Source organism: Sabethes cyaneus, chromosome 2 (assembly GCF_943734655.1).
Source record: "Sabethes cyaneus chromosome 2, idSabCyanKW18_F2, whole genome shotgun sequence".
Classification (NCBI taxonomy): Eukaryota; Metazoa; Arthropoda; class Insecta; order Diptera; family Culicidae; genus Sabethes; species Sabethes cyaneus.
Window position 1 is genome coordinate 47,852,989 of NC_071354.1, and position 72,089 is coordinate 47,925,077.

The 72,089-nt window shown below is 39.1% G+C and overlaps 1 protein-coding gene across 1 annotated transcript; it reads left to right on the forward strand.

Annotated features, from left to right (window-relative positions):
• The first annotated feature begins 24,180 nt into the window (after nucleotides 1-24,180).
• LOC128735370 (uncharacterized) lies at nucleotides 24,181-24,684 on the forward strand. Its single transcript, XM_053829858.1, has 2 exons — nucleotides 24,181-24,240; nucleotides 24,307-24,684. Exons 1-2 carry the CDS (start codon nucleotides 24,181-24,183, stop codon nucleotides 24,682-24,684), a joined length of 438 nt encoding a protein of 145 aa, XP_053685833.1.
• Nucleotides 24,685-72,089: the final 47,405 nt, after the last annotated feature.

A 72,089-nucleotide genomic window follows, 5' to 3' on the forward strand; every position in this document is an offset into this window, starting at 1 on the left:
CCAAAATCTCCCACATGCCAAATTTGGTTCCATTTGCTTGATTAGTTCTCAAGTTATAAGGAAATTTGAATTTCATTTGTATGGGAGCTCCCCTCTTAAAAGGGGAAGGGGTCGTAATTCACCATAGAAAAAATTTCTGCCATCTAAAACTCCCACATGCCAAATTTGGTTCCATTTGATTGATTAGTTCTCGAGATAAGAGGAAATTTGCATTTCATTTGTATAGGAGCCCCTCCTCCTAAAGTGGGTAGGGGTCCCAATTCATCACAGAAAAAAATTTTGTCTCCAAAAACACCCACGTGCCAAATTTGGTTCCATTTGCTTAATTAGTTCTCGAGTTATGAGGAAATTTGTATTTCGTTTGTATAGGAGCCCCCCCTCTTAAAGTTGGGAGGGATCCTAATTCACCATAGAAAATATTCTTGCCCTCGAAAACTTTCACATGCCAAATTTGGTTTCATTTGCTTGATTAGCTCTCGAGTGATGAGGAAATTTGTCTTTCATTTGTATAGGAGCCCCCCTCCTAAAGTGAGGAGGGGTCCCAGTTCATCATAGAAAAAATTTTTGTCTCCAAAAACACCCACGTGTCAAATTTGGTTCCATTTGCTTCATTAGTTCTCGAGTTATGAGGAAATTTGTATTTCGTTTGTATAGGAGCCCCCCCTCTTAAAGTGGGGAGGGGTTCTAATTCACCATAGAAAATATTCATGCCCTAGAAAACTTTCACGTGCCAAATTTGGTTCCATTTGCTTGATTAATTCTCGAGTTATGAGGAAATTTGCATTTCATTTGTATAGGAGCCCCCCTTCCTAAAGTGGGGAGGGGTCCCAATTCATCATAGAAAAAAATTTTGTCTCCAAAACCACCCACGTGCCAAATTTAGTTCCATTTGCTTGATTAGTTCTCGAGTTATGAGGAAATTTGTATTTCGTTTGTATAGGAGCCCCCCCTCTTAAAGTGGGGAGGGGTCCTTATTTACCATAGAAAAAATTCTTGCCCTGGAAAACTTTCACATGCCAAATTTTGTTCCATTTGCTTGATTAGTTCTTCAGTTATGAGGAAATTTGTATTTCATGTGTATAGGATCCCCCCCTCCTAAAACGGGGAGGGGTCCCAATTCATCATAGAAAAAATTTTTGTCTCCAAAAACACCCACATGCCAAATTTGGTTCCATTTGCTTAATTACTTCTCGAGTTATGAGGAAAATTGTGTTTCTTTGGTACTGGAGCCCCCCCTATTAAAGTGGGGAGGGGTCCTAATTTACTATAGAAAATATTCTTGCCCTCGAAAACCTTCACATGCCCAATTTGGTTCCATTTGCTTGATTAGTTCTCGAGTTATGAGAAAATTTGTATGGAAGCCCCCCCTTTTAAAGAGGAGAGGAGTTATAATTCCCCTTATAAAGAGGGGAGGGGTCTCAATTTACCATAGAATAAATTCTTGTCACCGAAAACACCCACATGCCAAATTTTGTTCTATTTGCTTGATTAGTTGTCGAGTTATGCAGAAATTTGTGTTTCATTTGTATGGGAGCCCCCCCTCTTAGTGGGGGGAGGGGTTTCTAACCATCACTAAAACCTTTCCTGGCCCCAAAAAACCTCTACATGCATATTTTCATGCCGATTGGCTCAGTAGTTTTCGATTCTATAAGGAACATACGGACAGACAGACAGACAGACAGACAGACAGACAGACAGACAGAAATCCTTCTCTATAGGTATAGATTTTTCCGTTGCTTTACGCACCTATTGCGTAAAATCAAATCAGTGCTTCAGCTTGCTTTAGATCAGGAACAACAAACTTGCATGGGTGCCAATTATCCCCACCCTTATGAGAGTACGGCAATCATATGCTTTATATGTTTTGCATATGCCATAAGCTTAATGCACGCACACTTTGAAGCCAAGCCACAAAAGGAAAACAGATTGAAGCAATTTAAAAAAAAACTATTGAAACATGTTTTGCGTACTCTATTAAGGGTGGGTGGAGACAAGGATCGCCTATACAAGTTTATAGTACTTGCTCTAAGGTAAATAACTAATTTCATGTCTCCACTTGCCCCATTCTACCCTATTAGCTCGTGAAGTTAAGAAAAAAAAATAAAGCCTAATTAAGCGATAACTTTGTAAGGCGTGGTACACAAATTACGTAACGCAAAAATCCAGTTTTTGGACCCCCTCCCTCCCCTATATAACATTAAGTAACGCTTGGCACAACCCCCCATTAAATTACGTAACGTTAACCAAACCTCCACACCCCCCTCCCTGGTACTCAACATTGAATGAAAATGGCATAAACCGCATATTTAATTTAATTTTTAAGGAATTCAACCAAATCAGCTAGAGCTTCATATTAAAAACCACAATCGGCCATCGGCCCATATTAAGCTGAAATGGTCTTGAACCGTAATATGTAACTGGAAATTTAATAGGATTGTCTCATTCAGCTACAAACCATAATTTTGTACCAGAATTTTCATCAGTATAAACCGATTCACCGTTTTCCACCTCCAACGCATCCTATCCTCGTTTGGCAACTGCCTTTTTGGTATAATTTTGTTACGTAACTATTCTCATGACTCCCCCTCCCCCCTATGTAATAAAAAGTAACGCAAGCTCAGGGGGGTCGAGCCCTCCCCTCTAAGCGTTACGTAATTTATGTACGAAGCCTAATGAAAGGTTATAGAGATTTGCTACCTTCTGCTGAAACGTGTGTTTTAAGTGCTTCAATAATTGTCTAAAACAATGTGTTCTTGTAAAATGCAACTAACAAAAGTTAAATATTAAAATCTAATTTTTAAAGAACTTTCTAAGAAAATGTTCTATAGTACTGCAGTGGATAGAGATAACAATTTTATTTCTTTAGCAAATTTGCTTGGTTTTAAATTTTCTACAACTTTGCTAGAGAAACCATGTCTCAAACTACTAACACAAAAAAGTTATTTTTTTATTTTTATTTTAGTAAACCATGACTAACTTTAGACACTTTCAGAATTTGGGGGGTATTTATACGAACAAAAGTGCTGACGACCCGAAATGCTAAAATGAAAGTAAAAGACGATAGGAAAAATGTTCCACTTTTCGCCTTTTTGGACCACTGTGCGCAGTCTTTCACACATTTTCACGCTTTCTTTGCAATTAAAAGAAATAGGTACACCATGTCTAGCCATTTAATTAGTATATTTTTTTGATTGAAGTCCATAGATAACTACGCAATAGGTCGACTTCAGTCTATCTTACATTAGTACTTATAGTTTGAAAAGCGGAAAATTGAGCTGAAATTGTAATTTAAAAGGTGGTTAATCATGGGGCAACTCGAAAGAATAATCTACATGGTAGAAAACACCAATGCAAGCCATTAATAAGCTAATAAATTTTGTAAATATGTAACATGTTTGCTGATGGAAGAAAACGAACCTCATTAACTTGATAAGTGAGATTCGTGTTTGGACAATTAAACGCGATACTCAAAACCTGCTAAAAGACGCAATTTAATTGAATGAAAAAGCAGAACCAGGAATCTAGAGACTTCAATACGGGCATTGAATTTTCCTGGCACTCGCTGATGCTTTCCTAGGCTAGTTTCTACGGTTTCATGAAAATGGTTAATGGCAGTCGTAATTTGAGGATCAGCGTTTCTCACATCGGTAATTTGCAAAACTTATAAATTTATGTCATCATGTCGGCACGATGAGTCGACGACGATCGACCAGCTGCTAGTTGCCAGTAGGTAAGCGATCAAATAGTTTCGTAGCAAAAAGAGCACTGCAAATGATCGCCAGTTGATACGGTGATTATTTAAGGAGTTTTTACATATTTCATTCGACATTCGGCCGTCGTCGTCATCGTCGTTCTCGTCGTTGTAATTAAGCGACTGACAGGACAGAAATTACAGTCGGTTGTTTTGAAGTTACAAAATATTTAGAACACTTTACAATCAAAAATTGTTTACTTGTCTGTAAATCTTTGTAACATTGAATTTTGTATAATTTCTCTTTACCATTTTTATAATTGAACTGTCCAACTATTTCTATCACGATGAAAGCTAGTTTTCATTTCCAACAGAAACCAAATCCGATGATCTCAACTTTCTACGCCCGAGACTGATAAATTAATTCACCTCCTCTGAAAAAAAAAGTATTTTCAATGCATATCTCAAATGCAAATTTGATTTGAATCAACGCCAACCAATGCTGCTACATATCATTTTCTTATTGCTTCTCACTTTCGAAAACAACGGCAGACGACACTCGAGCTGTCACCGTGGCAAGGCTAAGAACACATTTGCAGCCGCCAAAAACTTGTACCGAACTTCAGCTACCCTTATCCTGGCTAACCCCCCACAAAAAAAAGACGACCGTACAAAAATTGATTGTTAATTTGCCATTCTAGTCCGCCGAAAGTGTGCTAAATCGCATCCAATTTTCCAAACTGTCACCCCGTAATCGCACTCTAATCACTCTAGAATTACTTCGCTATACTGGCTCCGCTCAGATTCGTTCGGTTTTCATCTTCTAACCTGGTGCTGCCCTGCCGCCGTGCACATACTCGGTTGACTTTGGAACAACTACACTTCTGCGGGGCCTAATGTGCGTTCTCTTCTCTTCCACTCTCGCGCATTTTGTTTAATATTTGTTGTTTTTTTATTTCTTCTTTTGTTTTTGCTGCGGCCAACCAACCAACCAGAGGGCGACTTCTTGTTCGCGCGTTTTGACCCGCGAGAGTCCGGGAGAAAACGCGCGCGCGATCTAATCACACCGTCTGCTGCAGAATCCACTTGCTGCCACAGTCAGTTAAGAACTTTTCAGAGGAAAATTTATCACTTTTCCAAATTCCGAAGCGGACACCGAACCGACACGCGTACTTGTCGAAATCGAACTGATTGCAGAATTTCCTTCATGCACACGATTTTCCCTGTTTTCGCTCACGGCTTTTCCCTTTCAGTGTTCAGTGCCACAGTGTGGGTGTGCGAGTGTGAGCTCCCTACGCAGCCGAGCCAGCGATGGGAAGGAAAAACGGCCCTTCCGCTGCCGTCATCATCACCAGATGGTAGGGTTTTTTCATGGTTTGGTACGATACTGGAGCTGAGCAAGTCGCCGTCGTCGCCTGCTGCTGCTGCTGCTCTATCGGACGTACTGAAATGAGTGACGGGACGGCACTGCACAGCAGCAGCGCAAAGAAGGACGGGACTACAAGAGGCGAAGTGGCACTCAGCAAATATGTGCATGTTTCTCCAACAATCGGAGCCCCCAGCCGCTGGCTGTTGGTGGTATCCCCCAGCAGAAGGAGAGACATCAAATCTGATCTGAATGATAATCACGTCACGGTAAAGCGTCGTTTGTTGGTGTTATTGTTGTTGATGTTGTTGTTGTTGTTGTTGGTGCGCTATGCTCGACTACTTCGATATATCCTTTTCGATTCTCGCTCTTGGGTTCCCGACTGGGGCAAATGGTGAGTGCACACGATTGCGTTGTGTCTTGCGAAGGCGAGCGAGATCGGTTTCTAGAGGGAATAAAGAAATGTGTAAGGTGTTTTTGCTGATAGTTGACCCTTTCTCTTGTGTGCGGTGAAGATATTTTCGCTCAAAAATGTCATCGGACGGTCAGTCCCTGCGGGGATAAGGGAAATTACGCCGGTTGTATAATGGAATAATAAATTATTTCGTCCAAATCATGCTACCTTTAATTGAGCTTTTATGGAATTTTGCGTCACATGGTTTCATGTGTGCTTAACGCGTCACGAAAGTGCACTTGTTGAAATGAATTCAGCCTAGCAAACACGTGAACAGTAGTAAATGGATATTTTAAACTGGAATTAATTAAAAATCTTTTTCTTTACATGCCTCAAAAACATACAAGATAAAGATCTAATCTTTTCGCAACGTTTTGTTACTTTGTCAGTGTAGACCACAAGCTTTTATATTACCTCACAAAAACTGGTCCAACGATATTAAAAGCAGACGCGCGATGTGGCATGTTACGCCGTCTTGTTGAAACCACAGTTCGTTCAATTGTGGTTTTTCGCGTGTCACTCTAATGGCGTACCAGGGTGGAAAAATACTATCAAAATTAAAAAGCTGTCCAGTCTTGTTCAAATTTTGTTTTAAGTTTATTCGAAAAATGTAGTCATATATTTTGTTGTTGGACTGGCCAAGGTTTTGAACACTTTGAACTGGTTTATATTTTACGGAATTAAAAAGATTTTTGAATCAATCGATCCGAAATTCCTCCACGAGTTGAATTATAATGAAGTTTGTATTCGCGAGAGTCATACCACATCAGAAGTTTACCTTGCATAAGGTGCTAGACAAGTTCCTAGAATACAACTTACAGATTCATACTCTGTCTGTTGACTTTAAGGCAACGTACGATTCAGTCAAATGAAATGGGCTGTTACAGATAATGCTAAAACGATATGTTTTCCGACGAAACTAGTTAGGCTGATTCGTACGACGTTGGATGATGGGCCAACATCGTGTTTCAGAATAGCGGGTAAGAACTCAGCCACTCTCGTGACGTTGCACAGGGTTGGGTAAAAAATGCGTAATTTTTCAAGGGCGGTGTCTTCGGAGAAGTTTAATAATAAAATATAGTGCATCTTTCTGCACTACTAGGGTGACCATGAATTCACCTATCAGGGTGATATAAACTTTTGTTTTTGAAAATAATTTCAAAAAAAAATTTTTTTCTTCGAGAAGTTGCAGAACATACTAAAATAAGCAACTTTGCTGAATATATTAACTATCTATCTCTTACCTGTTGCGAAATATGATTATAATGGAGCGCTTAAAAATCAATTATGCTCAATAACTTTGCACACGATTTTTTTACTGCTTTCGAGTGTTCTACAAAGTTATTCAGTATGCTAAAATACACATTTTCACTGAAGACTGTTAGTCGCTAGACGCATCTATATATATAAGAGCCTTGTCTGTAGCCAAACCGAGGGGTGCGATATATATTTTCGCCCACATTAAGCAAAGACTCAAACCAGATTGCATTCAAGACGAGCAAAAATGCATCTTGTAGAGTTACATAACGTTAGAGTTACATTGCGTACCTTCAATTTGCTCTCAATTAGACGCGAGGCTACGCGCGCGTGTTACAGCTAGTATTTAATAAGTTATAAAAGACAGCCATTAGGTGAAAGTACTATATTTTATCTATAAAAAAATATTTCCATCAGCAGATCTCCAAAGGAATCTCAGAGAAATCAATTGAAAAATGTGTTATTTTTTTATAATTCATTAAATATGCATCTTAGTGAAAAACAGTCTTCAGAGAAAATGTGCATTTTAGCATACTGAATAACTTTGTAGAACATTTGAAAGCAATAAAAACAATCGTGTGGAAAGTTATTGAGCATAATTGATTTTTAAGTGCTCCTTTTTGGCACGTCATTATATTTCGCAACCGGTAACGGATTATTTTTACAAAACAAAAATTCGTATCACAAGCTGCATCAAGTATACAAACCTGCTAGGAAAAATTGGGAGCCCTCCTACACGAAGGCGAATATAAAAGGCATTCAGCGCATTCAATTTTACCTCTGGTAGTAATCTATTATCTGTCAGCCCATGAACATGACTACTGAACTTCTGACAGTGCTAGTATTTCTCAGTTTTCGACCCTTCAGCACCTTAATGATATTGATATTGTGTGTCAATCACTGCTCAATATGTAAGAATGACAGCTACGTTCATACGGCTTTGTGTCTGTTTCACCTACAGATGCAAGCAGTCGAGCGAAAACAAATATAAATGAGAGCGAAAAAGCTTTCTGTCAAACGTGATCCTTTATACTGAGGTAAAAAAGTTTTCAGCGTTTGAATTTTCAGTCGAAAAATTGCAGCACTGGCTAGTAGAAGAAGGAGAAAAACGCCTTCATCCAAATTAATCAGCTAATCGACCTGTCAGTTTTTGGACAGAGTTTCATAATTTTGTTATATAAAAAAAATACAGTGGTTTACCGATTTTATCTACCCATCCGAAAATTTTTGGTAGATATATTTGGAAAGTAGACAAATTTGGGGAAAAATAAATTGCTCCAAAATAATTTAAATGAACGATAAATATTGTTAATGTTGACCATTTTCTTCAATTGTGTATCATTTCAGCGTAATTTTGCGTTTAGGGCTTATTTTATTCATATCAACCATTAGCCATATTGCACGTCAACTCAGTCAACTAAGACATATCGAAATTCAAAATTGCTCCGATTTTATTCAAATTTTGTGTACTTATTCCTTTGCAGTAAATTTTAGAACCGTATTTTTATTTGGCACTTAGGGTTCTCTTTTCTGAGTCAGTGTGGTCTCAAAAGTTACCATTTTTGCCACCTTTCTTTCTTTAAAAATTCATAACTTTTGATTTATTGAACCGATTTGAATGATGTTAATACCAAATGGAAAGTATTTTAATGAGCTTTTCAGAAAAAATATTGAACTGAAGCCCAGTTTTTTTATTATCGCAAAAACATTGAAAACATTCACTTTTTGTGTTTATATGGTGTGTAGACCAAAGAAACTCTAAGTTTTCATAAAGTGTCGAGAATGCAATGGAGACGAATGGTTTTTGTTTTTACTAGTAGTAAAAGGGTTTTTTTGACAAAGGAATGCGTCTCTAAAATAAAATGCCATGCAAGCCCATTCCATTTTCGTATCTTTATTTCTTAAAAAAAAAGACTATCTCAAAAACAAAAAATGTCACATCTGTTTTTTTGATATCGTACGTAAACAACTAGCTTGCCATTGTATGTATTATTAAAAAAATAGATAACGAATATTTTATATGTTTTAAGAGATTTTAAGGGTTTCCTACAAAAAATATTTTTGCAATCATAAAAAACTTTGAACGTTAGTTTATTGTTTTTTTTTCTGAAAAGCTCATTAAAATACATTTTTTTGTAATAAAATCATTAAAAAAGATGAGAATGGTTCAAAAGATGAGAATTTATAAGGAGAGAAAGGTGATAACCTTTAGTTCCAAGCTGAGACGAGGTGTGCCCGTTAGCGTTACGGTAGGGGAGAGACGTCTACAGTGAGACACTTTTTTTCCAAAAATTTTAAAATTTTTTCGGTGATAGTTACCAATGAGGTCTTCAATCCATTTGAAAGGTATATCCTTCTAGTTGTCTGAAAAAAAGTTTCAGCCCTTTTGGTTGAAAGCTAAAATAGTTACAAACGCAAATGTGAAGATGTCTTTTTGTCTCACTGTTCCCCAGTAGGTGGGAAGAGTGAGACAACCAGTTTTGAATACTGAGACACATATTAGAATTAAACTTAAACCTTATTTTTTGGTTACAAAGAATAGTTTAGAGGTCGTACTGTTTATTTTGTGCATAAAGGATACATTATTGTTGTGCATTATTGAAAATTCCGATTTTTCTCACATCTACATTTATATTCATATAAAGGTCCAATCCTAGTTATCTGACTTTCAACTTACACTTCAGAACTCATTTACAATCAATTCATATGGATTGATTTACAATTCAACGCAAAAATTTTTTGTTGAAAATTACCCACATCTGTTTGTCTCACTGTTCCCAATAGGAATGTTTTAAAAGAAATAGTGAAATAGTGGTCTTAGCAAACAATTCGATGGTCTAATATTTTTTATTTTTATCTTTCATTCCTATGAGATGCCATGTAGTAAATTTAATTTGGATTAGTTATGCGATTTGCCATTAAAAATCCCCTGAAATGATCGCAATAAAATTTACTTTGACCCCCCCAAAAACGACTTTTGTTGAAAAATATACTAAAAAATTAACAAATTTTTTTCAAGCTGTATTATGTGATATAGATTTACAAACTTTACTTTGCAGGAAAATATCATGGATCTTGTATGTTTTATGGCGAAGCTATTCCCGATGTCTCACTGTTCCTATTGTCTCACTGTTGACTACTCTCCCCTATAGAAAAATCTCACAAAGGATCATTGTGAAATGTTAAAATTATGCGTTACAAAATAAATGGAAGTTACTTTGCGTATTTGACTTCAGCATTATTATACCCATTCTGTGTATAATTACACACCACAAATGCCATATAGTAAACTATAAAATAAAAAGAAATATTCTCTGTTATGAGTAAATCTTCCAAATTTTCATGCCGCATGGTTAAAATAATAATTTAAAAAAAGGTAGATAAAACCGGGTCAAAATGGTAGACAAAATCGGGGGTACCTAAAATCGGGTGTAGATTAAACCAGGTGTAGATATAATCGGAATACCACTGTATAACAAAAAATCAAATATCATTACTACAAATCAACAAGCTCACTAATCCTCTGATTGTCTCTCAAAATTTATTGTTAAGATAATTAGTGTGGCGCATTCGTTAGAAGTATGGACAGCTCAAGAAACATTTGCAACTAAAGAGGTTTATTAATTGCTGAATGAGAACTGCCTATTTCTGGTTGAGTAGGGTATGTTTTTATTCCAGTCTTACCAGATTAGTAGAATTATTTATGTAGTATATCCATCCATAATGAACTTACCTAAAAAGAAAATAACAGAAAAAAAGGATTAGCATTTTGTTAGTTAACATAAATATTGACAAAACAAAGTTGAATACTTTTTAGAAAAACAATTTAATTTCAATATATCTTTAAATATTTGTTACAATACAAATTTTCCCAAAGATACTCAACAAGGATCTTAGATTTGAGTTTTATTCTTATTCTCATTCTTATTAATACCATCACATCCACAATAAAGGATTCCTAGAAATAATTTCAATTTTGACGTAGAATTACGTCTCACGGCAAGTTTTGAGAAAGGGTGTCATTCCACAAAATCGAAAAATGCTTAGCGGTTTCCCGATCGATTTTAATTATTTTTGCACCAATCGATCGGAAAATCTTCTACGCATCTACACGAATAAAGAAAACTACTGTTTTTAAAGTGCGCAATATTGAAAAATTGGAAATAATAAAGCCTTGTCCATCTAGACATCCTAGCTTCATGATTTGTTATTGGAAATGACGTCATCAAAGTGGAAATGCGTTTTCGCGCTTCGGCTTATAATTCAGTCAATTCCTAATAGATTTCCAAGCTATTTACACCAATAGATCGGATAATCGAATTGGAAAATATAGAAAACTATTGATTTTCAATGCGCGCCATTGAATTCCTTTTTGTGATGTACCACCAACGGCAACACGAGCGGTGCCGCAGCAATTTTAATTTCAATAATCGTCACGTTGAAAACTTGTCTGCCGTGAACAAGTGATAGCAATTAAACCCACCTCAACACCAAATTAAATACCATTAACCGCAACAAATGCGCAGGAAAACGCATTAAAACTAAACCCAATGTTTTGTTGTAATAAGGTCATTACAAATATTTGAAAAAGTTTTTGTCCCTCCGGTGTTAGGCCACTTAGGGGGGGGCGGGGGGCGGGGGTCGAAAAAAACAAAGAGAATTTTTTAATCGACCAAAAAAAATATGGATTTTAGGCATTTTTACTTAAAGTTTAAACGTGAAAACCAAATCTATTCTTGCTTTTAATAAACACGTTGTTATTTTTCATGCAAAAATCCACGAACAAAAAGACAAAAACGAAAGAAAATTTTTTTGGCCGATTTTCGGAAATTCCGCTGTTTGAATTTCCATTTCTATTTCATGCTAGAAACGTTAACTCAACTCGTACACTCGTTTTTCAAGTCTTTCAGGCTATAGAGCCCAAAGACAATTTTATAAAAAAAATTAACTGATATCCTACAAATTATTTTTTTGCCCCCCGATTTTTAAAGCCAATTTCGAAGGGCGGGGTGACAAAAACTTTTGAAATGATTTGCAATGGCCTAATTAGGCTATTACAAATATTTTATAAAGTTTTTGTCCTTCCGGTGTTCGGCCACTGAAGGGGGGGGGGGTGAAAAAAAAAACAAAGTGAATTTTTTAATCGAGCAAAAAAAACATGGGTTTTAAGCATTTTTATTTAAAGTTTAAACGTGTAATACGAAACTATTCTTGCTTATAATACATACGCTTTTGTTTTCTATGCAAAAATCAACGAAAAAAAGACAAAAATTAGGAAAAAAAATTTTGGACGATTTTCGGAAATTCCATTGTTCGAATTTCCATTCTGTTTCGTGCTAGAAACGTTAACTCAACTTGTACACTCATTTTTCGAGTTTGTCAGACTGTAGAGCCCACAAACAATTGATTTTATAAAACAAATTTGACTCATATCCTACCAATTATTTTTTTGCCCCCCAATTTTTCAAGCCAATTTCCAAGGGCGGGGGGACAAAAACTTTCAAAATGATTTGCAATGGCCTTATTGCTGGCCCAATAAACTTTATTGTGATCAGCGGAGAACAACAATTTTTATATCTTCATATAAACAGTATTAGTATTAGTATAAGTAGTTTTAGTGAAATCTTTTGCATTTTCATATAAGGAGTTGTTCATTCTTAAAAGAACGGTTTTCGGTTATTGATGAAACTTAGGAAACTTGGAACTTAAGGTTTTTCACTAGGTTTTCTTTAGCAACACAAATCTGTCCATCACCAATGCTACAGTAACACGTAGCGTAATCTTTCTTTGGCAGCAAAAGGTGAACGGCTTACTGGTAACTTTGCTCTTTTGTTCAGACTGAAATTGAAATGCTTCATTTTCTTCAATGTAGATGATGGAATGACGGACCACGGAAAAATAGGCGGAACCGATTCTTGTCGCTTGCTCTGGTACATAACACGAGGTAAGTCAGCGAACAGCATTATTCAAACGCTAGCTGAACTACTGCCAACATCTTTTTTTTTCCTGTATGGACTCGTCACTGCGACCAGTATGGTTTGATCTATTGTGATATCGCCCGGGTGTTTGCTGTATAACCCGCACTGCATTTATTTTGGCTATAGTCGCTATTGAGTGAGCGATATGCTTATTGAATTTTATGCGTGCTTGTGTGTAATTTGAGCTCCCTTCCCGCAATGCTTTTTCTCTACTTTACCCACCTCGTTCCACATGAAAGCGCTGTCCCCAATTATAGCCATCCCTGGAACAGCTAACCAGTGCATTGAACTATAAGGGTCTCATTTTTGTACTGTCAATAGGCCATATCGGGATAACATAGTATTCAGCATGAAGGAAGGGTGGTGAGGGGCCTGGGAATAAACCCATGCTAAAGTCACTTTGCCATCGAATTGCCTGATTCTACTAAGATTCGAACCCATGACCATTCGCTTGTCAAAGCAGACTCGGTAACCTTGCGGCTACAGAGCCCCCCTGCCAACATCTTACTGGCATGTCTAGACGCTACAAAGGAGATAGCATCAAGGGCAAGCGAAAGTCACGCTTGAGCAGTGCACGTCTGCAGTTCCCGATCAGTCGTACTCATCGGCTGCTGAGGAAAGGAAACTATTGAAGCTGGAGCTGGCTGCCGTGATGGTTCGTTGCAACAAGCCGTGGCTGGTTTGCGATTATCGGTACTCCAATTTACCGAAAAGAAAATTACATTAAGTGCATTAGTGCAAGTTTATTGCAAGCTGGAGTTATGATAATCAAACAATCGGTTCTTTTAAGGACCACGCAACAATTGAAGAGTTTATTATATTTTCTTGTCCAGTTAATACAATAGTAACAACGAGGGAAAAGTTGAATTTTTCGCCGTTGCGGACGACCAACAAATGGCGGGAGTAAGTTTTTTGATCACGGACGACATTTTCTACTACTTCCAAAACGTCTGCAGCTTGTAAATCAGTGTTCTTCTTTTGTAAGCCGCAGAAAAGTTTTGCGAAAAATTGTCAGCTTTTTGAAAACTAGCGCGTGCCGTGTACCGATTACCAGTGGAAAAGCACTATTCAACGTAGAATCAGATCATGAAAATTGATTTACTGTTTGGTTTAGTGGGACTGATTCGTTTTAATAAAATAGATTCAATTAATTCATAGAAATAACTCCTAAATCTGATGAGGATTGAACGTATACAATGTTCCTACGTTGATAAACGTTAGGTTCCACGCATGTAGCATGTATACATGAAGAATCCTATTATTACATGCATGGATACATCCTACTATCGCTACAAAGAGATTTACGTAGTCCTACGTCACGTATGCGGTCGTGTCTTGTGCACAACTCCTCTGATTTTTTCTAATCATCGAAATATTTCAAATTATTTTTCTTAGTATTGACATTTGCGAAACATCCGAGATATTTCGCAAATGTTAAATCGGCCAGGTCAACTGTGAAGTATTCACGCAGAGACGATTCATTGAAATGAATCTTGTGAGAATAAATTATTCAAACTTAGATACATTTCTGAATATACAGGGCAAGAAGAAGCGGGAACGTCTCGTACCAACCGCTTATGATTAATAATCGAGTTGATTAAGTTTTGATTTTCGTTGGGAGTATTCAGCTAGTAAAGGTTAATCAATACTCCGGACACTCGGGGATGGGACAAGTACATTTACTTACTTGCCCTTGGTAAAAACCTAGGTTATAGCGCCTTTGGTCACTCAAGGATCTTAGATTTAAGTTTTACCATATTTACTTGGTAAATGCTATATGATTTAATACATTCTTTTGGCGCAGCAAAAACAAAAACGTGAAGCCTTGAAACCGCTTGACCCACGAGACTAACAATGTTTTAATGATTTCATGATAGGTTTTATCCTAATAATTAGCGTTCAATGGCGGTTTTTATGACCAACTTTGGTTAACAGAATCGTTGAAGAATGTACGACCCAAACGACGACCAACGAAAAAATTTCCTATTTGGTTTTCATGAAATCTTTAACTTTTCTTCGAATATAACTCATCATATTTTCTCTTCATCTCCGTCGCATTCTGAACTCTATTGTGAGCTCCAATGTACATAAGAACACATTTTTTGAGGTAGTCCAGCTTGTTAGTTTTGGAACCTATTGTCTTGTTTGTGCGTCTCCCAGTTGGCCTCGAGGTACGATGCTAGCCATGAATAAGCCAGGCGTCGTATGTTCGAATCTCGACTGGAAGAAGCTGTTAGAATCAATAGGATCGTAGCAATTGGTCCTGCAATTGTCCTGTACTCTAACAGCTGACTGCGATGTCTGTCGTATAAAAACAGAAGGTCAAGTTTCAATATCGGAATTTAGCACCTAGGCTTTGCTTTGCTTTTAGTCTTGTTTGTAACCAAAACTCGGCTTTTTTAGTCCGTAGCTGCAAATACCATACCAGATCATAAGTTTCTTTGCAAATTTATCGGCAAAAACGAATCTTGCTAGGAACATTACCTCCACCAGTGTCTTCATAGAACTTTCGTGTCTTCATAGAACATAATTCGTTTTCGGATATGAAATAGAGCAGGCAACTAGTCCCTACCTAGCGCCTCCATGTGGTCTGTGCTATGGCAGGCATTAAATTTCGCGCGAGGTGATAATCCAACAGCTCTGGATTTGCTCTAATCGTTCTCAACACCTTCAGATGCAGCTTTCGAACCTTAGTTCCACAGCGACACTTACTACATATGATCTTCCCAATCGATAGTATGCTGCTTACAGAAACGTTTGAGAACGCTGCACACGGTCGATTCAGCTGATTTCAACGACTTCGCGATTTTTTAATCATGACCACGTCGGATTTTCGAAATTTTTGATTCGCTGCTTCCATTAGGTATGGCTTTTTTGAAACAAAATTGATCGTGAAAAACTTTTCAGCACTAAAAGAGGAAATATTATAAAACCAATTGCTGTCAAAATATTCCAGATCCGACCGCTAGGAGCACTGCAGTAAAATAAAGAATACGTCCAAATATTGGTTGGAATATATATTTTAATATTAGCATTTATTTCTGTTTTTGATCTGTCGAGTATCGTTGCTGCTACCCTAGCAGCTAAGTAACTGTTATTCAAACAACTGTCGAGTCGAGTGGTTCCTACTGACCGTTCTAGCTAAAAACCCATTCACACAGCTCTGTGCATAGCTTCTACCGCACCGGGTGATTCCATTGAACAACGGATGACCGAGAACCACCCTATCGCTCTGCAATGGAAAGCAACAGCAACAGTAGAAAAACACACATTCATTAGGACATAATCATTAATCACAGCAAACGCCTGCTGAGTGAATGTGGGGCATCTCACTGTTCGCTGTCTCACTCATACACGCGAACACATCGGTCGGTCGCGCATATCGCGAAGAGTGCGCGGAAGTGAAGTGCTGAGTGCCCCCTGACTGCTGCGCCGCTGCTGTGGTGAGAACAAATGGGGTGAGAGTGCCGTCACCCGATCACCATGGTCACCAAGTGGCGGAAGTTGCCCGCATTATCGTCGTCGTCGTCGTCGTTGTCGATCACTTCGTACCTTCCATAAGCGTCGATGCAATCCCGTCGGAACGAGTGAGCGACCCGGTTCGGAAGGTGGCACTCACTCACACAAAAACAAATGCCATTGGCTCTGGTGGGTGACGATGATGATGATGTTGGGGGGTGGTACACGCTGAAGGGATGAAACGGTCAGTCGCTTCGAGCGTGGCGTAACACAGCTTTGAAGCGCATAAAAGCCAGCATCAGCAACGACACTATGGCATGCAATATGACTATGACTATGAAACCGCTATTAGACTATATTGTTTCGGTTTATACGGCTGGTCTTCGGTGCCTCTGCTTGACAGGGCTGCTGCTGCTGCTGCTGCTGGGTAGGGTAGCGAAATCGTCTTCGGGCGATTTACACTGACTATATTGCAACGGATGGATGGGGGGCTGTTCTAATGTGAGCTAGTTTTTGAAGGTTGTCAAACATTTGACGTAGGTTTCAAGTAAACGTTATATATCATTGGAACCTAGTTGACTGATATTGGCACAAAACTTTGCTGGTTTTGATGGAGCAGTAACAGGCATCGGTTCGCCCCCCGGGAATCATAACACTGGAAACAAATGATCACGGCTTGAGCTACGGGTACATACAACATATATGCATTAAAACGGTAGGAAAGGAGGGAGTTGAGAATCCCATTCCTCCAAACACCGTTTTCTACACAAGAATGAATGCTCGCGTATTCTTTCAGTACTTCGCTCCTGGCTCGTTCGGTTCAGTTCCGATCCAGTAGAGCAAAGTGGAAGCAAAGTTTTGAAGTTGGACGGACGACGTCGTCGTCGTCGTCGTTCGCAAGCAATCGGTGGCGGATGGAATCGAGGGTAATGCCTCGGTGCGGTGGTAACAATCGGGGATCAGGGCGGCGAGAAGAAGCCGAAGGAAATTGAGAGAGCTTTGCACCTTGAAAGTTGCTGCAGCACTCGTTCATTGCAACCGTTCCCGCAAACGAACCGACGGACGGACGGACGACGCACGGCACGATGAAGTGTGTTTGCAGAGAAAGGGAAATGTTGGAATTTCTAATCTTACTCGAAACGGTACTTGTAAACGCAAAATTTTGAAGCATGTGCCAAACGCCCTTTTGTGTTCCCTTTTATAACTGCTATTTTGGAGTATCGGATCCGCAAAACAATGTGCAACGTTTGAGAGTCTTAGCAATCAACACAAGCACTGGGTAGGTGTGAATCTATTGCAAACAATGCTATCTTCCAGTAGTTGAAACCTGTTGAAACTATATAAAATTTCGCTATTTTATTTTTGTCTCAAATAGTCTACAAACTTTCATAGTTACGAAAACAGTTCTAATAAAAAATATCTCATGCTCGCTAGTCTGGATGCTGATTACAGTGCTAGACAACTGGCTACTTGAAGATTGACTGTAGCTTCGATAATCGTACAATGATTTGATTGTAAACCGCTGGGAGGCGAACTATAATCTTTTCATTTTGCATTTTTCACTCTTCATGTCGTTAAGAGAATGTCGTTAACAGGACAGTAAAAAGTTGAAAACAAAACGAAATAGACACAACTCATAATGTTAGAATAATAATCTACATGAGACTGGATCTGACCGTCATGCTCTTTAATCGTGCAATCATTAAGAATTAACTTAAATAAACATTAACTAGAATTGAAACCTTGTTCACTGATTTCCTTATCTCAGACTGGTTAAGGCAAAATTTTAAAACGTAATTCTCAAAATAATTATTTACCTTAATAACAGAAACATTTTCTCTGGATCTCGGGCTGCTGGCTGCTCTCGAGCTATTAGCTTCGTGAGCGTGCTGTGCAGAAAGACGCTACGAGTCTGTGCGTTCGCGAATATGCAGTTAGCAGAATATAAGCACACAGTAGCACCGACTGCTGTCTGTCGTACGCTAGCCTGACTATCGAAGACCTTCTGGACTTTGGAATTAACCGATTAAATCATTTCAACGTTTAACCGATAACGACACTGGACTGCAAGCAATTGCCTAGAGTAACACTTGGTAACGGTATTAAAGTGTACATCGCGTCAGATTTATTACGGATTACTTTCGCCGGGTCTGCCATACCTGACCATGACGTGGGCCTCAAGGCCTTTTTGTGCCACGGATTATGTCGGGTAACTGTCTCAATTGCGAGCAGCTGGGTCATACGGTCACCTACATCTGTTATAATAAGGCAGGTGTTGTTAGTTCACGGAGTATCGAGTGGATAATTTCTTCGAAAAAGAAGCAGAAGAAAGCAACTTCCAATGACCCAATCTTCCGGAGCCCCTACGTGGTTTCAAATCATCAGACGAATCAGGAACTGATGACTCACTTGAGGAATCTGTTTTTAAAATTGCTAGAGAGTCTATAAAGAGGAAAAATCTTTTTCATCTTTACTTCCCAAAAAAAGGCTGAAGTTACTCCCAAGTGGAATGATAGATACTCTAGAAGTATCGCAGAAAATCTGAAACAAACAGTCTCCCGGGTTTACTAAACTAAGTTTGCCAGATGCGTTTCCAGCAATTCTAGGAACACAAACACCAACAATGTTCCGTCATTATTATCCAGATTCAACCAGAGCCTGGAGAAGAAGCGCCCAACATAGTTCCAGTGATGTCAGGTTTTGTTACAGAAAAATCCGTAGTTTTACCATCCAAGTTTTAACTACAGAAGAAAAAAATTATAGTTTCGCCCCGCTTCATTGCACACGTCTAATGTGATCATTTTTGCTATTTTTTTTTGCTTTTGAATCAAATCAGTTCCTGATATAGGATTTATTTCTCATTCCCGTCGTAGTCAGTAAAGTCATTCTAATTTTCATCATTTGTTGGATGGATTTAATGAATACTCCAAAAGTTCTTGTGCTGATTTGATTAAAACATCTTAGCTTCCGATCCGTGAACTTTGAAATCACTGAAAAGCATTAAAGCATATTATTGAAATTACGAAACTGACTTTATTTTTTAAATTCGTCGTACCGTTTTAAAATACGTCCATCAAAATTTTTCATCGTCCGAACTAAAAATCACAACAATGTTTACGAAGCTAACGCGCATGTTTTTGTGTAGGACGGAATGACAAATGTTATTCTACAATATGTCTGCAGGTCAGGCAAATTTTCCTGGCTGTAAAATAACGACAATGCCTTGCGTGTGTTATTTTCATTCATGAATGACGGAAATTAAAACGATTAGTCGACATTTTCTTCTTCGTCGCACGAAAAAACGTAGGAAATTTGGCTTCTTTAATGATAAAAAGCATTTAAACAGATCTCAGCTTATTTTGATTGGTCGCGTATGATAGACAACAAACTAACTATTAGGGAATAACTAATTTTGCATTGTGTGTCATAAAAATGCTGGTATTTTTAATAATTTGTGTTGGATAGGACGGGAATAGGCAATTACGACGAAACAGCAACATACCCTACATATATCAAATTTTGCCTACATTATTGGAGGACGGATTCTTTCGACTTTCGTCAGTTTCCATTTGTCTTTGTTTTTAGTACTTCATCTTTCATTTTTCATTCTGCAGGGTTGGAAATTGAACTCGCGTCCTCGGTATGAATGCCAACCACTACACCGAGATTGATCTCATTTTTCGTTACCTTTTTGACGTTCGTTAGTCATTTAGCGTTATTTTCAAACATCTGATTTTTTTGCTATTTTTACACTGTCTTTTTGTCTGTTTTAAGCGATTTGTTGGCATTTTTTATCGTCCTTTGTGGCGTATTTTGGTTTCGCGGCGTCATTTGCAGTCTTTTTTGGAATTTCTTGTCGCTGTTTGGCTGTCGTTTTTTGTATGTTCAATACCTTTTCTGCATTTATTTATGGTCTTTCCGTCGATTTATATATTTTTTGGCATTTTTTGTCGCTTTTTTTTTGGCATTTTCGGCCTATTTTCACTGTCTTTTTACTGCCTTTTTGTTGTTAGTTTGCTGTGATTTCGTCAACTTTTCATCATCTTGCCGTTGTCTATCCGTCATGTTACCGTTGCCTTCATGCCGTCTTTTTGTCAACCCTTCGTTGTTTTTTCTTCGTATTCGTCATCTCTTTGTCGTATTTAAGTTGTCATTTCATAGTCTTTTTGCTATTTTTCCAAAGTATTTTAGTCATTCTGTTTTTGGCACTTTTGGTCGATCGTTTCCTGGTGCCTTTTTGCCGCTTTTATTTGCTGTTTTCGGGTGTTACTGCCCTTTTCTTCGTTTTTTTGCGGTGTGTTATCAAGACAACAAAAATATCGTCATTTTCTCATATTATTGTCGTTTTTTCGTTAGTTTCCTGACGTACATTCGTCATCTTTTCGTCGACTTTTTTGCATGTTATATCGTCTGTTTGACGGTTTTTGAACAACTTTCTCTGTTTTTTTATGCAGTTCGTCGTCTTTTCATCATATTTTCACTTTATTTAAGAATTTGTTCGTTCTTAAAAGAACGGTTATCGGTAATTGACGAAACTTAGGATACTTGCAACTTAGGTCTTTTCACTCGGTTTTCTCTAGCAACACAAATCTAGCACAGTAATACGTAGCGTAATTTTTCTTTGGCAGCAAAAGGTGAATGGCTCACTGGTAACTTTGTTCTTTTCTTCAGACTGAAATTGAAATGCTGAACAAACAACGTAGATGATGGAATGATGGACCATGAAAAATAGGCGGAACCGATTCTTGTCGCTTGCTCTGATACAGTGGACCCCCGTTCGTTTGAACAATTCCTCATGCAAACTAACGGGGTTCGTTTTTAATTTGAACAACTAGCAACCCTAAATATGCTGAAACTTGTATGCACTGGCCGCCCTGCTCTTTCTTATAGTTTTGGTGGTTTGATTTAGTCTCGTTTAGTTGGCATTTGCAAGCAGCGAATATGTTATTCTCCGATCGGATTTCTATCGTAATCGTTGGAAAACGAAATGTGAAACTGATTAAACTAGGATTAAACACGCTAGATCAGTACAATCAAATCATGTTTATGGGCATTGTCTGCGAAGGCAAATGATGCCATGTTGAGAATGACATTTGAACCATTTTTAATATGCACATCGTGCAAACCAGCGGGGTTCCAATTAAAAAGTGTTCAGATTAAAAATGGTCAAACCAACGGGGGTCCACGGTATATAACACGAGGTAAGCCGGCGAACAGCATTATTCAAAGGCTAGCTGAGCTACTGCCAACATCTTAGTGGCATGTCTGGACGCGACAAAGGAGGAAGCATCAAGGGCAAGCGAAAGTCACGCTCGGATCGTGCACGTCTGCAGTTCCCGGTCGGTCATATTAACCGGCTGCTGAGTGCTTGAGTTTGCAGGAAATGCTGCTCGCTACAACAAAAAGACCAGAATTATCCCACGTTACTTGCAGCTGACCGCCTGGACTTGTATTTCATCGTGACTTATGACCATAGATGAACGGCCCCGTCGATTATATTTTAGATCGCATAGCTGCCAAGGCTTTCCAGTTAGTTCGTTGCAACAATCCGTGCCTAGTTTGCGGTTATCGGAACTCCAATTTACCGAAAAGAAAATTACGTTAAGTGCGTTAGATAATCAAGCCATCGGTCCTTTTAAGGGCCACACAACGATTGAAGAGTTTATTGTATTTTTTTGCCCTGGTAATACAATTTTTTCAGCATTCCGATGGTGGTCATAAACTTAAAATCGGTTGGGCGGATCATGGTGAAAACGGAAATTTTTTGATAAAATCCAATATGGCGGTCAAATCCAAGATGGCCGCCAATTTTTTTCCCTTCGTTTATAAGGCCTATCTCTCGTCTTTACAAAACCGTGCCGTTTGTAGTTTGTTTCATAGCAAATTTTGGAAATATCACAATAATTATATGAAAATTGTGAACCTTGCTACAAATAATTGGTTGTTTTATTCAGTTAATGCCATTGCATACCTAATTTCATGAATGTTTCTAGTAGCATTTTTTCTCAGCTTTTCAATGGTGGTCTAAAAATGGAAATCTGTAGGGGGGCTCATATTGAAAATGGCGATTTTTTATCAAATCCAATATGGCGCCCAAATTCAAGATGGCCGCCAATTTCTTTTTATTCCATTTGAAAGCCCTGTTCTTCTCCTTTACAGAACCGGGCCATTTGTTAGTTGTTTCATCTCAAAATTCAACTTTTTTTGAAACTGTTAGGCCCCTTGGTGAACGGAGGGTCCACTATTTCGAGGTAGCAAAAGTGTAATTCTTATTATTTAACCATTTTCAACCAATTAAGCGCAAAAGTTCCATTATTTTAAGACCTCGTGTCAGTAGTGGACCCGTTTCAGCGAGAATTACTCGTCTTTGGTTCAGATGGTTGTCGTTTTGTACGGGAAAAGCCAAACGATGTGCTAAATGTAAAAAATCTGAAAGCAACGGTTAAACACGGTATTTCATGTGCTAATTTGCTGGGTTACAGTGACAAGCGAGAGTGACGATCGTGGCTATCAGTCAAATATACACTTGTTAAAACTTGTCGCAGTGCGTGGGATAACAAGACAGGGAATACAAAAGAGCAGGGATGGTTCGATCACTTTGACTCAATTTGGATTCACTTTTGAGTATTTTTATATTTTTTCTCTTTTCAACGACGTATAGCAGTCGGCTTTTTACTTTTCTGTTGGGAAGAATAAATGCTTAATGCGAGAAATGAAGATTCAGGCAAACTGAAAATTCTTGATATTAGGCCAAAAATATAGACTTAGCGAAGGTGAGAGTCGAACTCACAGCTCCCAATCTCTAGTTGAGCGTGTTGTTTAATTGGTTAAACAACACGCTCAACGCTGTGTAATTGGTTAAACAACACGCTCAACTAGAGATTGGGAGCTGTGAGTTCGACTCTCACCTTCGCTAAGTCTATATTTTTGGCCTAATATCAAGAATTTTCAGTTTGCCTGAATCTTCATTTCTCGCATTAAGCATTTATTCTTCCCAACAGTATTTTTATATTTAATAAAAGCTTGGCCATGATACCGTGCCAAACCAAAATCGAACAGTAATATTACTGCAATAGCACAGATAACTTTCAACGATTCACGAGACACTCTCCGCTGGATTTCAGGTCAGTTTTAACATGGTTGTGGATTGTGCAATGGTAGGTGGAGCTCTCACGCACGCTCTTTCCATTGGTAGCCGACTGTTTCACTCACTAAACTTCTGCCGCCCATTATACTAGGTACACTGCAATAAAACTGGCGCAGTAGTTTAGTGAGTAAAACATTCGGGTACCAACCATAACAACCGTGGGTGAATCCCCCCATTCTAATTTTTCAGATGTATTTTTTCCGTGGAAAAAACGTAAAAACGTTGAAAAACATAAAAACATACTACTGAAGGAAACTCGTTGGATTATTTCATCTTACGGTTTCCGCAAAGATTTTCGTTCAAACTAACTGTAAAAGCCGTCACTTTTAGGTAGAAAATATAGTCAAATAAACTTAGATGAAGTTTTAATTTTAGTCGTGAGAAAAAAAGAATGCGTTAGCCTTACTTGCAAGTGGAGTCATGTAAGGCAATTAGGAAACATGATTAAATTGCGGTTCATACAACAATTTTAAACATATTTGGTCTCCAATGGAATGTTGGTGTCACCTGTTATAGGGTATGTAAGTTTTTGTAAACTTCTGAGGTGAATTTACAGCCAGCTGATTTTCCTAAGATTTACACTGGTTTAATGACAATATCATTGAACCAAGAGAAAATGTGCCGGATGGTGGACCGAATTCATAGTGCTTGCTGCTAAAAGGGCACATAACGAATGGATCCGTTCGCGTTGCATGCGAGCAATTGGTAAGGGTTTATGCATTTTAAACTTCGGTTTATCGTCTTTTGTATTTAACCAGCTGACGATCGGCTTAAATTTGCTCAATCGTTTTCGTATCAAAGCCACTCGCGTGGTTTACTCCAATCAAAATGAGTAGCTTTCTGGCAGTGCTGCTTGTTGCTGTTACCGTTTCTACCGTTTGGTCACAGGTAAACTATCCATTGATGCATTGATTAAAACATATGTTTTTTAACTTCTGCATATTGCTTCCACAGGACGCACTAACTGCAGATGACCAGGCTGTATATGATGACTATGATGATGATGCGAGAAGATACTACGGTTATGGTTCAAACGGCTATGGACAGAATGCGTACGGACAGGCTAGCTATGGGCAGAATAGTTATGGTCAGTCAGGCTATGGACACGCCGGATACGGACAGGCTGGGTATGGACAAGCTGGGTATGGTCAGGCTGGATATGGACAGGCTGGATATGGACAGGCTGGATATGGACAGGCTGGATACGGACACACCGGATATGGACAGGCTGGCTATGGACAGTCAAGTTATGGACACACTGGGTATGGACAGGCTGGATACGGACAGGCCGGATACGGACAGGCTGGCTATGGACAGGTTGGATATGGGTAAGCTGGTTAATAAAACACTTGGCACTAGTTACAATTTGTAGCGGCTAATAGGTTCAGTACGGGCTATGGAGACCAAATCTACTAACAATAAAATCTGATTTTAAGTAACGCGTACTGTCTCCAGTTTATTATATTTCAATCCCATGAATAAAAGGCATTTCCCAAGTAGCACACTTTTGTCACTTCTGGTTGCTGAAACCTATTTATGACTGAAATCAGTCATTAATCGGTTACCGCAACTAGTTTATAACAACTGCGCTAGTAAGGTTGCTATCACTAAAATTTTGTTTGAAACTGCTTCACAAAATTGTTTACACTTTTAGGATGGATGTCATAAGGATACAGAACACCACGTTCACAGATTAGAGTTTATTAGTACTTGGGGTTGGGAGTAATTATGTTTTTGACAGAATTGTGAATTAGATTCATCAATCGACAATACCTTTTCAGAGGTACAGAAAAGTATTTTGGCATCATAGTGAAACTGTAATTGAAAAATTTGACGCTGACAGTCTCTTCTAGTCGAGTCGCGTCTGTTTGTCCGGAAAACCGTGTTCGTGCATTATCTGGTCTAGCTGTTAGCTCGATCGATTGTATCGTACGCTGCTTTGAAGTCAATATAGATGTGATGTTTTAGCACGTTGTACTCTCGACGTTTCTGCGAGATCAGTCGAATGGTAAAAATTTGATCCGTGGTGGTACGAGCTTCCATGAAACAACCGGCGTACCAGGATGTTTTTATTCTTGGAATTCTTAAATCCAATTAAATTCGTATAAAATCTCGTCATGTTTGGATTACGTCCTCGAATTCAATTATATATCTTTTTGTGAAGATAAAAGCACTACTTTTCCAGCTCTCAGTAGTCTAGAGAGGTGGTCTGGTCTGGCATCCAGGTTAGTAGCATCTATTGGCGTATAATAATCGTTCGAGTGTTTTTAAAATTTCTTCACACTCACATAACGAATGCATTTGTCGGCGTAACATTGACATAATTTGTGATAGTAACGCATTTCGAATTCGGTTCCGCAGAACTGTTTATAAGGCTTTTACCATCAACTCCAAACGGGTACAATCGAAATGAGGACCTTGCAGATAATACTGGTTGTTGCTGTTACGGCTTGCGCCGTTTGGGCAAATGTAAGTTTAAATAATCATATTCCTTTGAAATTTTGTAGAATATAACTAAAAGATTTGTTCATAATTCTTTAACATAATTAGAAAAACACGGATGGAGGCTACCAATACGGTCTGGAGACCCGTTATCCATACGGTACTCCAAACAATAAGGGCGCTGGCAATGGACAGGCAAGCTACGGACACCATTCCTATCACTATAACTACGGACTACCTGTTTACGGAAGACCTAGTTACAGACCATCTGGCACCAAATGGGTTAACCCATATGCCATCATGTGGCCTAACTACGGATAGGATGGATGTTAAAATGCCGGTTGCTTAATAAAAGACAGTTATGGCATAATTCATCGTATTGTATTTCGTGGAGATACGACCGAACACGCGAAATAAACTTGAGGTACCGCAAGGAAGTATGCAGGGATTCTTTTTGATTGCTTGTTTTATTTCGATTCATTTACTAATTTTCTCATCAGCTACTATATCTTCATTTTCCCCAAGTGTTCGGATTATTTTTATTCCTATTTCAACCAGTTGTTGAATGTTTACAATTATTCAGTTCATAATTCGACGAAGTTGTAAATCCACACCATGCTAAAATTCATTTTTAACATCACAATAAAGTGTTAATTACTTCGAAACTCTGTGTAGCAAATTTAATATCTATGGTCATTATCTGAAGTACATTGCGATGATGATGATGATGGTCACCAGCTAATACACAAAAAGCCCATAGAACTGAGCGGCCGCAACTACCCTCTTTAGTGGAAATCGATTTCGTCTGAGCGACACCAGAATCAATTTTCATTTAATAGCACAAACAATATGCGAAAAAAAAATCAGCACTATTCATGTTTTTCATGCTGGATACACACGAACCTGGCCCCGATATGTTGCGGTTCTGCAAAATATTTATTATTCATTGTTGAAAATGAATATTGCTACTCAGTTCGACAGCCACTAGTCAGGCAGTCAGTCAGTCAGTGAGCCGTGGTTGTTGGTGGACTATCCGGCCGATCAACCAGCAAGGCCCAGGGCCCAGAAGGGGCACCGCACTGCGCTGCTGCCGGCTAGAAGAGAACCCGAGAGCAGCAGCAGCGCAATCAGCTCCATCTGGCGGACTGCGAGATGATGCAACATCATAATAATAACGCCTCTATGACTGGGGCGATGAAAACTGATGATGCAAGTTGCGCTCGAGAAAAATCAGGCCGCGTGTCGCTGTGGGTTTTGCGAAACTATTGCCAGAGCCAGGCCAGGCCAGGGTGGGTAATGCCACGACTTGTTCGAATCGAACATATTGTTCTGATTTTGCAACGAGTACCGCCGCCGTCAATGGTTTGGATTAATTACTTATCGTGAATGTTTTTTTTATGTGGAAACTGTCAAATTACATACCCCAATGAACTTTTATTTATTACCAGCAGGTTATTAAATAAAATGTTTCATGCCCATCTAAAGTTAATGTCTCTGTTTTTACATTTTGACTGCAAAATGCGCCAACTCTAGATGTAAACAGTGATCATTATGGAACTTTTGTTCCTAAAATGCAACTTCGAATCTAATTCTCGCAAACAAACTTCCAGTCACACCCATAATTGGTGGCACGGGATGTTTTTCTCTCTTCCTCTATCTCTCAGCTTGAACGGCAAGAACTTCGATGATGCTGCGTGATCTCGAAAATCAAATTTCGACACCCGCACAAAGCAGCCAACAGCTTATGGCGCGATGTTGTTAGTCGATGGTCTTCCTCATCCAGCATATGGTAGTAATTAGGCGAACGAAAAATCGACTGGCCTGGGGCGGGCTGGGTACTTGAAAACGTAAACAAATTCCGTTGTGTAATTGATGGCAATTGCCCCGCTGCTGCTGCTGCTGCTGCGGAAAATGAATTGTTGTTTACAGTCGAGTGGACGACGTGTGACATTTGAACATTCGGGAGTAGGCAGCTCAAGCTAGAAGCAACAACAATCCAAGCGATTTAGTTTTCGGTTGAGAAACGAGATCCTCTTTTTCAGCTGGCTGTTGTAAGATTATTTGAGACCGACAGAAAATTATAATTACTATAAATAAGTGGGGTTCTACTTCAAAGCAATAATTAACACTAAATTAAATAAAACTGCCAAGTTTAGAGTATTTTCCTTTTAGGAAACACGAAATACTTTTCCAACATAGGATATCAATAGTAGATAGTGGTACTACTTGTAGATAAAAAAGGCTAATTATTTTCTACTATTTTTGTGAATTTGGAATTGTCAATAGAAGGCACTTTCAATAGAAGATTTGCCAGAAAAGATATCTTCGAGGAACATTATAGCTGTGCAATAGTTTGTTCTGAGAAGGAAGATTTTCCGATGCGATTTTTTGAAATCACACAAGAAATAAAGTTCTGAACTCTAGTTCGCTGATATTGAACATCGTTTAAAAACAGCGATGTTAAAATGGGTAATTGCTTTCTTCCAAGTACTAAAATGCATGACAATTCATTTGTTCTTTCGTAGCACAATCAGTGCGCAGCACCAATTCCGGTAGCACTCAGTAAAAATTGAACGCTCAATGCTACGCGGGGCAACACAGCTAGTAGTAGGTCTGACGAATTTCGGAATCGTCGTAACGCTCCTGGTATTAGCGGAGGAGGCAGCTGCAACGCGCAGCCCGCTCGAAAGAAGACATCCTACAACGAACTGCAGGTGGAAATTATCGGTTCCGCGCAGCATTAGCCGTGTGAATACGGGAAAAACATAATTAATGATGGGCTCTTCAAAGCAGGAGCTTTGAAATTTTTGTCCTCAACGATATGCAGACTTTCCTCGTTGGTTGTGACTTCAGTCGTATCGGATATTTAATCTGTCTCGTTATCACAGACTGATAAATTCCTAACGATTCCATAATGAATAATTCGTTTTTCTCGATTCTTACATGTGCAACTAGTGACCATTCTGGTCCAGAAAAGTTTCACAATAATTACACTGTTGATCAAAATGGTAGGGTATTGTCGTTATCGTCGGGCCACTGTTATGGTTGGGCCATCACGATTTTACAGTTAGTAACTCATGATATCTATGATACAATCATTGTAAAACTTCTTACTGTGATAGCTAACTTTACACAATATTGTGAGTTTCAATCGCGTATTCAAAACACCCTTACTGAATTCAGTGATTAAATCTTACAAAAAAAGTTTTCCAGGCGCAATGAACTTTTCTTCAAGAAATGATTCATGAAATGCAATTATCGAGATAAATTTTGAAAATGTATGAAGTGTGTTGTGCTGCACACGAAGACTATAGAAAAATCCCCCCCAGTAAGGTGTTTGGGAAGGCTAAGATGAAATACCATAGAAAAGCGCTATTTGTAAAGGTCGGGCCACTTGAGTAGTCATGGTTGGGCCACCATAATTTTAAGCACAGAAGCACAATAATCGCCAGAGAATGTCAGTCACGTAAAATGTGATGCAATAAAGCGAAATTAATACAATAAAAACCTAGATTTTTGTTGTTTTTTTTTTCATTGTAGTTGTACATTTCGAAAAAGGCGATTGTAGCAATATTGATTTTACAAGGTCGCCAAAATTACGCAAAAATGCAATTAAAAATAGGGTATTTATACCTATCTGAGCCGTTGTTCACGGAATTCATTCTTTTCATGTCTCTATATAGAATTTCAATACGTATGTCTTAGATTTTCTGCGGTGGACCAACCTGTACAACATGGCCCGACTATGACAACATTTTTTGTCTTCACGTAAATGTCTATAACTTTTTTATTTTTCGAGCAATCAGTTCAAAACTTTCGGGAAATATACCTTATTCTTATTCTTTGCAACGATGCATTTAGATTTCCAAAATTCCTTTTGAAACGAAAGTTATTGGCGAATTCCAAAACGTGGCCCAACCACGACGACACTCCCTTACTAATTAACATTACATCTATACTTAATCATAGCGCACAATTTAACAGTATTTGTGAAATACTGTACGGAGTATATGTGAAATAATGATGGATCTCTGTAGAGGCATGTTCAAACGAACCTGAAGCTACTGAGCACCAGAGCAGAGGGTCCAAAGCCCCTAAAAGGAGGATGGTTTTTAATAGCTGTTATCCATGGCTATTACGTAAAGACCTGAATGGACGGCGAAACCCATGCCGAAGGATGAATGGTGGACTGGGTTGTATAAATACTCAGCCACAAACGGAGCCTGTGGAGTACTAGGGCGCCCTCGACAGTAATTTGCCCTTTTTGCATTAAGCCGGTCACTGACGGTCACGGTCGGACCATCTCTTATCGAGCGACCCGTGGGTTTTACATGGAGAATCTTAATAAAAACAATCCACAGGGCTCCGATAGCCTCTCTCTGCCGAAAAACAATGAAACGAAGAAGTAGGAGTTGAGTTAACTTCAATTACGTAGTCGTGCTAACGTAAGAACTAGAATGACTCTTAAATACCTTTGGACACTTTACTTTTTGTTCTTACAAAGTATAAAAATTACCTTCGTGCCGACCGCTTTCGGGTAAGTAGTTACCCATCTACGGGGCCGAGTCCAACTGAGGAGTTGAGTATAGGGAGGAACAGGACCTGAACGATTCAGTCCTGTTCCTCGTCTATCTTTAACACGCGGACTCGTTGTGAGTCGATTAATTTTATTTCTTACAAAACATTTTGAATTTTTACAGTCTTAATAGATGTGCGTCAAAGTTATAAGATATTCGATCCTTTTAGTTTCGCGACGAATTTTTGCGTTGATTCATTAAAATTAATAATTGTTCAACCATTCCGAAGGTCCTAATGCATGCGTTAATCGGCTGCTGATAACCAAACGATGTGCGGTGGTAAGTAGCTTGAAGAAACTAAACCAAATTGCAGTTTTCCAGTATTGGACGAACTAGAGAGCTTTCAGACAATGTGGATCTTTGAAATCACAGCTTTAAAATGTGGTGAAACGTCATGACCTAACACTTGGCAGTACTGATTACGAACCAGTTTCTTCGACACCAACCAACGAAATCATTCAGCAAGTCCTGCAGATGATGACAATCATCTATGATTCGAACTACCAGATACAATTAAGGGTCGTCGGCATACACCAATTTGCAGCCAGATGCGAGTAGCAAGGTCACGTCGTTGAAAAACAGCATGAATAATAGGGGGGTCCCATGTTGCTTCCCTGCGGAACTCCTGAATTATTAGCAAATTCCGAAGACATGCATGTGCCAAGCTTAACGCGTAACATTCTGCCGCTTAGGTACGAACTCAACCATTCAAGGAATCGACCAAGTCGTGATATTTTACACAGAAGGATATTGTGATCAATACGATCGAAAGCTGCTTTTACATCAGTGGAAATGACATCAATTTGTGCCTTCTGCTCCATATGCGATTGACCCGATGAAGTAAATTCCAGCAAGTTAGTACAAACGGAACGACCTGGGACGAATCCACGTTGAGAGGCAGAGTTGTAATTCTTTATGCAGGAGAGAACAACGCCACTCACTATAATCTCGAATAGCTTGGAGCCAGCCGACAGACTAGTGATACCACGGTAATTTCTAACGTTCTGCCGGTCCCCAGAGTTCAACACCGGACACATAAAAGATTGCTTCCATATTCCAGGAAATTTCCCTTGCGCAAGACTTGTTGAAGATATAGCACCTCAGCGCATTTATTAAAAACGACAGCAGGAAATCCATCGGGACCTGCTGAGTAGAATCGTTTCAGCTTCTCTGCTGCGGCTAATATCATATCAGTGGTAACTTCAAAAATGGTCAAATCGATTAAACTAGCAGGAACATTCCCAGCCGCGATCTCGGTTTAGGTTTCGGAAGCAATTCGATCGGAGAACACAGAAGCGAAAAATTTTGCAAACAACTCGCATGAATCAAGCTCTGATGTTGCCTCAACATCGTCCAGACAAACATTCAATGGTACTGAAGAGCATTTCCTTTTAGAGTTAACGGAGTTTCAAAAGTTCTTTGGTTTTCGACGAAGATCGGTGTGCACTCGCAACCTGACTAAAGCACAGAAAAGAAAAATAAAGGATCTGCAGGAAGCACGGGAGCAAGTGTTGACTCAATCTGATTCTGCGTCAGGTAAAAGGTTATGTGGATCGTAGCTGCCCAGTGGAAAAAACCGATCCCCATAAAATAGAAGAGGAGTCTGTGCTCTCGCGAGCGGGTGGTACAGGACGTGCGAAAGCAAACCACCCATTCCGTTCGTAGGGGAGGAACTAAAGTGGAGTCTACAGGTGAAGCCTCCCAAGGGCTCCACTACTGACTGGTGTCTCCTACAGGGAGGTCGTGGGTCAGATTACAGTTCTAATACTCTCTGAGGACTATCCCAGCACTGAACTGATTACGATTCCATGCAAGATGCTCTATTAATAGCAATAGAGTAGCAAAGTAACGAGCAGGATAAACCCAAATTCTTTAATTGCTTGTACAAGTTTGGGTGCCTGGCTATTTCTTGTAAAGACCAGGGAGCCTCGGATTGCTTGAAGAAAGTGGTTCTTAACCTACACTATGGAAAGAAGCAAGAGCAAGACTTGTTGCTCTGGATGTGAAGAATATTTCGCGTCCAGAAATTCTTCATGCTTTCTTCCCACATTTTTGAACAATTTTACAGTAGCTTGATCCACTTCTCCTTATTGGCATTATCTGTGCGTCACCCGCAACTTTTTTGTATTTCTTGTTTTATATTTTCGGTTAGTGTACCCAACATGGTGAACGGTCCATAGACCATCCAGCAACTCCTATCCCTATCTCCACGTGGTGCCAACCGGAATCCAAGCATTCTTAGTGGGAATCGGGTTCGGCAGACGGCAGACCTGTCTGCGAGAGGAGGCATCGCTGTCCTAGTTAAGCAGCATGCTAAAAAAATTACATCAATAACCGGTACAGATCCAGGCAAACAAAAAAGGACAACGATTATTAAAAACTTGGTACTTGGAATGTCAGGACTCTACTTGAACCGGCACGCACGGGTATCACGGACATACGGAGAGTGCCCAGAGTTCCAACCTACCACAAACGACAGTGGCCTGCGGCTAATCAACGACCTAGCTGCATCCAGAGGAATGACTATCTGTAGTACCTACTTTTGCACGACGGAACATTCGGAAGCACACCTGGAAACACTCTAATGGAAAGGCCTGCTCTCAGTTCGACCACGTTCTGGCACTTTTCTGATGACGCAAAAGTGCAGTCCTTCCAGAGATGAAACGTCCACTAGGACCACTATCTCGTAGTGAGCAAAATTCGCGCCCGCTTGTTCAGCGTATTCAAATCGAAACCAGCGAGGAAGATACAGCTGAACATTCGGCGGTTATCAGCGGAAGGAGTTGCTGCAGAGTATTCTCGGAAAACTGATGAACGATCGGTGAACAACTTAGAGAGAATCTGGCACATCCACAATGCAATCAGTACAGTTTGAGAAGTGTTGGGTACTACTGCTGCAGCCATTTCCAGTGAGTGGTTTAACGCAGAGTGTCAACGAGTGGAAAATCGAGCCAGAGCTTACATATTGGCTGTACCTGTGATACGCCACAGCAGAGAGAGAAACCAAGCTACTAGAGCTGCCGAGAACAGACTTTACCATCGCACACCTCATAACTTCTTTCATATGCTTCGTAGAGCTTTATTGTCTTCAGCAACATTGTTTGTTATAAAATTTCGCACCTTTTTGTAGATTTTAAGTAGTTGTATTTTTATTCCTATAGATGGCGTTGAAGTCTAACCTTTTAAATAACGACTTTAGAAATGTTGTGTCTTCAGAAAAGTTGTTTGTCCTATAAAGGTACGTAAAGTTACTGAACATACAAAAATTGTAGGATTTACGGGAATCAAGTTATAAATATTTGAAATACTCAAACACATTTTTATCAGTGTGTAGTCGAAATTGGTAGTCGGACGACTTCTTATACAAATTTTATCACAATCTGTATATCAAGAGTAATTTAGCCTCTCGATCATTCATAATACTACGTTTCCGTAGTACGATCTCCGTTATATTTGAAATTATTATTTCATTAGTTTGGCCATACGCAGCAAAAGGATACGGGTGGCGAGATAGACCGTCATCGGCCTCAGCCAAAGCCTGGCAGGAGGCACAAAAAATAACGTGTACCGTCATCCGGGGCGAGATTGTGCCAAAAAAGCATATATTTTGCATTTTGTTCTTTAGCTCAGTATACACACAATTTAGGAACTAAGTTGATTTCAAACCTCTCAATATATACCAAATTGTTCAATTAACAAATACCGTAGAGATGGTTTAGTTACAATGAAACCTAATTTTACTCGAAATGCATGAACTTTGGCACAATCTCACTCCTTCTAGGGGGTGACATTGTGCCAAAAACATAAACTTAGGCTAAAAACCTAAACAGTGAACATTAGCACGATTAAACAATACACATAAATATCAGTATAAAGTAGTTCATATGAGGCCGTCCATGAACTAAGTGGACTATTAGGGGCAGGGGGTCGGTCAAAAACAACGCATTATACAAAAAGTATGAACGAAAATAACCCGGAGAGAGCTGAAATAACTAAAAATGAGTTCGTAGTCAATGGACAGCCTTTATATAGCCAGTAGCATTTCTAGGATTAACAATGGGGAGATATATGAAGGGGTGTATCCTAAGGGGGCATACCTATTTGATCATTCAACTAAAGTAAACATTACTTCGTTCGAGAACCCGCGGCCGCAGAACATGTGGCCTATTCCACTCCCCTCCCCCCTCATTCAAACTGGCAGTTTATACACGGTATAATATATTCGTCTTATATTAGAGTGTTTATTCAAAGTATCTGAAATTTGCAGAGAAAAAGTAAAAATTTGTTTAAATTATTTAGCAGACCTATGATGCTGCTTGCTCCAAAATGGATGATGCAATCTAATCTGTCAAAATATTGTGCTCAATAGTAAATAATGGGAGTGTACTGACGTCTTTTTGTTGTCTATGTGAAATCCACAAAATGGATCGATCACGACCTTCACGACCCCGTGAAGCTCGAAAAGTACAAATTTTCGAAAAATATTATTTTCGTAATCAAAAGTTATCCAACGCATAATAACCTTTCAATACATTATAAACGATTTGTATATATACCTTCAAAATAGCAAGTTGATGCGATTTCTTGTTTGAGTTGGTTTATGCAGGACATTTTTTTCAAGCGTTATTTCCGAGTATTTTTGATCGCGAACTTTGAAACCCTGTTTAGGCTAAATAGATTGCTAATATTATCTGTGTTCCATTCTAAGTTATGAATAAATATGTTATGTTCATCATCATTTTGAATTTAGGACACCAGTTTCTATAGATAAAATAAATTTTCACAAATAAACATTTTTCGTTTTTGGTACAATCTCACCCCGGATGGTGGTAACTGACAGAGTAGCAATCTGTTTATCCTGCAAACACGTATCAACATGTTCGACTCTAAATAAACAAAATTGAGGCTAGTTCAATCGATTTGAAAGTCCAACCGAACATATCCTACTGCCTTTACAATGTCCTAAATTCCCCTTATCGACTCCAATGTATCTCATAACGATAATAATGTTGTGTCTTACATACACAAGCATGACTATTTAACGTACAGCAGGAATGAATCTCACACTGACGCGCGCATTTACTAATTTGTAGCCTAAAATGCCGGCAAACATGCATTCGGGAAACTTTAATATCTCCGAACATCGCAACTAGTAGCAGCTAATTTTTTGCTAATTACTAGTTTACACCTTGAATGTTTATTTTATGGTAGTGTCAGAGCGGAAATCTATGGAAATCTTTTTCTACTCACTATTGAAAATTGACAAAAATAACTAATTTTTTGTTCTAAAACACTTCGTCAGAATAAAGCCTAGTAAAAGTAAAAAACTAGTAAAAAATCTGTCTTCTTTATATCACCTAAACTATTAGTTTAGTTTCTTTAATGTGAATGGTGAATTGATTTTTTTGTCTCGATGTTTGATCGTGGTTTTACCAAGCGTACGAAACCGGAGCTCTTATGCGTCTGCAACCTGATAAACAATGGCAAACAAACATAGAACTGCAGAAAGAGAAGTGCAACAACCGAGTAAACGCCGAAAAGCGAAATGGCCGTGCTTTGGCCTTCTTGCTACAAGAACAACTCACATCTGACATCGGCCCAAGTGGTGTCGAGTTTGTAGCGGTTCGCAACTTCGAGAAAAAGGAAAAAGAAAGGATCGAATTGGTAGCAGAAAAAGAAATATATGACGATGAAGATAATGAGCAATCGATTTTAGAGGAGGAAGGATACGAAAACTTGGAGGAGCTCAATTGCTCAAATGGAGCCAACGAAGAAATGGAAAAAGGTTGAATTAGCTCAATTTCAAGAGAAGAATTCACGATTAGCTCGAAGAGTGCGCGATTTAAACAAAAAAATAGTCGCTCTGAAAGCGCAAAAAACTAGACTCTGACAACCATGCCCTTCACATATCTAAAGAAAATATTACTTTGAAAGATGCTAACAGAATTAAGAGCGTTTGTTTTACTGAGAACCACAGCTAACACGCTGGCAAACGCACAGCGTTCACATTCACACGCAGTACCTTGTAAGTCGCAAGGGCCTGTATAGTGTCGTCGTCCCGCCAGTAAACACAAAGTTAGATTAAACTTCTCTGTCGGTGGTTTCTACAGCAGGTGTAGGAAGAGGCACCGAAAAAAATCAACTAAACCCAAACATAAAAATGTTAGTTTATCTGCAATAAACTTGCAGAAAGAAATGCAATTAAATATGGCGCAGAAAATGTGGCAATCATCCGTACCAATTCTACACGAGCTAAAATTAATAAATATTTGGCACAAAAGATACAAAATTTCAAAAAGGCGGCAGCAATTCGCGAAAAACGATAAACTTTGATTTTTATAACGCAATTTCCTAGCAACGTTTTCACCTTCTTTTGCCTATTGAAAAAACGCTTATTAAAACAATGTATGCATATTTCTTATGGGTTATATGTCTACTATACGTAGAATAAAAAAGTTTGACAGAATACCTCAAATAAAAATTTTGAGGTTTTGTCCGAGCTTTTTCGGGTTCTGCCCCACAGTACGTCGTAAAAAAAAATGCCCGAACTGGGATCGTGTTCTTGCGGAGGTGGAGAATTGTTTCGAGAGGTGTGGTACAACAAGCCTCTTTAAAAAGATCAACGGTATCAGGAAGCGGACCGTGCCAACTCCTGGTCTGTGCAACGGCAAGCAGGGGAACCTGATTATCGAAAGATCGGAGGTGGCCAGGTGTTGGAAACCAAATTTCTATGAACTGTGACGAAGCTATCTACAGAAACAGAACCACAATTAAGGATGATAGCTATGGATGGAAGCTATGGATCCACCAACTTTGGATGAGGTTAGAAAAGCAGCTGGCAACGACGGCATCCCCGCCGTACTTTTGAAAGTCGGCTGTGTGGAAGTGAACGGCTGTATTGTGCAATCTATCAGGTTATACTAAAGTCATGAACTGGAAAAGAGCTATCTACAGACTGCTTGGAAAGTCTCATATACCCTATTTATAAAACGGGCCATCATCTCGAATGCAGCAAATATCGAGGTATTACTCTCCTCAATTGTGCATACAAAATTCTCTCCCGGATCCTTGCGGTTTTTCGTGAAGGACGCTCAACGATGGACCAAATGTTCACCTTGCGACAAGTCCTCGATAAATGCCGGGAATTCAACTTGATTATAGACTTCAAGGCGGCGTACGATTCAGTTAAACGAAATGAGCTGTGGCGGATTATGCTTGAACATGGTTTTCCAACAAAACTGATTAGGCTGATGGTTCAAAATCAAGTGTAAAGAAGCGGTACCGGTCATCTCGAAATCTAATATGCTCCTAGGATTTGCGACCGACACCAGTAAGACGCCAATTCTTCCAAAGGTAATGTGCCAAGTATACAGATGCAAATATTATGAAGCGACTAACACACGGCAGGCTACAATGGGCTGGCCACGTAGCAAGGATACCGGATGAGAGACCAGTGAAAGCAACAGCAGAGAACCCGACAAAGGTCGTTGACTTCGAGGCAGACCCCGTACCGACTGGAGAACGAGGAGACGGCTCTTGAATTCGGCACGGATTCGATAAGCAGCTTGTTGTCGAACAAGTAAAGTAAGGAAGTAAGTAAGTAGGTACTCAATATCAAGGGTGATGGCCATAAAGACCTTCAAATAAAATAAATGTAGTGACTAAATGGACAAAAACAGTGTGAAAAGTGGCCAAAAAAATGAACTCAGTGACTAAAAACGGAACTTAGGTAGGACATCTTCCATGTCTTATGTTGATTGTTTCGATTATGTTGAAAGGTTTAATGCCTCCGGAAGAAGATACGAGTTGAAGGTATCACTTCCGCGGGCTTTTCTCTACTCCAAAAAGTAAATCATTTTCGGATCAGTCCACTCACAAAAAACACTGAACTAATCAAACACAAAAGCACAGATTTTCACTTATACAAAAGAACTTTAATGGTCACTCTTGCTGTAAGGATTTTGTTATGCAAATTTTAATATTAAAAATGTGATTTTTTTTGTTACCGCGGTGGTTTTTTCTTTTTCAAATTTTCTAAAAAACCTACGATCTATAGATAAATCTATTCACAACTTCCATTCATCAATTGACTAGCACTTTCCTGCGTGAGCCACCATCAGTTTGGACATCCCGGATCCATCGGCCACGGCGGCGCACTGCAGTGCCTGCTTGTTGGCATAAGTGGTCCCATCGGTCCCGCAAACCGGCGAGTCGTGAATCGGTACAATGCAGATAACGTCCAGAATTTTCTGCAGATCTTGCTTGCTTAGCGTCGCCAACAACCGGTACAGCGCGTCCAGCTTGGATTCGACGTCACGTTTATGGAACCAATTGCCACGCACCGGTTCGGGATGCAGACCGGTTGCTACGAGCAGGATCGCCAACAGTGTGGTTGCAGAGATTGCACTCATTTCGGCACGTCAAAAAGCGCGGAATGATCGTGCCCGACGACGACTAAAGTGTGGCGCCTCTCCCGAATGGCGTTGGCTTTTTGTAGAGTTTGCTCCACCGATGGCCAATTTCACGCCTGTTAGTGACAAATTAGTTTAAATCTGCACGAGTTCGGGTGGACTATTAGGCCGGGCTGATTGTGTAACTGATATCCTTATCGGGCCGAAGCCCGAACAAAGAGGTATACTATTTCTAGCTTAATTTTCTGTTAGGGAAAACAATAATTCCATAATAGACAAAGTACTGAAAGTTTTATCACGCTGCTGACATTTAACATCGATTCATTTACCTGCTTTTGCCCAACTTGGCAGTTATCTAATCATTTCAAATTATAGCCTTTTGAGGATAAATTGAACAAGAAAATCGCTTACCTGCAAAGAGACAAAAAAACGTAGGTTAATTTTATTGCTGCCGTTAAAAGCCGATGAACAAATTGAGTAATGAAACGTCAAATATAATTTACTATCGATAGCGAGTGGACTAGCAATAGCGAAGGTAGGTAGAGTGGACGGAAGGGCGTACTACTGAAAGGTTGCGTTTTCCTGCGCCTAAAATCGAGAAAATTACATTGCCGCCGTAATTTAAGTTTTCTTTGGATTTTACTGTTCAATATGTAGAAAATATAAAAGAATTGAACGGTGTAAGAAATACAAAATCCAAGTGTTCAAGCCCTATCAAGGTTCTTTGAACTAGAAACTGCAAGCTGTACGGTCGTCGTACGCCAACCAAACAAATAAAATCATACCATCCACGGTGAAACATAACATATTCAACGAGGTTTATAGGCCTGAACGTACTAAAATCAACTAATCTGAAAACAAAATTACAGTCAGCAGTTCGCACTGCCATTCTACGTGCCCGGAACAAAGTTGGTCGGTTCAAACTAAGTAGCAACCTTCGGCACCGACGAAGTCAGTTTGTTGTATTTAATGATCAAAACACAGTTCTGAAACGGCAACGGCGGTGACGACGGCGGCGGAGGAAATAAAATTCGATGCTTGCACGCCCGCAACCCGATACAGTTCGGCGCAAACGAACCTCGGGCCTCGACTTACAGATTAAAAAGCTTAACTCACTCGAACGAGGTGTTAACTTCGGGCTGCTAGCTTTGTGTAAAGTTTCCTACCACGGCAGTGGCCGCTGCCACCCGTTGCCGCTGCCACCCGTTACCAACTCTAGCTCTAGAGGTGCTGACCGGCCGGCGTCGTGGCCCGGGCTTAGAGAAGGGACGGATGGTTCGGTTTCCGATGTCATTGAAAAGCTTAATGCCACCCTGCGCCGCTCGTTTCACTCACTCACTACTAAAAAGGGGCTATATTAGAACGTATGTGGTTATGGCAAACACATTCAACGAACGATCCATTCAAGGGGGGGGCGTGTGGAAAGCTTCTCCTTGAGTTGCTAAACTTTTTCTGTGCCGTTTCTGGCTTTCGTGTCGTATGTTGATAAGCTTTTCCTAAAGCAGAGATACTTCATCTCGCCACCGCCGCCGCCGCTGTCGTCGTTGCGTTGATTTTTACTATTACTAATCTCGTAATAAGCAGCCATGCTTTCGGCTGAGATGGCTTTGCGGGCTTGCAAGCAGCGCTTGGGAGAGCGCCAAGAGAGCAAGGCGATCCCACTGACTGCCGGAGTGGGGAACTCGACGACGACTTGAACAAAACTCCTGCTGCCCTGATCCATTGTCGCTTTCGAAGCCAACTTTTACACAATTTGTGTGCAGTGTGTTCTTTTGGACATGGAAAGCTTCTGTTCCACGGAGCACGGACGGCAGCTTTACGGTTGAGGAGGAACGGGCCGTGTGTGTCTGTGTGTGGGGGTTCGGCACCAATTGCAATCGATTTTCCAGTGCATCACCGACAGTTGTTTAATGCAGCCCAAAGTATGCACGATTACGGGCGACGGGATTTATTAGTCGATTTGGGAACAATAAGCTAAACGATAGTTTGTAGTCGACTACTAACTAAGCCAAAAATAGAAGTGAATGAATTTGAAAATATTCCACAAAATAAAAGCTCAGCTATGACAAGAGCAATGCTTTATTAACGAATTTTAGAATGAAAAAGCTCCGATGGAATAGAGGAGCAGACTAGTTACAGCGCCTTTTTTTCAATTGTGAACTTTGAAAATATTTTCACAAAAATCAGTTAAATTTGTACAATTGTTGAAGATAAAATTTAAAACATCAAGTAAGGGGAAGCTCGCTCTTTAATCCGATGGTTAAACCGTCAATTTTCAACATGCTATGTCATTGTGAGGTAACAAAAGCTACATTAACGACAGCTTTTATATATGCGCTTCGGTACTATATGGCGTGTATTTTTGTGTGAAGATCAATGATAATCATTGGTTATGATGAGCGTGCTATGGTTGTTTACGAAGTGTTCTGTTTTCACAACGATTTTTTGCTGTTGAATTTTACAGTACATGATGGAAGTGTCGATGCAGGTTATGTTAGACTCGACGTTAGTGGCTACCAACAACAAGTTATAAATCCTATGGTGAAAAATGGTTCTATATAAAAACATTATAATTATGATATTAGAGATAACAAAAATGAACTGTCGAAGATAAATAATACAATTTTTTAATAACAATGGCTGAATGCTACATTCACTCGGCAAACTTTCTCACTACTCTTCCAATGGAATGGCAAACATGCGCGTACGTAAAAATGAACGCATATAATAAAATTCAACCGAACAGTACAGCACACTCCTGAATACAGATATCAAATTGGCCTATGTTTAATCGTCGCAAAAAATCTTCGACCTGCTGGAACGAGGAGGATCGGTCTAGGTTTAATCGTCGTACGTAAAAATCGCGAACTCTGAACTCCACGAATATTTTTCGCAAACAGTTCTAAGACGTCGCGATTGTCGATAGATAAACCCAGGGTATCTACTATCTGAAAAACCGGGAATCCTTAGGGATTGTTGTTTACTTTGATAAAACCTGAAATTCTCGGGAAATTTCACTGAACCTAAGGAAATAATGTTTATCTTGATGATACTGAATCTAAGTCAAATTCGGACTCGTGGGAATTATTTGCACGCTTTTTGGCCTCTGTCTTCGCCGACAGTTCTGCATCGGGACTGGAATCTGAAATAGCTTCGCAGTCTGTTCCTGCCAATTTAGTCGACTTAAGCACATTTTATATAACTACGGATATGATCCTAACTGCTGCAAAAAAAAGGAAATGCTCGTTTTCTCCGGGCCCGGATGGGATTCCATCTGTCGTCATCGGTAAATGTGTTAACGTTTTGGCTGAACCTTTGCGTTGTATATTCAACAAATCATTCGACCAAGGTATCCCAAGTAACAATTCTAAAGCCACTTGGTTTTACTAGAATTTTATAAAGGTTTTATTGCGGTATTAATCATTACCTCTGGGTTTATTGTGGTATTGCGTAATACCAAGAGGATACGAGTACAAACACACTTATAGCTAGCTAGAAAACCATAATGAAACTGTTAATAAAGCAAATGTATTGTGGTTGCTTATATTATCACGTTAAAACTTGTTGACTGCACCACGTATCTTATAAACTTACCATAAGTGTGGCGTAGCAATCAAAATTGATCTTATCGCGGCTACTTGTCAAACCGCAATAAATCTTTTAGTTTTATAGAGCTATTAAGCTATTATGAAGAATACCAAAGTTCAAAACCAAAATCATTTTTTTATGCGAAGCCATATTGCCATAATCTAGTGTTTTATTTAGCTCGCAAACAAAAGTTCATCAAAGCAAAGTGTTTTGCAGAAAGAAAGTTATCATTCCTGGAAGGTTTTCCTGTCAGAGGAAGCAGCTAAAATGATTTTGCTAGAAATTGAGATTACCTAACTGAATGTGTTCAATCTGTTAAAACTACCAGTTTTCGGAAATTGCAAAATTTCAGTGACGCGCTGATTTTATCAACCTATCATATCAATATACACGATGAAATTAAATGCGCACATGTTGCAAACCAACGAAATTGCTTCAAATTTAATAAATATTCTATGGGATATTTTATTATGATCGCTATAAGCCAAATCATTCAGAACGATCCGTCAGTAAAATTTAAACTTTTCTGCTCACGGTATTTTCAAGTTGACAAACCTAGCGAACTTATTTAGCTTTTTTAAATTATGGCGATGGCTGTCAAGCAGCGAAAGCTTAACCGGTTTGATTGCTGCTTTCAGCAGAGCGTGATACGACTACTTGAGCTTATAACCTGATTCTTATAGCGGATATGAAAACATTTTGAGGAGTGGGCCACTTGGTCAGAAAGCAGTTTTATAGCGGTCGTCAGAAAGTTCTGGTGGAGCTCATAGTTTTATTAGCGGTTTAATGAAATTGGTCATGAAAGCCACCATACGAACGTAATAAAACTTGGAATTGTTACTTGGGATATTCCCTGCAATTTGGAAGGAATTTTTCATGTTTGCAGTATTCAAAAGTGGCGATCGTCGGAACGTGAGGAACTATCGTAGCATTACGAGTCTCTCTGCCACCTCAAAGCTATTCAAAATTATAGTAAGCACCTTTATTCTATCTCGTACGAAAAAATACATTTCCACTGATCAACATGGATAGCCTGGGCGATCTGCTAACACGAATCTTCTTAAATTTAAGTCTACCTACATGCATTTCGCACATGGAACAAAAGTCTCAAGTTGATACAATCTATACAGATTTGAAAGCGGCGTTCGATCGTATAGATCATGGCATACTATTAAGGAAAATTTCACGACTTGGAGCTTCACAGAAGTTTACTCTATGGCTTGGTTCATAACTGCGTGACAGAAGTCTGCGTGTGAATCTCAATTCCTGCCATTCGTCATAATTTACAAACAAGTCTGGTGTGCCTAAAGGTAGTAATATGGGGCCTTTGCTATTTGCACTGTTCTTTAATGACGTAACCTTATTGCTGGGTGTAGGTGTAAAGCTAGTATATACCGATGATCTGAAATTGTATCTTGTTGTAAGATCTATCGATGATTGTCACCGATTACAAGAGCTCTTGATATATTTATGAGCTGGTGCCGTAGAAACTGGTTACTCATTAGCATCGCTAAATGTCATGTTATGACGTTTCACCGTTCAGTGAACCCTGTAGTCTTTCGCTATCAAATCGACGACCAAGAACTCACGAGAGAAGACCAAGTTACTGATCTTGGTGTTCTGCTGGATGCCAAACTCTCTTTCAATCTACATCGTACGAATCTAATCACTAAAGCAACACGTCAACTCGGCTTTATCTTCAAAATCGCTCTGTATTTTAATGACCCGCACTGCCTCAAGGCATTGTAGGGTATGTTGCTACTTTGTCGTAATTGCATATTCCCGTCCTATCCAACACAAATTATTAAAAATATCAGCATTTTCATGACACACAATGCAAAACTAGTAATTCCCTAATATTTTAGTTTGTTGTCTATGATACGCGATCAATCAAAGTGAGCTGAGATCTATTTAAATGCTTTTTATCATTAAAGAAGTCCTACTAGCCAAATTTCCTACGTTTTTTCGTGCGACGAAGAAGAAAATGTCGACTAATCGTTTTAATTTTCGTCATTGATAAATGAAAATAACTCACGCAACGCATTGTCGTCATTCTACAGCCAGGGAAACTTGCATGACCTGCAAAAATTTCGCAAAATAACATTTGTCATGCCGTCCTACATAAATACATGCGCGTTAGCTTTGTAAACATTGTTGTGATTTTTAGTTCGGACGATGAAAAATTTTGATGGACTGATTTTAAAACGGTACGACGAATTTAAGAAATAAAGTCAGTTGCGTAATTTCAATAATTTGCTTTAATAATCACTTTTCTGTGATTTCAAAGTTCACGGATCGGAAGGTAAGCGTGTTTTAGTCAAATCAGCACAAAAACTTTTGGGGTATTCATTAAATCCATCCAACAAATGATGAAAATTAGAATGGCCTTACTTACTACGACGGGGATTAGAAATAAACCCTATTGCTCGTTGGTACGGCCACTACTTGAATATACTAGCGCGGTTTGGTGTCCTCAACAGCTTGTGTGGATTTTGCGAATCAAACGCGTCCAGAAAAGGTTTGTTCGGTTTGCATTACGAAACCTGATTTGGTGAGACCCAGTGATCCTGCCTCCGTACCCTGACCGCTGTCGAGTCCTCGGGTTTGAAACTCTGGAACAACGCAGGAAATATGAACAAGCAAGAGGTCATCGCTTAACCAACTGTTTATAAATTTTTCGCTCTCCGCTTGCACTTGTGCTTGCGAATGAACTTGCGCGGGAAATAACAAGGAAGCACCAGATAAGGAACTTATACGCGGAGTGCAATTTGCCGGTCGGCTGTATAGAAGAAAGCAATTCTCGCATGGAGAACTCGCATAGGGAAACAGAGTAGGTGGGGAAATTTCCCCGTTTCGGTAGCTTATGTTGTTATATACGGGTCATTTCCTCTCAAGTGATCATATCCGATGTAATCGACAACCTCCGACTTCAACCAAATTCGGTATAATTGCGAAGAGACTCCAGAGTGTTCTCGAATAGCGCACGAAACACATCATCGATCCAGTGTAGCTGTGATCAGTCGCGTCAGTTTCCCCGGAAGACCGTGTTCATGCATTATCTGTCATAACTAATCTCGATTGACTGTATCACATGCTACTTTGAAGTCAATAAAGATGTAATGCGTAAGCATATTGTACTCCGGATGTTTCTGCAAGGTCTGGCAAGGCAAGGTAAAAATTCTATTCGAAGTTGCGACAATGAAGCCCGTCTGATAATTCTCTACGAAACCTTCTACTATCGAGGACACCCGGTGTAACAGGATCCGGGAGAGTACCTTATAGGCGGCGTTTACCAGCGTTATACCGTGATAGTGGCAGCCTCAAGCTGCCCTTTTTAAAAATAAGACAAATCACTTCTTCCATCAATCCCTCCGGTAGCTTATTCTTTGTAAAACTAGGAAATAACCCAATGCAGAGCCTTACCGGCGGCTTTGTTTTGACTGTTTGAAGATCAGGACATTACTATCTTTATCTTCTATGGTCATTCTTAGGTTAACTTCTTTTCCGCCTCATTCTACAATTACGCCCTTTAAGGGCCAATCGAAGGATTGCGTACATCTCGGCAGATTGCAGGTTATAAGTGCAAAACTCAGGTCGGAAGCTGAATACGGTGGTATTCAGGACTGCTTAAGAAAGCACTTTGGTGCTTAAAATGCGTTTCGGCTGATTAAAATTAGTCTCAGCGCCTCAATTTTTAATATCAACTTCTGGTTTGTCTTTAACTCCTATAGCTGATTTATGTTCTGAAGACGTGCCGGTTTCTATTTCAAATAACAAGTTAGATGGCATACCAAAGATTCTCTTCATCACGATATAAAGTAGGGCCCGCAAAGAATCCGAAACTCAAGAAATCTATCTCTGGATTGATTTCACATATGGTAAAAAGGAGTGAAAATGAAGGTAGTTTACTGAACTTTCGTTTAAAAAAATCGAAAATTAATCCGACAAACTTCGATTAAAAATGCGGACGCAGACAGGTAGGGAATTCCCATCATCAAATGTTGCACACGCTGCTGACCAAGCTCAGCGACATGCTTGAATAGCTCAGCGGTCAGCATTTTTCGTGTCTACTTCAATTTCAGTCCATTCAGCGAAATTGAGAGTGACTGGGCAAGTTAATATTCGACTGCAAGCGAGCATCGTGATTCACCAACAGATTTTAAATTCTTTACCAAAGACCAAATAACTCAAAATTGCTCGAAAGCTAATGTTAGCTAATGAGTATGATGATATGTTTCGAAAACTTTTATTTTTTATATAAAAAATATGATTTTTTGCGGTCGAACCTGCGACAATAGCTCATCCTAAGTATTTATACTATCAAAATGTACGAGGACTGCAAATGAATTACAATTTCATTGTGTCTGTTTACCTATTCATTTTAATTTATTTAATGGGTATGAAAAGGGGAAGGTAACTAGGAAGGAGCGCCCAACATACCTCTGGTTATCCCAAGTCCCTACCTAGCGCCAACAATTTGTATAATTGAGTATCCAAGCTAGGAGGTGCGCGGTCTTGTGGTTTTCAGTTCCTAACCTTACAACTATTGTTTTAGGCTTCCATCAACCCACACACGACTTTATTTTCAAGGTTTATATTATTAAAACTAATATTTTGGTAGTTGATGTCTTGAGATGGTCCATTTTGCCCCATTTTCCCCAAAAACCATGATAAAAGCTAATTAAACAGTATAAAAACTTATTTACCGCCCGTGAAATGAACTCAAATAGCTTCCAAACGTTGTCAAAACATTAGTAGAAACAAATCCCACCCATTCCTTACTGTGTGAAATGCAAGAATAGTCCATTCTGCCCAATTCACCCCCTTACACATAGATAACCTAATTAAAGCGATTAAAACTAATTCAAAGACAGGAGAATAAACTCGAATGTCATCGATTTAGTACCGTGATGAATTCATAATCGGTCCGTTTTGCCTGATTCTTTCCTAGATCTACAAAAACACGTTCATTTGCTATTGCGTAAAAAATCGTAGGTTTTCAACGATGGTGTCTTTGGAGAAGTTTATCAATAAAATACAATGCATATTTTTAAACTATTAGGGCGATGTTATATTCATCTATCAGGATGATACAGACTTTATTATTAATTTATTTATTGCTTTCAACTGTTCTCCAAAGTTATTCAGTATGATAAAATACACATTTCTACACTCTTCTACACTTTGCTGAAGACTGTTTTTGAGTTAGTTTTAATCGCTTTAATTAGGTTATTTATGTATATAGGGGTGAGTTGGGCAAAATGGGCTATTCTTTCATTTCGCACAGCATGGAATGGATGGGATTTATTTCTTCTGATATTTTGACAACATTTGGAAGCTATTTGAGTTCATTTTACGGGCGGCAAATAAGTTTTTATGCTGTTTAACTAGCTTTTATCATGGTTTTTGCGGAAAATAGGGCAAAATGGACCACTTCCCGAAGTGTGCGCAAGATTAAACCATCACCAATCGATTTGCTGCATTTTTTTAACATAGGAATAGGTATCTTGTAAGTGTAAGTGCCAAAGCATCGTCGAATGATTCGTCTGTGAAAAGGATTTTGATCTTTTCGGGCCAGTAAGCAACCAAACAGGACACTGAAGCAGAATCTTAGTGGCCAAAAGACGTATTCGGTAGTTGTACATCTTTGTGAACGATAAAACGTACGACAAAAGCTATATAAAGCCAGTGGTCAACGGTGATGCCCCTAGCAAATTAAAACCAGGCTTCATTCTCGGTTTTTTGCTCAGTAGATGCTCATTTGACTACAGCGCCTCTACTAAACAGAATTCGAAAAAGTACTGTAAAGGGCAATTGTAGAGCTAATTATTATTTACATTATTGTTGAAGAAAGTATAGTTCTATCTTTCGTATTTACGGCGCTATGGGGTTGCTACCCCGTTGGTAGCCAAATAAGCGCTCTTTTTACACTACTTTTTCGAATTCTTTTTTTTTTGCGTGGTTTTAACCCAAAGGGTCATTCTCATTCACCATGTTTTTCGAATTCTGTTTAGTTGAGGTGCTGTAATCAAATGAGCATCTACTGAGCAAAAAACCGAGATGAAGCCTGATTAAAACTCGATTATGCCGAAAAATTCGCGAAAAAGCCTATGATCTGACAAGCTATTTGCAGCTGCGGATGAAAACAATACTATGGCTTCCAAATCGCACAAGCAGAAGTACTAGAAAAACGAATTATTTTACACATTAATGTACAATGAACTTGCACAATGAAGTTGTAAAGTTTTGGCCTTATTTGGCGTGGAAAAATACTTAAATATCGAGACAAACGGGCGGAAACCTAAAAGAGTAGCTCCTCCAGAGCATTTATACTATCAAAATGTACGAGGACTACGGCAGATTCTGGCTGCAAATAAATTACGATTTCATTATGCCTATTTACGTATTCATTGTAATAATTAATTTTACTTCAACTGCTGGAATCAAACGGAAAACATCTAGCGTAGCCGATTAAGAACATAAGAGAGAGAGAGAGAGAGAGAGACGCAAATTTTAACCAAAATCAAATCAAAAACCCCCTACGTCACAAATCGTCACGGTTAGATTAACCCCCTCTCCCCCCTATAAGTGTGACGTATTTTATGGATGCCCCCATATGAGAAAACGTAATGGTCCTATATCACTCCCATGTGGAACGTCTATAGATAACACATTCGGTGGAGCATAGTCATTCGCATCAAACACACCTGAAACCTGCAGAATTTCGTCAGAAACTACTATTCAGTTCAGCTTCTGTATTAGGTAGCTTTTTTTGTGCGCCATTTTGATTTCAGTACCACATTTCATCCTACAGAAACAGAACGAAAGTAAACTGTAATAAGTTTGTGTTACAGTTGTGTTATCCGTTGTGAACAAGTCAAGGCGAACCAGGATTTTTAGCAATTAAAGCCAGCATATGACAAAATAATTTCACGAGGATTTTGAATACTGCTTATATTTCTTTTTTTTTTAAATTGAAAAAATAACAGTCCAAGCACGATTGTGGAAACAGCTTTTTTTGAAACCACAAAGTATATATTGAACTTTCTTATGAGGGAGTGAATGTAATGTGTTCTTTGTGAAGAATGAACATTGGAAGAACTGGGAAAACTGGGATCCACAACTTTCAATCTCACGTCGAGTGCGTTTCCAATTACACCACCAACTAACCGAGATCAACAGGAAGAATGATATCCACGATGTTGATAAACAAACTAACCGATGGAGTAATTGGATACGCACTTTGAGATTGAGACGCGAGATTGAGAGTTGTGGGTTCAAATCCCACCTGGACAGTCAATTATATTTCACAATTTGCATATCATTTTTCCCAGTTCTTCCAAAGGTTATTCTTCACAAAAAACACATTACTTTGACTCCCCCATAAGAAAGAACAAAATAACTTGACCAGTATATTTCGATATCAAAATGATAAATGTTGTAAAAGTTATATTTTGTACGGCAAAGTAAAGCTACTGTTAGACTTAAAACGCTGGAAAACTGTCTCGCCAACAGATCACAGCCAGGTCAGATGCTGACTGTCAGAACTGGATTTTGACTGTCAGATGCTAAATCTGCAAGAAACGTATTAGATGGCAGTTCAATAGACTGCTTTGTCAACAAAAGATGAGAGTTATTTCGAATTCCTTCTAAGGTCAAAACACCGTCTATATGTAGATCGCACTGTAACTGTTTAGAAATGACATTACCGAACGTAACCGCTCGAACAGTATGAAAATTCGTGGCGAAGCTAACCATAATTGCTACATCCGTCAGCTCGCTGATCAATTATCCAACAAGTGTATCAAAGTTTAGCCCATTTCACATCGATGAATATACCTTAAGAATCCATCCAAGTTTCCTTATTCTCAAGTATTCACGAACGTTCTCGACCTTCCCCAGGGGAGTGTTCTAGGACCCCTGTTATTTTACTGTTTGATGACACCACAGAGACCATTTCAAATTGATCTAATACTAAGTTATGCTAGCAAATATTGTAGAATAATACTATAGGCCTAGGCAAAATTAATACGACATAGCGACAGTGTGAAATCGGCGAACGAACTCGTGCGGAAAAGCTTTCGCTTTAGTAAAGGTATAACGAAGAAATTCGCGGAAAACAAGCTCCAATTAATTCATTCGTTGATTTTAACTAGACCTTTCCAAAAAGAAAGTGCGTGTTTGATATCGAAAGTGAAATATTTGTGTAGTTGTTATCTTCATTCACGTTGCAATTGTCACATTCTTAACAATTGTCGCAAAATCAAGTATTTTATCTGACATGAGCATGCACGTTTGTCAATCAATTTCTACAGAGCTATCAGTGCAGACATAAGACCAGTATTTCCTATGACGTAATCTGAAGTCGATTACATTACTTCGAAGGCCGGAATCTTAGAATTTAACAATGGTTCCCTGCATTGTATAAAGAAAAATCAGATTCAAACGTCACCGTGTAATGGGCAACCTAAAAGCAAACATTCGACTGAAATCGACCCGCCGGCCGCGGTGAGCTTCTGAGTTCCAAATGCAAATATTTGCCCATTTTCAACCTCAACTACTCTCGAGCACAGCACGAGCGAACGAAACTAATTGCACCAACTTATGACCCTTGGGAAGAGAAAGGCGATACAACATGCAAGTAAGCTAGCAGGCAGGCAAGAAACCACAGAGACATCAGTTCAACTCCGGTCGACTCGACTCTATTTCGCACTATCCACTCTTCCCAAGCACAAAAAGTAACCCTCCCAGTGCACACCAACGAACCAGCCACCCACCCACCCCTCCAGTCGACCGACTTCTAGTTTTGTATTTAAACCTACACTGACTGGGCTCGATACGAACGAAAGGTTTTACACATCGAAAGCTTCACTAAATGAAAGCAATAACGTCGACGACGACTCCGACGACGATGATACGGTGTTGGCTGTGAGGTAGAGTAAATTAGAGTTATTCGACTGTGGAAGAGCTTTTCGCACTGCCAACTGACCTCCAAACGGCCTCTCGCAGAAGCTTCAAGCACAAATAGGGTCACTGATCAAACATTGCACACCTACTGACGGTACGTAAATACAGAAGCAGAAGGGACGAGTTGAATGGTTGAATGGAATGTTGAGTAATAAAAACTCGTACGTATAATGTTGGAACCTTACCCTATTGAATAACACATTCCACACTGAAAGAAATCCGCAGCTTAAACATATGCTAGCTAGCGTTCGATCGAAGAGTACTTGTCGTTGAAATCCCTTATCAGAGGGAATAAAAATATATTTAGAATTTAAAGTAGAGAAATTGATTTCGTCGTGCTCCAATCTGCAGCCCAGCGCAAAACTCCTCTCTAATTCTAGTCATTTTTGCGCAAGCTTCAACCGTTTTTTTTTTTGCTTCATGCTTGGTACCGTTCGGGCCGATGGCATTTCCTCCTCCGAGGAGGAGTTTTCATTTCAATATGCGCTCGACGAGCCGAGAGTCGGTACGTGATTCTAATACCGAATGGCGATGTGTTTCTGCTTCAGCTAACATCATGAGAAAGGAGAAAAAAAAACACACGCCACTGTCTGAATGCATGGTGGAGCTCAATGAGATGGCGGGAAGTTGCTGCTACGCTCGCTGGAAGCAGCCTCGGAATCAATATTTGCAAGGGTAATAAATTTGATGGAGTCGTCACAGAATTCCGACTTGTAGCGGAAAGCGAATTTGAATCGGGCTTTTGCCACATGATCCGAAGGGGCAGCATAGCCTTGAAGGCGCTTCTCATGTGAGTGAACTAATTACTGAAGCGAGTCAATTGTGAAGATTTTTTTTAAAAAGGTGACAACACAAACAATGAAGTTTACAGGATTCATTTCAACAAATATCAACCACTTTTTTCCGACAAACCCCTTAACTCAAGGGAACAGTCAAATCAAGGATGCAATTGTTTGCAATGAACCACCGACCGCCCGCCACCCTTCTGTAGGCCCAAATTAATCCGGCAAAGTGCGAAACCAGACCCCTCCACATGGATTGGGTTTGCATGAATATGGCCATTCCTTCACCCTACTCGTTTCCCTTCGGTGGTTTCTGCACCACACCACGCAGCAGCAGGCAGAAGTACTTACTATCGACAACAAACAGTAGCAGCAAAGAAACCGAATCGAACGAACCGAACGATATGATGCTAATGAACCCGAAAATGTTGCCAAGGCTTAACTACGGACGGTTGCCCTGCCGCTGGCTGGCTGATGGGAAAAGATGACTGTGCGCCTTTACGATTTACGGCCGCTACGCACTTGCCGCACCCGCTGCTGCTGCTGTTACTGTATACTTACTGTACTCGATTGTGTTCAAATGTTGAATTATTGGCGAGCAGTTGATACAGGGTTCCCTCGGGATGCGTGGTCGCGTGACATACTATTATATCCTTCGAATGTAGGTACCTAACAGCTACAGCAGTTCAGTTCAAGTAGTTGTTTGTTGCACAGCAAAGCTGCGCAATTAATCGAACACTTCGGGCGGTTGCGATGATGGTCGGTCGTTGAAAATGCGATTTCGAGCAGCATAAATGTAGGATTGGTTTTGGTAATCATATTTGTTGTTCCTTACTTCGTGAGTAATAAAAATCTTATTTATTTTCTTTTATCGGGGGCGAGTGTCTACGGGCTTCACTCGTATGAAAAGCATTTAACTCAGAAAATTAACTGAAAAACATAAAAGGGTTATATTCCATTCAATGTTGTTGTTAGGGTTATGTCTCCGGAGAGTCGTTTTTAATTGAGCAAAACTGCGAACACTACAAAACCGATTATTATGTTACATTGAAATAAACGTTGTCACGACGTTGCGAACGTAATAATGCCATCTCAGACTATATCATATTTAATTATTCGCACACTATACTACTTACAAGCTTTCGATGAAATCTGCCTCCAATTAATTCGCAATAATTCCCGTAGTATTGCATGGAAGTCCCCTAGGACTTCTTATATTCTTGATCTAAACAATGCACCAAGCTGTTTGAATTAATTAGGTACTTTAAAAATTTACCCTATTTCACGTTGATGAAATTCTCACAAAGGCAAAATAAAATACTTTAAATGAAATGATATAAATAATTGTTAGTTTCTTGAAATTTTTCTCAAAACCATTGTCAAGTGAATATTCGTAATGAAAAGTCTGAAAGCGATTTAAGATCACAAACTGAGGCACATTAAAGTAAAATTAATAAATTTAATAGATTTTTACTTTTGCACAGCAATGCTCAGCACAACGTAGATACACTGGAGAGAATTCCTAATTAAATTTAATCTCATACAAACACCGGAATTATTTTAAATTGGCACATAAAAAATTCACTTTCATACACCGAAGTCTGATATATGAAACCTGGTCACAAAGGAGCGTGAGATGGTCGACGGGCGGAAGCAATTCTTCGATGGGCATCTCAATGACGATATAACAAATAGCGCCGGAACGAGAGTTAACCTACGACGGACTGCCCTAAACGATAACAGTCTTCTATATACCGATCTCGAAGAGATCCAGTGTGAAATCGGTCAGCTGAAGAATAATAGAGCCGCCGGAAAGGATTGACTACCGGCAGAATTCTACAAAAAAGGCAAAGAATCACAAGTAACGGCACTTCACTGGGTAATATCTAGGATTTAGGAAGAGAAGAAACAATCGGAGGATCAAATTTTCGTTCTTCGACAAATCCTGCAGAAATATCGAAAATACGTGTTCATGCATCATATTTCCGTGGATTTCAAGGCAGCATATGATACAGCCGAGCACCCACAGCAATGTACGAGAACGATTTTGCTGATCAAAGCTACCTTGGAGCGAGTCTACGTGCATGTTTCGGGAGCGCTCTCAAGTCTTTTCGAATCGCGCAAAGGATTGCGGTAGGGTGATTTATATTATTCAACATCGCTATTGAAGGTGTGATCGGGCGAGTCGGCACCGAAGCGGAACGATCTTCGACAAAAGTGGCCAATTACTAGCGTTCGCAGACGACATTGATATCATTATTAGAAACCTTGAACGGACTAAAAACGGAGGCTTTGGGTTACAAATCATTGTGCCAAAAACCAAATACAGTGGTTTACCGGTTTTATCTACCCCTCCGAAAATATTTGGAAAGTAGACAAATTTGGGAAAAAATAAATTGCTCTAAAATAGTTTGAATGAACAAAAAATATTATTAATATTGATCACTTTCTTCAATTATGTCATATTTCAGTGTAATTTTACGCATAGGACTCATTTTATTCATATAAACCATTAGCCATAATGCATATCAACTCAGCAATTATATGAAAAAAGACATCGAAATTCAAAATTGCTCCGATTTGATTCAAATTTTGTGTACTTATTCCTTTGCAATAAATTTTAAACCCGTATTTTTATTTGGCACTTAAGATTCTCTTTTGTGAGTCAGTGTGGTCCCAAAAATTACCATTTTTCCGCCTTTCTTTCTTTGAAAATTCATAACTTTTGAACCATTGAATCGATTTAAATGATGGTAATATCAAATAGAAAGTATTTTAACGAACTTTTTAGAAAAAAATATTGAACTACAGCCAAAGTTTTTTATGATCGTAAAAACATTGAAAACATTCCCTTTTTGTGTTTTTATGATGTGTAGACCAAAGAAACTCTAAGTTTTTATAACGTGTCGAGAATACAATGGAGATGAATATTTTTTGTTGCATGCAATGTAATGCAATGATGCAATGGACTCGCATTTTCGCAACTTTATTCCTCAAAACAATAGTATATCAAAAACTAAAAATGTTACATATCTGTTTTTTGATATCTTATGTGAACAACTAGCTTGCCATCGAAAGTATAATAAAACATGAAAAACGAATATTTTAAATGTTTTAAGTGATTTTAAGAGGTTCTGAAAGGCTCATTAAAATACTCTTTACAGGGATACCTCGATATAAGACAATTTATAATTTCAAAAAGTTGTCTTATATCAAAATTGTCTTGGATCGAAACATGATTTTTTCAAAAAAAAAATTGCGTTAGCGGTTGCCAGTTTTGTTCTGTATTGTGTGTTTGCGTTTTTTGAACTATTTTTTATTGTTTGAGCTATTAGTTTTTCACAATTTTTAGGGTTATTTTGAAATAATGAACTTCTTCGTAGCGTCGATTTTGGAATGGAAAATTAGCTCTGGTATCGTTACCAGGTATGTCAAAGAGATTTGTCTTATATCGAGGTTGTTTTACAACGAGGTTGTCTTATATCGAGGTATTCCTGTATTTGGTATTAAAATCGGTTCAATGGTTCAAAACTTGAGAATTTTTAAGGAAAGAAAACAGATAAACTACAGTTCCTAGCGGATACGGGGTTTGTCCGTTAGCTTTTATTTCTCTAGTATGGACTCATCACTGCGACCAGTACCGTTGATCTTTTGTGATATCGCCCAGGTGTTTGCTGTATGACCTGCACCGCATTTATTTTTGCTATAATCGCTATTGAGTGAGCGATATGCTAATTGAATTTTATGCGTGCTTGTGTATAATTGGGTACCCTTCCTTCAATGCTTTCTCTACTTTACCCACATCGTTCCACATGACAGCGCTGTCCCCAATTATAGCACTCCCTGGCGCAGCTAGCTACTATACAGTGCATTTTTACTATAAGGGTCATTTTTGCACTGTCAATAGGCCTTATCGGAATCGGGATAATATAGAATTCAGCATGAAGGAAGAGTGTTGAGGGGCCTGCTAATAAACCCATGCCAAAGTGCCTGATTCTACTAAGATTTGAACCCATGATCATTCTCTTGTCAAAGCAGTCCCCTCCCAAGCAACCATGTGAGTTTTATTGTACTCGTATGGTGGTCTTCAAGACTAATTTTGGTCTTAAATGCCATCATAAGAGTATAATAAAACCCAAATTGTTACTTGGGCTGTCCGTTAGCGTTACGGTATAGAAAATTCTCACAAAGGATCATTATGAAATATTAAAAGGAAGCGTTACAAAATAAATGGATGTTACTCTGCGTAGTTCACTCCAGTATTTTTAAACCCCGTATCACAAATGCTATGAAATACAAAGAAATATTGTTATGCATAAATTCATGAAATATTGCAAATTTTCATGCCGCATGGTTAAATTGACAGTTTAAAAAAAGGTAGATAAAAACGGGTTGAAAAGGTAGACAAAATCGGGGGTACCTAAAATCGGGTGTAGATTAAATCAGGTGTAGATATAATCGGAATACCACTGTATGTGATAGGAAGATACACGAGGGAAAACAACGCACACCTCCCACGGAAAATGATTATTGACGGCGACGAACCGGAAGTGGTTGATGACGGAAATTAAATAAAAAGAAAACTTATCCAACTTCTACTATGTATATTTTATTCTTGACCAGAGATGGCAATCACTTTGACTCAATTCACATTCATTTGACAGTACCGTCTCAGTCATGCAGAAATTGAAAAAGTTATATATGGGACGATTGAAGAACTTATTATCTACAACTTTTCTAAAAAAGTATTGCTGTATCTTTTGTATTTACGGTGCTAAAATGCTAGTACCTATTTAGTGACTAAGTGAACGTTCATTTAGTCACTAATGAGTTAGACTAATCTCAAGTTTTTAGTCTTGACCTTGAAATGCGGTCATACATATATATTAATATTTTTTGAAACGATGGTTCTACAATTGATAAAGGGACGGTAGGGGAAAGAAATGAAAATTTTTGGTGAAGGAGGGGAAGAGCGGAAAGGAAGGGGGGGGGAGGTATTGGTAGCTACGCTTGACAAGTAGTCATTTTGACTCCTACCTTTTGTCCAATGCTGGAAGGTGCATGAGCCGAACCAAGTAGAGATGGTCGGGTAGCGGAAAATTTACCCGAAACCCGCCCCCGCCGGGAACGGGTCGGGTTCGGGTATTGAAAAAAAAATAATTTGCGGGTTCGGGTCGGGTACGCGTTTTTAATTTTTGGTTTTGAAACCGGGTACGGGTCGGGTCGGGTATCCATTGACCTCATTTAACGCTAAAGATTGTCGGGTATCCGGACCCGTACCCGTGCCCGACGGGTTGCGGTCAGGTTCGGGTATCAAAAAAAATTAACTTGCGGGTTCGGGTCGGGCACGGGTTTTTATTTTTTTTTTCAATCGGGTATGGGTCGGGTTCGGGTATTCAAATTTTCATACCCGACCATCTCTAGAACCAAGCTGTAATCTGAGATTATAACCGGATTCGAACCCACAACACCCGCCAGGGCATGTGGTTCGCTGGTACTTGTACTTTTGAACCATAGAGGCGCTGGAAAAAAGGAGACTGCAAAATCCACTTATCAAGGAAGCGACGCGTTTGGTTGGGTTATCGACACATATTGTGCCGCTTCCTACATCAATTGCAGATTACCACCGAACGATAATCTAACTACTTTTTACTTTCAGGACGACGACACTACCCAAGTAACAATTCAAAGCCACTTGGTTTTACTTGAATTTTATAAAGGTTTTATTGCGGTATGAATCATTACCACTGGATTTATGGTGGTATTTCGCAATACCAAGAGGATACGAGTCCAAACACACTTATAGCTAGCTAGAAAACCGTAATAAAACTGTTAATAAAGCGAATTTATTGTGGTTGCTTATATTCCCACGTTAAAACTTGTTGGCTGCACCACGTCTCCTATAAACTTACCATAAGTGTGGCGTAGCAACACAAAATGGCGCACCAATCAAAATTGATCTTATCACGGTTACTTGTCAAACCGCAATAAATCTGTTAGTTTTATAGAGCTATTACAATGGTAACACGCTAACCAAACAGTTTTTTGCTGCTGTTATGAAGAATACCAAAGTTCAACACCAAAATCAGTTTTTTATGCGAAGCCATATTGCCATATTCTAGTATTTTGTTTTAGCTCGCAAACAACAAGTCATCAAAGCAAAGTATTTTGCAGAAAGAAGGTCATTATCAATCGGTTTTCCTGTCAGAGGAAGCAAATAAAATGATTTTGCTAGAAATTGAGATTGACTAACTGAATATTTTCAATTTGTTAAAACAACCAGTTTTCGAAAATTGCAAAATTTCAGTGGCGCGCAGATTTTATCGACCTATCATATCAAAATGCACGATGAAATTAAATGCGCACATAGTGCAAACCAACGAAATTGCTTAAAATTAATAAATATTCTATGGGATATTTTATTCTGGTCGCTATAAACCAAATCGTTCAGAATGATCTGTCAGTAAAACTAAAACTTTTCTGCTCACGGATATATTTTCAAGTTGACAAAGCTACCGAACTTATCTGGCGTTTGCTAGTAAAGCGAAAAGCAAAAAGCGAAAAGCATAAAGCGAAAAGCTTTTTTAAATTATGGCGATGGCTGTCAAGTAGCGAAAGCTTAATCGGTTTTATTGCTGCTTTTAGCAGAGCGTGATACGACTACTTAAGTTTATGGCCTGATTCTTATAGCGGTTATGAAAACATTCTGAGGCGTGGGCCACTTGGTCAGAAAGCAGTTTTATAGCGGTCATCAGAAAGTTCTGGTGGAGCTCATAGTTTTATTAGCGGTTTTATGAAATTGGTCATGAAAACCGCTATACGAACGTAATAAAACTTGGAATTGTTACTTGGGTATGCCGGCCCTTACGACTTGCAAGGTACTGCACGTGACGTTGTTCGTCTGTCAGCGTGTGTTAGCCGCGTTTCTCGGCGCGGGTTTTCGAGGGAAGGCCCCGTTCCTATGTAATAGACTAATCAAGTTTTTAGTCTTGACCTTGAAATGCGGTCATACATATATATTAATATTTTTTGAAACGATGGTTCTACAATTGATGAAGGGACGGTAGGGGAAAGAAATGAAAATTTTGGGTGAAGGAGGGGAAGAGCGGAAAGGAAGGGGGTGGGGGGTATTGGTAGCTACGCTTGACAAGTAGTCATTTTGACTCCTACCTTTTGTCCAATGCTGGAAGGTGCATGGAGGTGCATTGCAGGAGGTGCACTAATGAGTTACTAACATTGTAGCGCCGTAACTACAAAAGATACAACACAACTTTATACAGCAAAATTGTAGATAATAACTAATTCTACAAATGTTCCTTGTAAAAATGTGTCAAGTTTTGCTTGGTTGAAACGGTACTGTCAAATGAATGTGAATTGATCGTGCCATCCCTGTTCTTGACAGATACGACTTGCAAGTTTCGAAAGTTCGAACACAGACACTGAGGAGGCCTGCAAGTCATAGGCGAAATACGTATCAGTCAAGAATAAAATATACATAGTAGAATTAAATTTGATAAGTTTTCTTGTTATTTAATTTCCAGGTTTCGTATTCTACCTAGATGCTCCATAAACATCAGTGGTTGATGTAGCATTGGGCGATACTGCAAAAAGCATCGATATTCGAATATCGATACAATTTTTGTAAAGGTATCGATCCCGTTGAAATATCGGGCGGCAAGTATCGATATCGGAATCGATACACTGACAGGGTGCAACGAAAACCACACTTTTGTTTATTATTTAGCTTAATTTTTTAGAAAATTATATGCGTGTGCTTTTACTACTGTTGATACTCTTTCGTTCTCATACGATATCTCGTTAGGAACGAAATAATAGCTGATGTCGGACTGGTCAGGCCTGCGGTTTTAAACTCTTTTGACCGGAAACTGCAACGAATTGCTCAGGATTGCTACAAAATTTATTAGAAAATCTAGTGGAATGATGGAAATGAAAAATAAATTTTAAAAATCGGACAAAAAGTACAAATCCGTTTTCTTAAGTCGACCGTAAACCTTCTCAAGTAAACTTAAGTAAACCGACTTTTTGCCAGATTGATCGGTCACCGCACCGGCTTTGCAAGTGAAAAACCGGCCGGGCCGACCAGAAATCGACCACTCAGCCAAGCGCTTGCAAATGCTTTTATATTTTGCGTACGGTTTATGCTCCTTGATCGAAATAACTTACGAAGGGAAAAGTAGACCTGACTTAGCTAGAATGCGTCGTTGAATCTGCTTACTCGTATGATTGACGGCGGTTGCCAGAGATCCCTAATTTATGAATTCATCAACCCCTTCCAGTTCATCTCCGTCAAAAGTCTTTTCATGCACTCAGGGTTTCTTCACTTAACAACGCAGTTGCGGCTTCATTGACGGTCTAGCGTATCCAACCACATCCATCTTCGAGTGCCAAGACAGCTACCTCCATTGAGGAAAGCAGAGCTTCACTCAGCAACTTGCGAGTTGTCTAATTAATCGCATTTGAAATTAATTCTAAAATCGGAGCTGGAATTGCCCTTGAAATTTTACCTAAAATTGAACCTGAAATTAAACTTGATATTGAACTTGAAATGGGAACTGAAATTTATCTTAGAATTGAGCATGGCATTATGCTTAAAATTGAACTTCAAATTGATATTGATGATCAAATGATATTGGACTTTCCCGTAAAAATGATGTTTGCCTCGAATTCGGTTGGTACCAGGCGCAGAGGTACGCAGCGTGCTTGACGGTTAGACCAAATGGAGCAAGTCCTGGAAAGTGTGGGACATTCGAGAAATTGGAGGCGGACGGCCATGAATCGAGTTTCTTGGCGGAACATTGTTATGCAGGTGAAATCCTAATGGACATAGCATTAGGATAAGTAAAGTATTTTAGTTTCTCTAGCATTTACAATAAAGGTATTTATCGATACAAATATCGTCGTTTTAGCATCGATACTGGCCGGTATCGGGACGCTCAGTATCGATCCAAAATATCGATATATCGGCTCAAAAGTATCGATTTTTTCGATACAGATGCAGTATCGCCCAATGCTAGGTTGATGAGTTCATATATTTGAGATTTTTGTTCTGCGCCGACAATAATTCTAGTAAAAAGATTCAACGACGCATTCAAGCTGCAAGTCGGGTCTTCTTTTCTCTCTGCAAGACACTTCGATCAAGAAACATACGTCGCCGGTCAAAGCTGACGATGTATAAAAATACGCTAATAAGATCGGCAGTTCTCTACGACTTTGAGGCTGTCACTTTACGGATGACGGACGTGCACTTGCCTCATTTGAACGAAAGGTGTAGTGGACTATTTTTGGCGGAGTACAAACGGAAAACGGAGAGTGGCGGATGCGTATGAACCATGAGTTGCGAGACTATTTGAAAAGATTCCCTTCGTGCACCTGGTGAAAGTCGGAATGCTACGGTGGGTCGACCACGTTGTAAGGATCACTGCAATGAAATTCGTTTTCTTCAAGAACTCCACCGGCACCATGAACAGATGGGCTCAACGTGCTAAATGACTCAAGTTCAGTGGAAATGCAAATGTAGCCGAATATTGCAGGTGATGTCATCCGCCGGCTAGATACAATCCACTCTTAAATCGTCTAGTCTTAAATCACTAGTTAAATCGTTGAAATCGTACCATGTTGGCCACAACTTATACCATACATACACAACACATACACAATTTTATTTTGTCAGATAAAATCGAAGCTGTTCAAGGAAGCTTCCTGCATTATTATACAGTGAGATCTTAACCCCCTAAAACACAAGTAGACATAGCCGGCAAGTCTACGTCCGCAGCGGAGACGTTCCGACCTTGCGCGGACTCCACGAACTAACTCTGAGATTTTTCTACCGAAGGCCGATGTTATATTTCAAATATGATGAAGATGATGATGAGAAGCAAAATAGTAGCTAGATTGAATTTGCAAAAATGTTTGCCATGGATATCTAAGCGAGCTAAGCGTAGTGTGGGGCATCCTATTGGTACCTCGCTTGACGACGCCCCACACAAAATAATCCAAAGGATTGATATCGGAACTGCTAGGGGGCCAAATTTCTTTCTCCCAAAACCGGAACCGGAACCTTTTCAGCAAGCCATTTTTGTGTTTTGTTGGCATTATGAGCAGGTGTTCCGTCTTGTTGACGGATGAAATGACGGCCAGCAGCAACCTCCTTCGTCCACGGGACAACAACATCCTTCAGAACCTTTAGAACCTACATCGGATGTTACCTTTAATCCTTGTTTAAAGAAATACGGAGGCTCAAAACTCGGACCATCAGTGATTGACACTTTATCAGGGCTCTATCCATGGAACAATCTTCATCTTCCATCCCCCTGGCATTTGTGTACTGTCCCAAAATGGGTCTACAAAATTAATTGAGCGCAACACGACCGTTCGCGGTAACTGGCAAAAGCTTTAAACCACAGAGCCGCACCCACCTCCCAGCTCTCGAGACCAAACAGCTAGTGCGCAGTATTTATAACGGGAGTCCGTCGCCAAACCCCAAAAACCGACCGCTAGCGAGTACCCCGCTGTCCCCGCAGCCTGCATAGATATAAGTTTGAAGCTGCGTATTACGGCCGAATGACCAACTGTATCAGCGTTAAGACGTCGAAACGTGAAAAACAAAAATTTTTTCTTTAATGGCAAACATATTTAAAAAAAAATTTACCCGGATAATCGAGTCCGACCTGTATTAAGACACTTTCTGAACAATGCAACAATCACATTTGGTAATTTTTACCCCGAATCCCACTTGAAATCACAAAAGTATTAAAATATATACCTATATTCAGAATTAAACGTGACCGCTGCTCATTTACTGATTAGTTAACGTAATCAGTAATAAATTAGTAAACGAATTAAACGAATTAATTAGTTAAAAAACCCTGCACCACGACAAGATTCAGTTTTATCGTAGATGTATAGGTGATATAGTTTTTATGCTTATTAACGAACAATCGATGCATGATCATTTTAAAGGCGCTTTTTCTTATCAAAACAAGTTTATGGATTTTGGTTCAAAAAGTTCCAGTAGCAGTAATGACGTCCCCCAAGGAAGCAATTTAGATCCTCTTCTATTCTGCAACAACAATGAGCAAAAAATTCAAAAATAATTGAATCATAGAATTGCCACGTGCGTCTATTCATAAAAAAGTGGGAAGAGCACCATAACCATAACCATGACCATAGCTTTGTATACAAAATATATTCGGAGAAAAATGAAGATATAATGTGATTTCATTAATTCAACCATTTTTCTTTCTTCATTCTTTTTTTTCAGGCTGTTTCCTTCACAAAAGATCAAACTTTACATACCGAACAGAAAATTCGAACTACTACCAACAAAGTGAAAAGCTGGCCGCACTATCAACAAAGACTTCATTAAGCCTAGTATCCAGCTGAAAAGAAAACAGCTCAAGAAAAAATCTTACTATTTACCGAAGAAATTTTGACAACTGCAAGGCAAGCAATTATCTGTCATTTTTTCTTGTGGTAAAAATTGCGCCGGATATTATTCCGCACGGAAAAGTGACGTTTCAATTCACTTGCATGTAAAACTGCGCCATCTGAAAATGAAACAATATTTCTTGTGAGGTCCATACCGGTATAGAAATCGCAAACGGAAAATCTTTTCTTTAGCATTTCTTGGCCTATCTTTTTGCCCATTTCTTTTCAGGTCGATACCAGGCTTTATACAGGCTGACTTTGAAATCGGGAGCAAAAAAATAATTTGTGGGATATAACTCAAATTTTTGTCTGTAGGCTTTACAGCCTAAAGAACTCGAAAAATGAGTGTACGGAGTGTTAACTAGAAGCGTTAGCACGAAACAGAAATGGAAATTTAAATAATGGAATTTCCAAAAAATGGCAAAGAAAAATTTCTTCCGATTTTATCTCTCTTTCTGTAGGTTTTTGCATAGTAAATAATAACGTAAAAGCCTGGGTGCTAACTCCGTTATCGAAATTTGTTGAAAAAAAAACCTTCTGTTTTTTATACGACAAACTACGCAACCAGCTGCTAGAATACAGGACAGTGCGGGGTGTATTGTGTATTGACTGTGTATTGACTCTTACAGCCTCTCCCAGCCGAGATTCGAACATACGACTGGCTTATTAGACCAGCGTCTTACCTCGAGGCCAACTGGGAGGCAGTAAATAATAACGTATATATATATAGAGTAATGAGCGGTAAAAGTGCGATGCGGGTAAAAGTGCGATGCGGGTAAAAGTGCGATTCAATGATTTATCGGTGCAGATTCCGAGTAAATTTTCTACATTGGCATGGATGGGTGACTACTTTGACAGCTTGAATCTAACGTAAACTTTGGTTGCTTACGAAGCATAGTTGCTGAGTTATCTGCAAATGTTATTTTAGGGCGGTTTTGATGTAATTTTTCGTTATACGGCAAATACGATATCAACAGGAGGATATTACTTGTTGAAAATTTGTAGCAGCGTTTTACATCACTCACATATCTATTTTGAAAATACGGTGAAAATAATTTGCAAAATATATTTCACTTTTCCGTAATTTAATCTAACCCCGTCAAGCGCCTAGCGGAGTAAAAGTTCGATTCATGAACGAGGCAAAAATGTATAGCTAATTATATAAAGCTTTAGGCACTATATTACAGATACTAGAAATGAAAGATCTGCAGAAAACTGTGTGCTCTACAGATGTTGGTCCAGGAAAAATAATGTTTTTCCGCTGATGAAACAAAAAAACAAACGTTTGGAAAAGTGTCGATCTAACGGAGGCTGCAATACACCAGCGCAAAATAGAAAAGGTGCAAATTGAGAATATTCCTTACCGAAACATAACGCAGATTGAAGATAATATGGTTTTAATAGCTACTGCTGGACTAATTTCATGGATTCTAGCTTCGAACTTTTGCCCCGCGGCATTTGCACTTTTGCCCCGCTAGTGGACTTGATCAGAAAAAAGAAGAATTTATTTTGCAAAACACTATTACCGTAGATGATTTATAGTTGAATGTGAAGACATTGAGTTACTGCATCACTATAAAATATATTATGTTGTTGTTCTTCTTTATATTTCACGAAAATTGATGACAACTTCAAACATCGCACTTATGCCCCGCCCTAGTCTATTGAATCAATTCACGTGTATTGCACAAATTGAATATGAGATTTTAATGCACTGGTATAATAACTGTCAGTGGTTTTTGGACGTGTTTATTACTGATATATCTGCATATTTTTCGTTTAGAGTGTATTCAAACGTCAACCAAGCTTGCAAGTTTATTTTGTATTTTTAGTCGTTGAAGAGTCGTGGTAATCGTGGACGCAAAAAGGGAACATGAGATATGTCCGTTTTTTGAAAATTTTTCAACCGTTTGATATTTTAATAAAATACTCCCCAAAACCTAGCCATAAACGCACTGCAAGGTCACCGGAAGCCATCAAACGAGTAGGAGAGCGAATTCGATGAAAGCCAGATCAGCCTGGACGTAAGTTGGGCAAGGAACTGGGAATTTCGCAGTCAACCATGAAGAATATTTTGGAAGATGATCTTCGATTGATTCCATGCAAAAAAATAACGGGTGCACAGTTTGACAGATAGATGTCAGCTGATGCTCAAGCGGTACGGTGATTAGAAATTTTGTTTGCGGACGAAAAAATGTTCCTGCTACAGGATCACCGCAACCAACAAATGATGTTTCTCGGGACAAACTGGCAGGTGTACAGCTTCTAGAATGTTTCCAGGGCGAAGATATAGAGATAACTCTTTCAAAATTTGAAAGTTCCATTGCTGTTCAATGAAACCGGTGTTAAAATCAACACTAAATATTACAATTAATGTTTTGAAGAACCATTTGCTTCCCGTCGTCAAAAAAAAAAACAAAAGAATGCATCATACTGCTTCTAGCAAGTTTCTGCACCGTCTCATTAGGCGAAAGCTAAACAGGTTTGGTGTGAAAACAATTTTCCGGATTATGTTTCTTCGAAAGAGTGACCTACCTCTTCGCCAGATTTGATTTCTCTGGACTTCTAGGCATGGGGTTACACGCTTGGTAAACTAGGGAGCAGCAAAGGATTGACTGTGGATACTTTCAAGCAACGTTTGGAAAAGGTTTGGGATGAAATACCTCAGGATATCGTGCGTGCCAGTTGTCACGCTTTTCAATAACGATTGCGAATGGTAATTTAAGCAAAGGGAGAAAAATTTGAATTGGACTAATTTAAGACAAATGTTATGAATATACCTTTCACGAAATACACTCAAACTTAAAATTAATGTAAGCAATCTACTAAAATTATACTACACAATGTTCACCTTAAGGATAATTACAAAATTTCACTATACTATAATTACACTATAACTATTACATAGCTAAACTAACCATCCACTCACGTAAACAATCCGCAGATACGTATTTCGACTGTTACATACAGCCTTCTTCAGTGCTTTGACGATCTGAATGAAGAAGCATCGATATATATTAAGGCAGGTGGGTACATTTTAAGAATGCCAGAATGGGTACCCAAAGTCATTCAGCAATTCAAAAATGAAAATTAAAAGGTTTACCAAGACGAATCGGCGGATCCTATGGAAAGGTTTGGAATATTTGGAATGAACTTGAAGAGCCATGTAAAATTGTTTCTTCCGTTATTGTTAAGAATCTTTCTCGATTCTTGTTTATATATTTCCGGACTCTCAGTAACATCCAACTTCTACGGTGCATTGATTGGGCGCAGAAGATGGGTGTTTTCAGAGGTTAGTGGGTGGATATTCTGGAATATATGTTCCGCTGCTTTGGACCTAAAATGAAAAGGTATCCGTTTTCCTGCGTCTTTGTTAGCCTTGGTAACTTCAGCCGTGTGCTCCTTAAAACGAATACCCAAGTTTCTTTTAGTTTGTCCAATGTAAACTTTTTCACAGTGCCTACAAGCAATTTTGTAAGCCCCTGCTCTGTTTTTATCTTTAGACAATTTTATCTTTAGTAGACCCCAATCTATTTTTGATTTGGTTGTTCTTACTGGTGTAGACAATATCTAAACTAAATCTTTCTAATTTTGGACGAAGGTGGTGCGTTAAAACCGTATCGTATTCCACAGCTACTCTTTTCAGATCTTCTGTTATCGGAGTGAGCGTGGTAAAAGATTTCCTATATTGGCTCTTACTTTTCTTATTGACAATGACTTGAATGGCATTTCTATTATACCCATTTAGCCTAGCAACTTCAAAAATGTAGTCCATTTCAATATGTCTCGCTTCTCTACTAATGGGCAGCGATTCCAATGTAGATTTGATGTTATTGTGGATATTATTGATAATATCTAAAAAAATTATCAATTTCTTCTTCTTTCAAGATACAAAAATTGTCGTCAACATATCTCCACCAGCGGTTTGGAAGGAGACTACCTTCATTTAATTTATTCTCTATGTTCACCATGAAAAGCTCACATAAAAAAGGTGAGAGGAGGTTCCCCATTGGGGCACCTTTCATTTGTTTGAAAATTTTCCCCTGAATCTCTGGTTAATCTATACCTATAAAGAAGGATTTCTGTCTGTCTGTCTGTCTGTCTGTCTGTCTGTCTGTCTGTCTGTCCGTATGTTCCTTATAGAATCGAAAACTAAAGAACCAATCGGCATGAAAATATGCATGTAGAGGTTTTTTGGGGCCAGGAAAGGTTTTAGTGATGGTTAGAAACCCCTCCCCCCACTAAGAGGGGGGGCTCCCATACAAATGAAACACAAATTTCTGCATAACTCGACAACTAATCAAGCAAATAGAACAAAATTTGGCATGTGGGTGTTTTCGGTGACAAAAATTTATTCTATGGTAAATTGAGACCCCTCCCCTCATTATTAGGGGAATTATAACTCCTCTCCTCTTTAAAAGGGGGGGCTTCCATACAAATTTCCTCATAACTCGAGAACTAATCAAGCAAATGGAACCAAATTTGGCATGTGAAGGTTTTCGAGGGCAAGAATATTTTCTATAGTAAATTAGGACCCCTCCCTACTTTAAGAGGGGGGGCTCCTGTACCAAAGAAACACAATTTTCCTCAACTCGAGAAGTAATTAAGCAAATGGAACCAAATTTGGTATGTGGGTGTTTTCGGAGACAAAAATTTTTTCTATCATGAATTGGTACCCCTCCCCGTTTTAGGAAGGGGGGATCCTATACACATGAAATACAAATTTCCTCATAACTGAAGAACTAATCAAGCAAATGGAACAAAATTTGGCACGTGAAAGTTTTCGAGGGCAAGAATATTTTCTATGGTGAATATGGACCCCTCCCCACTTTAAAAGGGGGGGCTCCTATACAAACGAAATACGAATTTCCTCATAACTCGAGAACTAATCAAGCAAATGGAACAAAATTTGGCACGTGGGTGTTTTTGGAGGCAGAATTTTTTTCTATGGTGAATTGGGACCCCTCCCCACTTTAGGAAGGGGGGCTCCTGTACAAATGAAATGCAAATTTCCTCATAACTCGAGAATTAATCAAGCAAATGGAACCAAATTTGGCATGTGAAAGTTTTCTAGGGCATGAATATTTTATATGGTGAATTAGAACCCCTCCCCACTTTAAGAGGGGGGGCTCCTATACAAACGAAATACAAATTTCCTCATAACTCAAGAACTAATCAAGCAAATGGAACCAAATTTGACACGTGGGTGGTTTTGGAGACAAAATTTTTTTTTATGATGAACTGGGACCCCTCCTCACTTTAGGATGGGGGGGGGCTCCTAAACAAATGAAATACAAATTTCCTCATAACTCGAGAGCTAATCAAGCAAATGAAACCAAATTTGGCATGTGAAAGTTTTCGAGGGGAAGAATATTTTCTATAGTGAATTAGATCCCCTCCCAACTTTAAGAGGGGGGGCTCCTATACAAACGAAATACAAATTTCCTCATAACTCGAGAACTAATCAAGCAAATGGAACCAAATTTGGCACGTGGGTGTTTTTGGAAACAAAAATTTTTTTTCTATGGTGAATTGGGACCCCTACCCACTTTAGAAGGGGGGGCTCCTATACAAATGAAATTCAAATTTCCTTATAACTCGAGAACTAATCAAGCAAATAGAACCAAATTTGGCATGTGGAGGTTTCTGGAGGCAAAAATATTTTCTATGGTGAATTAGGACCCCTCCCAACTTTAAGACGGGGTGCTTCTACACAAATAAAATACAAACCTCATAATTCGAGAACTAATCAAGCAAATGGAACCATATTTGGCATGTGGGTGTTTTTGGAGGCAACCATTTTTTCTATGATGAATTAGAACCCCTTACCTTCTTAAGAGGGGGGCTCACATACAAACGAAATACAAATTTCCTCATAACTCTAGAACTAATCAAGCAAATGGAACCAAATTTATCATGTGGGTGTTTTTGTAGGCAAGAATATTTTCTATGGTATATTTTCTATGGATTTCCCCACTTTAAGAGAGGGGGGGGGGGGCTCCTATACAAATGAAAAACAAATTTCCTCATAACTCGAGAACTGATCAAGCAAATGGAACCAAATTTGACATGTAAGTGGGTTTGGACGCAAGATTTTTTTCTATGGTGAATTGAGACCCCTCTCTTCTTTAGAAAGCGAGTTATGGCCCAACTCCCCTTTAAGAGGGTGGGCTTCCATGCAAATGAAATGCAAATTTCCTCTTATCTCGAGAACTAATCAATCAAATGGAACCAAATTTGGCATGTGGGAGTTTTAGATGGCAGAAATTTTTTCTATGGTGAATTACGACCCCTTCCCCTTTTAAGAGGGGAGCTCCCATACAAATGAAATTCAAATTTCCTAATAACTTGAGAACTAATCAAGAAAATGGAACCAAATTTGGCATGTGGGAGATTTTGGAGTCTTGAATTTATTTTACGATAATTAGAGACCTCTCACCCCTGTGGTAGGGGGATATGGACTCTCATACAAATAAAACAGAAATTTTTGCGAAACTCAAAAACTAATCAAACTCGAGAAATTCGAGACTCTTCCATAAAACATTAGTCAATACAAGACCACAAAAACTATCTATAGTAACACTAGATCATTCAGGACGAGACGGTCGCGAGTGTTGCCGGTGACCCGCCGTCGGAAGCACCGCCCACTGGGGGGCTTGCAAAACTCGAGATTGTGACAAAGATCATCCGAGATTCATGATTTATGTACAACACAGGTTAATTTGTGGCAATACGAAGTTTGTCGGGTCAGCTAGTCTTCTATATAAAAATGGATTTCTGTCTGTCTGTCTGTCTGTCGGGATGTTCCTTATAGAATCAAAAACTACTGAACCAATCGGCGTGAAAATTTGCATGTAGAGGTTTTTGGGGCCAGGAAAGGTTTTAGTGATGGTTAGAGACCCCTCCCCCCACTAAGAGGGGGGGCTCCCATACAAATGAAACACATATTTCTGCATAACTAGAGAACTAAGCAGGCAAATAGAACCAAATTTGGCAGGTGGGTGTTTTTGGTGAAAAGAAATTATTCTATGGTAAATTGGGAGCCCGCCCCTCTTTAGAAGGGGAATTGTGACTCCTCTCCCCTTTAAGAGGGGGGGCTTCCATACAAATGAAGTACAAATTTCCTCGTAACTCGAGAACTAATCAGGCAAATGGAACAAAATTTGGCATGTGAAAGTTTTCGAAGGCAGGAATATTTTCTTTGGTGAATTAGGACCCCTCCCCACTTTAAGAGGGGGGCTCCTAAACAAACGAAATACAAATTTCCTCATAACTCGAGAACTAATCAAGAAAATGGAACTAAATTTGGCATGTGAAAGTTTTCAAGGGCAAGAATGTTTTCTATGGTGAATTAGGATCCCTCCCCACTTTAAAAGGGGGGGCTCCCATACAAATGAAACACATATTTCTGCATAACTCGAGAACTAATCAAGCAAATGGAACCAAATTTGGCATGTGGGTGTTTTTAGAGACAAATTTTTTTTCTATGATGAATTGGGACCCCTCCCCACGTTAGGAGGAGGGGCTCCTGTACAATGAAATACAAATTTCCTCATAACTCGAGAACTAATCAAGCAAATGGAACCAAATTTGGCATGTGGGAGATATTGGAGTCTTGAATTTATTTTATGATAGTTAGAGACCTCTCACCCCTGTGGTAGGGGGATTTGGACTCTCATACAAATAAAACAGATTTTTTTGCGAAACTCAAAAATTAATCGAACTCGAAAAATTCGAGACTCTTCCATAAAACATTAGTCAATAACAAGACCACAAAAGCTATCTATAGTAACACTAGATCATTCAGGACGAGACGGCCGCGACTGTTGCCGGTGACCCGCCGTCGGAAGCGCCGCTCACTACTAGGTTTATTTGTTTTCCTAGGTCTACCTGGGTTTCCTGAACGAGCGACAGCGAGTAAGGAGAGGATCGCGAAATGGTACTTTCCACAAAAAAGTTTTCCGTGAAACGGTACATTCCGCTTAAGGTTTTTCACAAAATGATATTCGGCGAAATGTGGTACAATCATGGCGACTATTACTATCCGCTTTCTGGCTATGCAATGAGGGGACAGGGGAGTTGTTTTCTACTTTACTGTGAGGAGAAATTGCAAATTTGTATATTAAACTACCCATTCCTGGTAACTAATAAGCATTAACATAAGCAGCAACTTAACGTATCTGGCATTTTATACTGCACGTTGCTGTATATTAGCTTTTTGACTGCTGTAAATTGGCTTCCAAAATTGTATTCAGATTCTTCGTGTCGGTAATGAGCTGTAAATTAGCATTGTCAGCACTATAAGAAGGTTATCAGTAAAGAAGCTGTATATTTTGCCAAAATAGCATTTAAGTAGCATTTAAGGTGACTTAAATGCTTATTGGACTACATTTGAATAGCATTGGTGATGCTTATTGGTTACCTGGGATGCTCTCATAGTTACGTAACTGCCAAAATGAATCATCTAAGGTTGAACACCTCAGAAGCTTGCAAAACAAAGATTGTGACAAAGATCATCCGAG

Bases quoted from the DNA above. Each gene is read 5' to 3' on its own strand.
- LOC128735370 (XM_053829858.1), top strand. From the start codon at position 24,181: ATGAGTAGCTTTCTGGCAGTGCTGCTTGTTGCTGTTACCGTTTCTACC. The intron at 24,241-24,306 runs GTAAACTATCCA...TTGCTTCCACAG, and splicing joins TTTCTACCGTTTGGTCACAG to GACGCACTAACTGCAGATGA.